Here is a 72,089-nt window from a genome sequence, read left to right on the forward strand (position 1 = left end):
CCTTTCTATGGTCCAGCGAAAGTTTCAGTTAGCGAATATATCTTAAATGATAAACATATCTTATGAATACGTTCTATATAAATCTTGGCTAAGACGCATACGTTCTCCCTTTTCGCTGAAAGCAATTTTTTCATTATTCTTTAATTTATTTCTTTTTAATTCATTGAATGATCGCATTCGTATCTGCAGGGTTTAGAGTTTCGAGGGTGTACCTCAAAACTTTTCAACATTGAAGCCTGCAAAATACAATTTGAGGTAGGGATTGATAGGGTGGGGGATCTTAGAATTCCCCCCAGAAAATTTTCGAAATTATAGTCCTAAAAACGCATGTTATTATAATATTGCAGTTTTTGACTCGTGTCAGAAAATCATGGGATCTAATCAAATTACTTAATTTGATGATCCTCAAAGGGATTACAATACCGGACCAAAAATTCAATACCGGTATTCGTTTTTTCTTAAAACGTGAAACCGGAATACCGGTATTAATACCGGTATTTGAAAATTCTCAAACAATGCTTGAAAATATATTGTTTCGATTCCACATTGCATAGTTTTGTACAAAAATTGTATCATTTATGATAGTAAACAACATAATGCATCCATTGAATTGTCTCTAAGCCTGAAACTCATTTTAGTGTTTAACTCTTCTACAGTTGAAAATACTTTTTTCTGAATTCAAGCAGGCTGCTGGTACTTTTAACAATGCGCGATACTCCTCCTCTAATTGTCTAAAAGTCCTTAACCTTAAATAATTCGGTCTCTTGCGTGTTATTTTTTGATAAATCTTATGTATGTGTCTGTATCTTTTGTATTGTGTGCATTATTTTTATTTGAAATTTATAGCTGGCTGTAATTTCTCTCCGAGAGAAAATAATTTTCCAATATTAACATCATTTTCTCTTGAGAAGGAGAAATTTATGTTTGATTTTTAATATTATCCCTTTAGTTTGAAATTTACGATAAACTTGACTAAAATTGATCTTGTTATACATGAAATACACTGTCAGCTCAGTCATTCCAGCCGAGGACTGCAGTTTCGTGATTATTAGCACTCATCAGCCCGGCATAGGAAGTGACTGAGCTGGAAGTGAAAAACCTCTTAAGGAAGCCAAGAGTGCCAAACAAAAATTGATCTTGTTAGTTTCTCTTATTCGTTTTCGCTTTCTTTTCAAAATTCTTTACAATTATAATTAACAATAATAATTAATAATTCTACAAATATCTGAAAACATGTTTCCATTGATTATGCTTAATCTCTTTGCAAATTTTTAAGGCGCAATATAATTTCTAATATTATATTGCTAAGTATAAATCCAAATAGCGAGACAGGACAACAAACAAATACCGGTGACAACAAATTACCGTTTGTTATGCTAACAAGAAATTTTTTTTGTCAAACTTTTGCACAGTTAAGACAAATAATGAAGAAAGAAATCATAAAGTATTACTGCAATTGATGGTGTGAATAAACTGTTCCTAGTGCATTTAAAATTCTACTCGAAAATTACTTTCTCAAAAGGAAAACGTGAGTGATCAGGGAAATGGAAAAAATGAAAACATGGTGCAAAAAAACGCACACGAAAATGCAATTCATCTCACCATTAGTCAGGGGGCTATGGAGGAAGAAACTGATTTTTTGATACAAATTATGAAACTTGGCATGGTTGTAGACATTGTATACACAAAAGTTTTTGGAAGGGCGGGCCCTGGCGGCTATTTTTGGTCCAAAACCAAAACGGCGATTCTTTTTGAATTTTCGTTACTATAATTTTTTAAATCACTGGTTGTGTCTTTCCATGGAGGTTTATTACATTTTTTTACCGTTTAAAGCTCTAAAAAATGTCTAATTTCAAAAATGACTTCACAAAAAGTTGTTTTTTTAAAAAAAAAGATATTTTTTAATTGTAAGTTCCCTGAAGTGAATTTTTCCCCCCATAACAGAATTACTGGTTTCTGAATTTAAAGGTACATTACATTAGTGTTATATCAAAGTAGGGTTAAAGTTATCCGAACTCTAATTGCCCGAACTGTCCATGATGTCGCTCGTTTTATATGACTAAGCACGCATAATCGAAACTATTTGCGAACACTGTTTAAAAAAAACCTGAAAATTCAGGTAGTTTTCTGACTGATTTTAACAGAATAGTTCCGTAATGCTTCAAAATGTATTTTTTCCTTACAAAAACGTAAACATCCCGACGAAAACGGAATTTTTCCATTTCTAGGGTTGCCGCTGTGCTGTACTTTGCTCCGATTAGTCTTCAAGTCATGATAAACATCACTTATTGATAGTGCTTATTAATCGCACTGTTACATTCTGCTAATTAAAAGCATATTTAGAATAACAACTCAGATGCTGTAGACAAAATACATAGCTTGCTATTTCATGTCTGGAGAGTAATATACTCGTATGTCGAAATTGTTTATAAGCATTTGAACTTTGTAGGTTTGGAAAAATGTTCGCGCCATTTTTAGACTGGCAGATGTGTTTTGATCGCCCTGGTGATTTGAAGTGGGTTTTACCGAGTCAGTATTAGAATATTTTTGTGGTTTTAATATTTTGCTCAATACTTTGAACAATTCTATTCGTTAGTCATATTGTGTGCTCTAGCAGTGAGAATAGTTTAAGGATCTCGTGTTATCAATTTAAAATAAAGCCTATTGGATTAGCTGTATCCAGATGCATTTAGCACCGCTGGTCATATGTAAGTGTTGTTGAATATCTTTGTACATGTTAATACAAATGTATTTTCCTTGTTAATATGCATTTGATAGAATTCCGATGATAGTTTATTTAGAATTTATACAACTATTATAGAGTTATTTTTTATTGCTCTTACGCATTCTTGAAAGTTAATACACTAAATGCCATTTCGTATCTATACCGGAGACTATCGTGGTGTGCGAGCAACATAGGAAAAATCACTCTTCTTTGGGGGGGGGGGGGGGGGGGGGGATTCGCTTCACAGTTTGGAATACTGAAAGTAACTATTTTAAATCTCTAAATAAAGGTGTATTGTTGATCTTTAATATATACAATGAAAGTTTTGGCTACAATAAGTACTTAATTTAATTTATTAAGATCTTATCCAACAACTTATTTGAGATTATTGCAAGTTTCTTGGAAAAACATTTCGGGTAAAACGAACTGATTGATATATGCTTAAGTAATAATGATTATGTACTAAAAATCTACGTTGCGATTCCAATGAGTGAAAAATTTGGATATCATTGGGGGGGGGGGGGGAATGTAGCATCTGAACCAAAAATTCTTTACGTGCATGTCAATGATTCTGTTTTTAAACACAATAGATATGCGGTACTCTCTATCAGGTATATTATTATATGATAACGTCAACCTGCTTTTAATAGCATTTTATTTGACATATTCTGCAAATAAAAATATCATATTTTTCATGTATGTTTTTCCATGCCACCCCAGACAATGTACGACGAAGGGAATATCGAACAGTATCAGCAGGGATAATTGGTGTCCCATTCAAATCCATCAATTTTTCTGCTAGTACTATTTGATTAATTTGACTCATCTGAAGTTGATATAAAAAGTTTTGGTCAGCAAATGGATGCTTGGTATGTTAGGTAAGTTCTCTCTCCAGATGTTAATTTAAAAAATCTTTGAGTAACAAATGCAAATAAAAAAAAGTAATATTTTTAGAACAGTTAACTATATCTGTATTATATATCATTTTAAAGAACTAAATTTTTAATGAAACGAAAAGTCAATACTTGACATATCTTTTTAAATATTTTTTTAAAATAAAATCTTTTTATATAAATACGGGAAAGTGAGAAATGGAAAAAATATCGCAATAAAAAAATAAGGAACGTAAATTCTGTTAAAACACAGAAAGATCGTAAATGAACGGAAAAATAAGAAATGGAATTTTCGTTCAGTCACGAGAAATTTATAAACGGAAAACTACAACTACGGAGAAATAAGAAATGGAACTTCTGTTAAATCACGGAAAGTCATTGAACGGAAACGTAATATTTACGGCAACTTTGCTGCCGGTACTTTCTCCGTTATTTTCAGGAAATTTTTTTAACAGTGAAGGGTATAATAGAATAAGGACTTGAGGGAAAACGGGAGAAATTAATTTCAAGACAACATAATTCCAATAGAAAGAATTTTAAAGTTTGAATTTTAAATTTCTGCTTATTATTATTATTACTATTGTTGCTGTTGTTAATTCTCCATCACCCAATTTCTCGTCAGCAAGCTTTTTCGCATTTTATAAAAACATATATATATATATATATATATATATATATATATATATATATGTATATATAAACAAATTCAAGTTTTATAGCACCGTATTAAAGCTGATGCTTTTCAAGTTGAAATTTATTAGATCACCAGCTTTCAACCAACGTTATCTTCACTGAAACTTTAAAGAAGTTGATTTTGTTTGTGTGTGTGTGTGTTTTTCATTTTATTGCTATACAATGTACATATACTTTAGTAATTATGTTGGATGGTTACCAGTTTTTATACAAAATCTTTATCTTTAACCCAAAAACCTTCCAGACGAACACAAACGCCTTTGAAAAAGGAACGTTTGCAGTAAAAATACAATGAACGTGTTTTCTGTAATTGGATCGGACCATGCTTAGCAAAACAATGCGGTAGTGAAAGGAGATGGTGGGGCTATTGGTCTCCCACAGATCCAACTGCGTTAAGAAGATGGATGTTGGCTGGTCTTTAAATTACCGATTTAATTACACAATTTGAAAAGTTACCTCGGCTCATTTAAAGAAACGCTGTATATGCGCAATGAAGAGATGTTGAGTTTCCAAAGCATGTTTTCTAGAAAGGCCTTGAAAAGAAATAGCTAAACATGAAAATCCATTTTTAGAGTCATCGAAAGAATTGTTCTCAATGGAGACGGATAAAACAGAGACGAAGAATATGTGGAGCAACTGATGAAGATTGGGCAAGTTGAGAAAAAAAAAAAAAAAAACAGCACAACAAATTTACAGAGAAACGAGTTGTGACTCAAAAGTCATTTTATATTCACGGGTAAGAAAACAATAATTTTTTAGTATTTCATTTTTCTAGAAAAATCAGTAAGTCTGCTCTTTTACTGAAAATATTAAAATCTGACGCAGATTCGCTTTCAAAAATTTTCATTATTTGCAATACCGTAAATTTCAATCTAATTGAATTTCTCCTCTATGAAAATCAACCTCATCCTCCATCGATTTCAATAAATGGAGCTCTTTGTACGGGAAATAAGTCTGGTCATTAACATTCCTGCATCAATGAATTAAATAATAGTATTCCTACTGATGAAAACAACTCGAGCGAAGACGAAAACGAGTTAAGAAAGGATGATGAAGATGCAAATGATGAATGCTAATTTTTAAATAAGCGCAATGGAGATACATTGTGAAGCCATTGTCTATGATGGTTCCTTCGTCGTTCACACAAAACGACCTAGGACAGAAAATTTTTCGGTGGAGTATCTGAATTCTTTTCAGGATACAGATCAGGCTTGGAGTAATCGCCGATTACATAATCGGAATCTGCGTAATCGATTACATTTTTGTGTAATCGTAATCATAATCATAATCCGGCAATGAAACACTTGTAATCGTAATCTTAATCAACTGTTTCTTGTATAATCGTAACTGTAATCTAAATTTCAATAATTGTAATGAACCCTTGTGACCGTATAATCCTGACTTGCTGCAAGTGAAAACTTGTTAGCTGAGATTCTACAATGTATAAAGGAGATGGGATCCGGATAGAGGAGAAGATAAGACTTCAATAGAAACGTAAAAAATAGGGCCTTTAGACACCGCTGACGGTTGTCAAATGAGGATCATAAACGAGATGTATCGTGAGTCGTTTCTACTCTGTAGGTGTCATTGACAGGGCCCTGCAGGTAGACAGGGTGGGGTTTTAAGGATTGGTCATCAATTTTCCTTTTCATCACTCAATGACAGGCAAACAAGCAAAGCTACTGCCTCGGAAAGATAACAATATAAACAGCACTGGCATATGTTTTCGGCTCAAGAAAGTTTTGAGAATCAGTACGCCTTTTGGTGTGTTTTTGTGTTTTTTTACTTTCATCCACAGAAGATGTGTCACCAAAACTGCCTTCCAAAAAAATAAATTAATAAATAAATAAAAGAATGAACTGCTTGCATTTTTGGAAAAACTTGCCCACACTTCTAAAAGTGATAATTCTTGCATAAAAGAGAAAACTGAAAGCGGGCTAAAAGTTTATGAAGCACCAAAGGGGCATGATATTGTTCCCCTGAAATACTGGGGATCAAACATTCATGTGTACGCATTGCTTAGTAAAATTGCACCTTTGCGCATCGTCTGCTCCAGTCCACATTAAAGCCCTCGATCCGTCTCTTAAGTGGCGACACGCTCCATCGTCCGCCATTTTGTGTCGTTTCGCAACTTTCTCCCTATCTCAATAGTAGAAAAATACCGAGTTTCGCTCATTGAAAAGTATCTTTTTATCAACGAATGTTTGCAGGTTTTTATGGGTAACTTATGTAACTGACAATATACGTACAAAAATGTTGAATTTTATCTTAGTAAAATGTATTTTTTATTATTAAACCGCATATTAGTAAAAATGTGTTTCGAAGGAATTTTCGATATTTTTAGGAGTAATTTCTTTTTTTTTCCCACCATAAAGACCTTCTGAGTTACAAATTACCTGAAATGTTTTGAATATGCGATTTATTGTTAGAAATTTGATGTAGTAGAGAAGTAGTGAGCTAAATTAACTACGTTATGAATTGTTTGTAACCTGGGCAAGAGTTTGAACTTATTCATGTATCATTTATATTACTAATGTGTGTAGTTTTCTTATGAAAAATTATTCACATCTAAAAAATTGCAAAATTTCTTTTTGCCTTAATTAATAAGGTTTATTTTCAGCAGGACTCTTTTTTTTTTTTTTTTGAATTTTACCAACACTGGCTTGTTTCTCATGACGATTTTACATTAAAAAATGCCTTTCATTTAAACCAGATTTTTAAAGATACTACTAGTTCTTAAAAAAATCAACAAAATCATAATAAAGTGTTTTAACCAGTTTTAAATCAATATTAAAAAAATAATATTAATTGAATCATTTGATACCAATAGGAATTCAAATAAAAGAGTGCAGATTACATCTTTGACGAACTGTTATAAATTGCAATAATGAATTTTAATAAATCAACAAACACTAGAATAAATCATATACGTATATATTTTTTATTGAAACATTTTCGCGTCGAAGTAATAATTAAACGAAAACTGCATTTTTCCGGACAAAAAAAAAAAAAAAAAACATATAATTGTATAAATTGGCTTGAGTTATATGTTACTGCAATCTCAAAGAATCTTAATTTTTTAATAAATAATTTCACATTTTTAATATCTTGAGATTTTAGCACAAAATAGATGAATAATTAACTTGGCAACACACTGAAACTCATGCCTATGACACAATTAAAAGCAAAACTATGTTTTCTTAAAACAATTTTGTTACAGTTATTGAGACATTTTGAAACTAGCTAAACAATAGAAAATTTACACTAGAAATAAATAAAAAATAATTAGCATATTTAAATTCTGACGGCTTTGTTCTCTTAAACTCAGAACTATCAGTTTTAAAAACAGGGCAACTATTTTACTGCTGCTGGCAATTTATTAGGTGCCGTTACATAGTTAAGCTTTACAATATTTGAAGGTACTATATATGATTTTATTGAATATCCTTATCATACCATAAAAATCAACACACTATCAGACATTTTCATGAAAAGTAAAAAATATTACGATTTCAACAATAATTTCAAAAAGTATCTGAAATTGCACAGAATTGAATTGAAAAACAGAAGATACCTGTATTTGCAACAGTATTTCACTATTAGTGGAAAAGTGTTTGAAATTTGAAATGATGTTACACACAAACTATTTTTTACGTTAAGCAATGTGCGAAAAGTACATGATACATACATGGAGTAGGTAGATGTATTAAAATTAATTTGAAATACCAAATAGATGTCAGTTCTTTATGATAAAATATTTACTTAATCTATGAGGCGGCACTTCATTTCATTTACCCATAGGTAATCGATACAACTTTTGACCCGATTTTGAACTGTTTGAACATCCAAATACACTACACCAAGGCATCGTCACATTTAAAATAGCTTTTGATGAAAATTACAAAGAGCAAAGAGAAAATATCTGGTATTCCGCACAGTGAAATCACACAGGCAGCGACACAAAATGGCGGACTGAGCCCACGTGATTGCCCACCTCCAATCGCAGTCGAAAGCGGCACGCAGTGCATAGATCAAAGTGTGTCGCCACTTAAGAGACGGATAAAGGGCTTTAGTCCACATTTGTTCGGCATTGCTCGAAAATTTTACGTTTCTCAGAGAATGAAATCTGACAATTTTGAAGCATTGGTGCTATTGAAATGCAATAAAAGATTATTTTAAATGCAATCTTTATTTTTGAACATTTACTTTCATATCATTTTCTTATACTATCTGAATGTAATTTAATACTATGCATGTTTTACAAATCTTGCAGTTAAAAAAAAAACATAGCTTTTTTTTCTCTCATTAATTGGACTGAATTAAATAGTGTTATATTAAATTGTAGAGAATAGAATGTAGAAATTTAGCACGAAAATTTTAGAAACGGTAACCTCTAAAATTTTGGTTGTATGCATAGCAATTTTGTATAACAGTGAATATTTAAATCATGTACAATATGCATTATGATGGGGCGAGCCATTTAGATATGGAATATCTAATTACCTGTGCAGGATACATTGTCAAAATAGTTATGTAGTATTTAAATGCACTATCAAAAATCATTTTTTTTTATCAATGACATAGTTACCGCAAACGAGCAATGAGAATAATGTATATATGTTCATGTATTTTTCTTCCACGAGTCTGTAATCGTAATCAAAATCATAATCCGCACATGATAATTCTAATCGAGTACTTTTTTTTAAAATAATCTAATCATTACTGTAATCGTAATTACGTTTTGACGGAGGATTATAATCGTAATTGTAATCTCCTATTTGTTAAGCTTGTAATCGTAATCGTAATCGATTACATTCTTTCGTAATTGATTCCAAGCCTGATACAGACGTAAGACATATAAGAGGAATAAAAGAAAGATATCATTTTAGAGAAAATTGTTTGCTTCCTAAGAACTAGTTCAGTTTCCTCCGAAACGCAGATATGAATACAGAATTGTTTTCCAGGATTGCACAAGCTATATCATCTTGTGTTTGCTCTTAATAATGTGACGGTGATTTTCATCGAATAAGACATCTCTAGTGCCATATAAACACGAGGAAGATGATTTCAGGATCTTCGTACATGTTTTGCATGCTGCAAAAAAAAAAAAAAAAAAAAAAAAAAAAAAAGGACACATGAGCATATTTGTTAGAACTGTTGACAACGACGATGTCATTTTAAGCATATACTTCCATCAGCTGTACAAAAAGGGGACAAAGAAGATGCAGCTTGAATTTGGAGCTGGAAAACACTTTCGACCTATACCAGTTCAAGACTTAGCGTACAAATTCGGTCAGGAAAAAACCTTTTGTTCTAAGAGAATTCCACTCATTCTCAGTGGAACTCTCATTGTTACCTTTTTTTTTGAAGGTCAGAAAAAAGTGGCGAAGTGGAAATGATGAAAAGACTATCCTGATGTTACTGGTGTATTTTCATATATATCCTAACCAAAAAAAAAAAAAAAAAATGCACACCTAATTAAAAATTTCAAATACCTTAGCGATTCATCAATCTTTAATACTACTCGTCTGCATACAACTTGCCGTCCGTAAATGAAACTAAAAAATGTTTTCCCACCAGCGAACAATGATCAACGATTAACTTACCACCCACAGCTGAAGCACTAAGACAACTTATTTAGTTCTTATCAAGGTGGACATTAGTAGGGCAGTATGTTTAAAAATTTAGCCTTAACTTCAATTCATGATTGGGGTTTTACAGTAACTGATGAAAAGCACGTTCTTATTTGTTTGAGTTTGCCCGAAGTTTCAAGTTCTTGCTGAAAGCGAATTTACGCTATGCAAGTGTAAAAAAACTACTCTCAAATAACTTGTGGGTGCTTCGAAAATGGACTTATTTGAACACCGATATATAAATACTGCAAAGGAAAATGTTACGTATCTGTGTAAATTACTTGTAAATTCAAACGTTTTAAATTGTCTTCTATAGAATCGTTGTACAAATCACTTACAATTGCAATTTAGTTGTAGTTTTTGTAACAATGAGTTATATTTCAATAAATAACGATTTTTTTAATAGTAACAATATAGCTAGCTTTATTAACATAGCACTAAACTTCTTATTGCTGTAATTAATTATTTCTTATTCATACATCGTTTAAAACATAGAGCAAACGCCTCAAATCGTCTCATGAGAAAAAAACTTGAAATTTGTTTTAAAGCGTTTAATAATAAAGATCGGAGTTCTATAAAAAAATTTAAAAAAATTGTCTGTGCCCCCCTCCTACCCCTTATTTCAAGTGCACATATGACTTATAAAACTGCAGAATGTGAGTGAAACTTCCAAAAAATTGCGTATTTCATTTCAAACTGTTTAATTATTTTTATTTTTTTTTTTCGCTGATTATGAAAATTGATTTCGTTTTAACTAGTCAAAGTGCTGTATTTATTCTTAAACAACAAGTCAAATATTTCTTTCAAGTTTTGAAAAATTTCTTGCTTTGTTTATGATTTTTTATTTCTAGTTTTATTCTTAGTTTTGTATTCAATTTTCATCAGTAAACTTTAAAACGTATGTTTGGATTGTCTGATGTTTCGGATTTCTGGGATTCGTGTTACTTGGTTCAACTGTAAATGAATTGATTTTCCTTAACACAATGTTTTAAAATGCTTAAAAAAACATTTCTCAAACGACCCTTCAAGAAATGTTAAAAGCTTTGATTGGTTAAAGTTTTGTTTAAAAAAAATTAACTTTAAAATTAGGAGGTTTAGAGATATTTTGATGACTTTTTACGCTTTTGTAAGCATAATAGAACTCCCAAAAGAAGATACAGTGGATATTTTTCAAAAAATAAAAAAAAGACGTTTTGTATTTTTGACCAAAAATCCAGGGTCCAAGGTGGTCTTGGGGGAATTTTGAAATGTCTCCGCTTCCAAAAAAGTTTGTTAGTACATTGTCTATGTGTATGCCAAATTTCATAATATTATCACAAAATGAAGTTCCTAGCTATATTTTCTACCATAACTCCTCTACTACATCTAGTAAAGGCAATATCATTTTGCAATCTTTCCGCTATTTTTGTTTAATGATATTCTATTAGTTCTGGCTTTCAAAGCTAAGTTTTTACTTCAAAAATTGATTTTTGTTCTGTATCATGGAAAAAGAAATGTACATTTAAAATATAAGTGGATATTTAATAATTTTAATTGAAAAATCATTAATTGAAACCATTTATTACTTTCAGCTAATATCAAAAACTGATACTTTACCCCCATCAAATATCAGTATTACGAAATTGCAAAATTGCTGGAAATACCGGTATTTGGTATACCGGTATACCAGTATTGCAGTCCCTAATCTCAAAAAGTATGACTTTGATGAGAAAGATAGAGTTTCAAGATTAATTACTATTACTGTAAATCACGAGCCAAAAACTTCGACACACAGCTCTACAATTATACTGCAAGAGCCAGCTTACATGCACATGGAACTTGTAATTGTTTTTAAATAGAGGCTTATTTATATGCGGTTTGCATAATATAACATTATACACACAATTCACCTGCTTCTTTCGTTTTTTTTTTTTTTTTTGACTATAATTATCATTAAAAAATGCTTTCTTTTAGAAAGAGGATTGCATTTGGGTGATAAATAATTACAGTAGAATTTTGCACACACAATTAAGAAATTAACTAGTAAAAATAAATAAATAAATCAAAGTTTATAAGAAAAAATATAAAAGTAGCTTCAAAAACACACACACACAAAAATTTGCAAAACCTTGCAGACATGTATTTTGGAGTTACAGGGAGCAATAAAAAAATATGCGTGAGCTTATAGATATGAAGAAAGTTAGCAGCTTTCCCATGATTCTAAAGCACTCATCTCTCAGAGAACTAATCTCACTTCATTTTATCTTCTTCCTGGGGAAAATAAGTTTAATATTAGGTTTGAATTTAATTAGAAATGGGTTGCCGTTCTAAAGTAAACATTACCAACTATCATTTTTGAAGTGATAACTTCTTATAGGAGAGTAAACCGATTTGTGACAGAACGCGCGTAACGGTGCAACTCTCGTCTGGCATTCCTTTCGTTCGCTCATACGACAGAAGCGCGTATGGACGGGGAAATTTTGTTTCCTTACTTTTTGGGACAGCGTTTAAGCGTTAAGTGATAGTAGTAAAAGTAATGAAACTAACAAAAGATGGATGATCGTCGCAGCATAACGCAATCTCCTAACGAAAGGTGAGTTTAATAATACAATATAATACCAATAACATTGTAAACAATATATATTCAAAACAGCATTTAAATTTATTTTAAAAACAAAATCATTTTTGCGATTAGTGGTTCAGGGAGCAGTTACGCATAATAGGAAGTTCGCGTGTTTTGCCTTGATGGCTGAAAAGGGGTTAACAAGAATGCGCAGTTTTCACTCCGAACTTTTTTAACTCTAGGCTTTTCTATAGCTCAGCAGTGTTCTGGTTAATTGTATAGCTCAGTTTCAGCATCCTTGCGCTATTTAAGCGCATTGTAAAAATTCTGTCACCTGATTGTGACATGCTAAAGATGTGTGTTTTCCTGTAATTTTTCTGTTTTGTTTCATTTGTTGATGTTTTATTCTGGTGTTTGTGGGTAAGTTAGAGCGCAATATGTAAACACAACCCATAGTCAGGAATTGTTATTAATTTTGCAAAAAATTACTTTCTTATTAACATATATTTTGCTAAATTTCTTTGAATTTGATTATTTTCAATTTCAAGTTGTTTATTTTAAAATGATCTGATGTACGTTTTTCATAGGTTTTTGAAAATTTCATTCTTTTACATATTAGTACATCTTAAATTGTGTTTGATGTATTTCTAGATTCTTAAAATAATTTGTGTTGTGCGTTTGAAATGTATTTTGAAGAAGCGATTTGATATTGCTCTTAAAACGATACTCCCATCATTCAAAATGTCTATACTTTTTCATTTGTTGGTCTTGATTTCAATTTTCTCCCCTTTATTTCTCCTTTGTTATCCTGCTAAAAAAAAAGGGTTAAATGTTTTAATAGAACATTTTTTATAAATGTTGGTAATCTTTATGGTGCATGTTGTTCGCGTATACTTTGAAGATACAAGAAGCATTGAAAGTATTCATATAATCTGCTTAAAATGTGAACCCTTTTTGTTCATGCATTATTTGATGATAGAATAATACTTATGGTTGCTTAAAAGTAAATTTTGGATTTGGCCTTAAAATTTGAAAGAGGTGCTGTTGCAGAATGAACCTGTCACACAATATGAATTTTTAACTGCAGTCTCTGGATGTCATAACTTGGCTGTCGATATATTACATGTCTACAAATTTATTTGTCATGCATTATCTTTTTTTTTCTTTGATAATTGGATTAAAATCCAACGTAGTGTCAAACTTCAATAGTATTTTGCATTCTGAATGAATGTGACCTGCTATTGAAGATTTTAATTGGTTTGAAAGCACCCAATGAAATCTTATTTTGTGCCTCAGTATTTTGCCACCTACATGTAGAGATCTTGGCAACAAAATTAAATTTTTAATCGCAAATATGACTAACAGTTGCCTCTTTCTAATACTGGAGATTCAACAATTTTCCGTTCACCAATGACAATAGCAATACTTCTACATTCCTAAAGAGAAGTAATCTTGCAACAGCAGAAACGTTTTTATATTTGCTTTGTTTTATGCAAGAAGGCCAAAATAAGTTCTGTAATGTAATGGTAGGGTAGATGATAGGCTGTTTTTCTCGAACAAAAGCAAAATCTTTCCATGTTAAGTGTCTTTTTTTGGATGTTTTGTAAAATTTTCTGTGTATATGGTTTTTTGAATTGAAACTTCCTTTACAAGCAAGGTACAGAAACAACCTAAATTTATGGGAGGGGATGGGGAATCTCAGTTTATAGAATGGTACTAGAAGTTTTGCCGAATGATAAAATACGCATGTATGCTCACACAAGTACATCTACTAAAAAGGAACATTTGGACTGTTAAAAGTTAGAATATTGCTACAGTGATCTCTCACTTCACGATCTCTGTTATACGCATTTTCACTTATGCGCCTTTTTCTCACGGGCCGGGTCATCAATGTAGGAAAACAATGTTAACTCTTGTTCATTTATACGTAAAACCTAAAATGCACTTTTCACTTAAGCGCAATATTTCTTTCAAGTTTTAGTTAAATCACGTATTCACGCTTGCTTATCCGAATATTTGTACCCTTCTTGCTCTGTCTCTTGGAATGCATTCACATGCCTTTATTTCATTATTCGGATTCTTCCAAGAACACATTCTTTTTTCGCAAAAGTGTGCAATTGGGGGTAGAATTAGTCCTGTGATTGACATCAAGAGGGAAGAACGGGTTAGGGATCCTTTTTGAGAGGATCTTTTGCATTCTCGTAGACTATAGCTTTGATCACGTGCCTTATTTTAAGTTTTGGGTAATTCGCTTACGTGCTGTACAGTGTATAAAAAATGACAAAACTTACCACTTCAAATTTTGCATTTTTGTTAAATTACATGCATAAATGGAAATTATGTGCATATTTATTCATTGATATTATTAAATGTACTATTAGTATTATTATAACTGATGCTAACTTATTGCATTTAATCTTATTTTTTGTTTTTTCACTTATGCGCGAAAATTTCGTTGTCCTCTTTGGTCACGTATAAGTGAAAGGTCACTGTATTGTATGTTTCCAAATTTACTGAATTGTACAATCGCTGCACAATTACAGCAAAATGCTAATATTACGCATGTCATTGTGGCATCAAAGCGACATAAAAATAAGTAGTTAGTACTATGTTTTCAACAAAGTGATAATTTTTTTTCAATTTAAGGAAAAACGTTCGGGTCTTCTGGATTTTGAGATTTTATACTATACAATACTTTCTGACATTTACTCAAACCTGATTTATTCATGAGTTATTAGGTATTTGCTTAGTTTTATCATAAAATCAGTAAACCAAGCAAAAACTATGTTAAATTTAGTTTTCTTTTTTACTTTTTGAAATTGAATCATAGCTTTTTAAACTTTTCAAAACGGTCAATTATAATTACAAACTATAGATAAAATATCTGAAAAATTTATAAGAAATAACTACAGATAACATGAGCTTTTCTAATAGAATCCGAGCATCAATATTTGTATCTAGATTCTTCGGATTTTGCAAAATATCCACTCATTTTTGGAGAAATATTGTGGTTTCAGAGTTCTAAAAAACATAGAATATGATATTTTTTTGTTTTTTTAAAAAAAATATCTTTAAAGATGTTGCTCACCAATATTTACTTCTCTTTCAGGTCGTGAAAATGTCGTTCGGAAGATCGAATAATTTTCCTGATTATGGTGCAACAAACTCGATGCTCGGAGGTCGAAGTAATCCCGGACCCCAGCCGAACTCCAATTTTGGTAACTAAGTAATTGCTTAAGGAATAAAATCATTTATCTTTGATATCCCGAACTTCCACTTTTAACAGGGGGTGATTCTCAATTCACTGAATCCAACACTGAATTTTCAGGGTTCGTACACTCCTTCAAAACTCCTCCAATACTCCTTCATTTAGGAAATTTTTTTGAAAGGCTTTTCAAACTCCTTCATTTTGGTTCTAATTCCTTCAAAACTCCTTCTGTTTTAGAGTTCATTACTACATAATCTTCCTCTATGACAGTAACTTAAAATCTTTCGATCAACAACTTAACTTCGTCATAAGGGCGATTTTAATGTTGTAATTTCGTATATTTATTTTTTTTTCATAAAGATTTGATTTACAAAATGAACATCAAAGTCATTAATGTTGAAAGTGAAAATATTATTAGTTGACTAAGACATTTCATAAGTGAAGTAAAACATGCTTGAATATTGCTTGGCTGTATTTTTTGATTATTGCTTTTAACTCCATCACAGTCTCAGCAGCAAAAGTCAGTTTGTCTAATTATTATTTAAAAATACACAAGTAGATGTACTATATTATGTGGTTGTGTTAAAAAACAGTTGTTTAGTAAGTTGAAGTTATGATAATGCAAAAAGGGTCATCCACAAGTGATGTCATGCCTTGAGGGAGAGATGGGTTCATGAAATTGTGACAAGGGAGAAGAGAAAGGGTGACAAAAAGTGACATCACACAGTTATGATAATATGTTTATAAAGAATATGACTTGTGACAGGAAGAGTAAGGTGAAGTGTGACACTTTGTGATAAAGAGGGGAAAGGGGTCAAATATGTTGAAGAAAACTGCTTCATCATTTAACAGGGTTTGTACGGGTCATGGAAATCCTGGAAAGTCATGGCAGAAAAATAAGCAAATTTCAGACCTGGAAAAGTCATGGAAAATTGAAATTTTCATTTAAAGTTATGGAAATTTATTAGAAGTTATGGAAAAATGTCCTGGGCTAAGAGAAAGTAACAGTAGCTAAAAGTGCATTAGAAATCTAGAGTGATTTAACAGTATTGCGCATATAAAAGCTATTAAAACTGGAAAATAGAATGATCCTAAAAACAAATCGGAATTTTGAAATCTCATTGCATCCACTTCTGTAGCAGACGCTCGTCCTCTTTCAAATGTGATCTTATTGCTTGGATATCACTCATTTCGTATTTACCATTATTTTAAACACTTTTAATATTTTATGTTCTATAGTAGAGAACTTGCACATTCTTGATTTTGCCACGCCCATTCAAAAAACTCAATTCAATTGCATCAGAGTTCGTTTCCATCACTCGTAAAAACTTAATTACTAAATTTATCAGTTTATATCAATTTCTTAAAAGTTTTAGAAAATAAAGATCTTTAGTTAGGAGTTATAATACAAAAATAGGGGAATTCTAATATTCTAAAACAGTAGTGCCCAACATACGGCCTGAAAAACTAATCCATGCGACCAACTGCTACGTTCAATGTCAGGAATCCAACACAATTTATATGCATTTGAAAATGTGAACGAGTACATTTTAATCAGAAGATTAATTCGCTACTGAATATTTTTTTTAAAAATAAATATCTGGTTTAGAAACATAAGTTTACTGAAGTATGTGGGTTTACTTTAAAGAACCAAAATACTGTCAAATTATGTGGATGATTAAATGCACTGTTGACACTAAGAACAAATTTTGAAGCAAATTTATTGAAACTTAGTAATGAGTCATTTAACCTTTCTCCCATTCATTATCATTCTGACCTTTTACAAAGAAATTTTTAGACATTTAATTATCATTGTATTGCTTTCACTGTGTTTTACTCTACTTAAATTTATATGATAAAGAAATAATAATAGTTTAGTTTTTAGCTGTACACTGATATTTTTTCAATCATGAGTAAGTGCTATAATGAGGTAGTGGCATTCACATAGAAGTTTTGCTAATGCTCATGGCCAGAAATTGGCAAGTTTGATATTAAATTGTCTACTATTCTTTCCATGTAACAAGGTCATGAAAATTTTTATGAAGTCATGAAAAAGTCTTGGAAAAGTCATGGAATTTTTTTCATCCAAATTAAGTATGAACCCTGATTTAAGGACAGCCCATTAGTAGTACTCCTTCAAAATCTCATTTTACTCCTTCAAAACTCCTCCAAAAGTCCTTCATTTTATTTCTGAAATTGAGTACGAACCCTGAGTGGTAAAATATGAACATGCATACCTGCCTACACCTAATTTCAAAGGACATTATAAATTATTTAAAAAAATGTTAAATAATTGCACTTGCAGTGCTGTAACTGAATTTGCCATATTGCAGACAAAATTTGCCTGGTGGAAAAAACATTTGGAAGGTCACGGTGACCTCCCATCAGGGCGCCCCCAACTTTGTGCAACAACCAAACAATTAATAAAGTAATGTTGCTGAAGCGCAAAAATTTATTTATAATTTACGTAGCAGTGACGCAGTTTCGGGTGGGAAAATAAGGGATGCAGATATGAACATAAGATTTTTTTGAAATAAAAAATCATGGAACCAGTAGCTTGTTTTTCATGTGGTTATTCTTTTTTTTTACTTTGAATTTTCGAATTCATTTTTTACTGTTGATATAAGTAAGAAGCCATATTTTATGCACTCTTTAAGTTTAAAATAGTCTTTTTACCTTAATATCTTGAATAATAAGACGTGTACAGAACACAAATAATCAGTTTTTATAATACTGCTCATTCTAAGCGAGCATCTTTTTCTCATGATATTTTATAGGCAAGCATCTTAGCTATCTCACCATTTTATAATTAAGTGTTTTAATTAGTTTACCAAAGCATTTGTTTATCTATATTGGAACATTATTTTTCACAAAATAGCTTTTAATTAAAAAAAATCCTTTCTGTTCATGCAGTTAAGATATTGAACAGTAAGTAATGATTTTTAAACTGAAATTCAGTTAAGATTTTATATTGTTCAATTTTAATACCATGATTTTAAGGGGTTAAAGTTGAAGTGGTGGGATTTTGTTGCAAACTTTTGAATCCCTTCCTTGAAAACAGTCTGGGTCAAAAGCTCCCACTTGTGGAAGCTTCATTAAAGTCCACATATAATGATGCTTGAAGATTAAAAACTTAAAATTAAATTTTAAAATAGTGGAATAAAAGAAATCAATAGTTTATCATTCTGATATTGCTGTAGAAAATTATGCAGGATGTCGAAAACAAAATCCTAGAATGTAGGAATAAACCAAAGGTGGAATGATTGAAATAACTTTTTGTCTCTTCCAAACATTTTGTGCCCCTCCAAATATAAAATTTTGAGGCCAGTCTCCCTTCCTCTTATAAATTTTGAATTTAGGCCCCCTGTATTTGTACCTTAGTAGTTACCATACTTGAACGTCAAGTCTAAATGTATTCAGTGTTTCTAAAGTTACTACATTATTGTTCTTATGTATTTATTGATTGGTATTTTAAAAAGTCCAGACAATAATCAAATGCTTTTTTATTTTCAAATATCTTCTCTTATGTTTAAGCTTTTAAATCTATATGTTTTAATCTTTTATTAAAATAAAATTTTGTTCTGAAATTTCTAAAAATTCCAATAATGTGTAGCTGTGGTTTTCCAATTTCTTTTTTTAAAGCTATGGCTACTTGGAGTAAGAAATCAAGATCTGTTTTGCAAGCCTTATTTCATTATTATTTGATTTCTGTCTCCCTACTCTTTCAGAAAATTTATTCTAGCATTTAGAAGTTTTATTTTATCCAGAAATGCTCTTGCTTTTATTATTGCATCAAGCTTTTGGCAGTTGCTTTATTTGGATGGCTGTAACAGTCGTTCTGTCATCCTTTTTCTAATATGCAAATGCAGATAATGTTGAGCATCTTTCCTTCCAAAACAGATTTGATCTTATCACAAAGTATTAGCGTGAGCGAGTCCTTTTCTATCATCATACCACTTTCCTATACTTTGCCCTGCCTTAGTACTTTTTTGTGGCATTGGGAGCCTGAAAATTGAACTTTTAAGGGTAACTACATTGACCTTATGTCAAAATATTTATTCTTTTAAAATCTCCAAATGCATTATTTATTTAATTTATTTAAGAATTTGTCGATATATTGCCACCTCAGAACAACGGTAGGGTGTCTTGCTGTCATTTCTTTACTTAGATGCCTAACTGTTACTCTGAGGTGTCAATGTCTGCTCAGTAAGTTAATGATGATGCTCTCTAATTTGGGTTACTGCTTCAGTTATATGATTATATTTACAATTGCACGTACGTAAGAATGTTTTTTTTAAAGACCTACACATTAAATAATAATAATATGTAAATACCCTGACTTTTGACTCTTTGATTTTAGACATTGCAACATACCATCAATTGTGTGATAACATAAGCTGTAATATATTTTCCATAAACAACAATGGTAAGTAATTCTTTTATTTTATTTTTTAATGCAGTGAAACTACTATGAAATGAACATCAATTGATCATTAAGAGAACTAGTCCAAGGGGTCTCAGGACTTTTTAACCTCAAAAAGATTCAATGTTTTGAAAAAAAAAATACATGTGTTATTGACCCTACTTTTCTGAACAGTTTGGTACTAAACTTTTAATGATCATCAAAATACTTCCAAAGTTATTAATAATTTAGTAGGGGCCGTTCATATTTGAGATCTTGGTAAGTTTTAACTTAACATAAGTTTTTCTCAAAACATAAAATTTCTGATTACTTGCATCATATTTAAACAACTTATTATTCTATTGCTCTGAAATTTTGTGTACATGTTTTGTGGAACCTATTCTAGGACTTATTCATGAATTTCCGCACATCTTGTCGAAAAATATGTTTTTAAGGACAAAATTTGCATCGCAATTATGATTTTTGTGCAAAATTTTAATATTTATTGCTGTAAAAAATATTTACATTTTTATGAGCTAAAAAAAAAAAAAAAACAGATGTATAGCATCTTACTATGTTGAAAAATAGGAGCCTATTATTGAATTCAGAAACATGCACAGACCCCAATAGTACCCCCCCCCCCCCCAGCAAAATATTAACTTTTCATGGTTTAGAGGAAAATTATGTTATGTTTTGCATCATAGTCTTAATTATTTTGAATGAAAAATCAATTTGAAAGTACTACAGTAAAACCTGTCTACAACGATACTGTTGGGACCTAAAAAAAAATATTGTTATGGACAGGTTATCATTATAGACAGTTTGATTGTTAATGCTGACATTTTGCTTGGAACCACGGAAAATATCATTATATACAGGTTTATTTTTATAGATAGTACTGTTATACACAGGTTTCACTGTACGTCATGTATTCATGTGCATATTTGTAGTCATAAAAAAAATCAACTTGCCAAAATGTTTCGTTAATTAGATAAAAAGTTTTGAAAACAGAGCTGTTTTTTCATGCTCCTTAATACAGGAAAAGTACTGAGACCCCTAATCTGAAAGCTATGAGTATCCAGTAAAGGACACAAGAGTTGTATCTATTATTTATGTTCATTACGTGTTTGCTAAGAACTATTTTTCAGGGTTGCCAACTGCTTCGCATTTTGAAAAGTTGCTCCGCAAAAATGGCGAAACTCCGCGGCTCAGCAAAGGAGTTCCTTTGCTCCGCATTTTCTGGCCAAAAGTCTTCAAACTTAAATTTTGCTACTTTATCGTAACAAACATGTAAATTTGGGAAATTAGAGATGCTTACTCAAAGATTGAAATAGTGTTTAAAACTGTTTTATTAATTTAAAAATAATTTTTTTACTTGTTCTTAAAATGATTTATTAAAGCTTTAAAACAATTTTAGACAAGTCGTTTTAGTTATTTTTATTGATTTTTATACAAAATACCAAACTGCTCCGCAAAATTTTAAATTACTCCTCAAAATCAACACGGATGCTCCTCAAATTGTTTCTTCAAGATTGGCAAACCTGATTTTTTAAAGTGGATTTATGTTTAAAAAAATAAGAATTTTTGCAGTAAAAGTTTGCTACAGAAGGCTTGGAGTGACTGACCAACTCATCCACCCTTATAATTTGACACTAGTAGACTTTGATTTTCTCATATCTGAGCCTCTTCCATCAAAAGTGGAAAATTTTTCTATTCAATAACATTTGTTATGTAACAAACAAACATTAGACTTTCAATTTTTTAGGTTCACTGTCATACTCTTTTTTTTTTTTTTTTTTTGAGAAGAGGATAGGTACTTTTATGCTATTGATTGTTTAGTTTTGGTGAATTCTATGGAGCTCTTTTGTGTCCAAGCAACAAGGATTTTAAGCGTGAAGTAAAAGTAATATAATACTGCACAAATCACAATAAATTTATTCCCCTCTTTTTGAGCTCAATATCTAGGCTGTAAAGTAGTTGCTCTATGTATTTCCAAAATGCTTGTATGTACTTTTCATTTCAGTTTTGTTTTCTTTCATACTGCTACCACAAAAAAATAAATAAAAATAAAAGGATGGATTAAGAATAAATAAATAAATAAATGTAGGGAGAAAAAGTCATTAATAAAGTGTTTACCATTTTCTCTACGAAAATAACTTCCCTGAAGATTTGAGCTATGAAATTGTTGTAATAAATTATTTTTTCAGTAGTAAAACCTGAAAGTTTATGTAATTTTATTTTATTTCAGTCACTGCCCTTGAAAAAGCATCAAAAGAAATCGGTACTCAAGCTGATAGTCCATTACTTAGGAATAAAATGTAAGAAACAAATTCACCTTTTGACTTTTCATTTGTTGTTTTGTTTTCTCTTGTTCGTTGACTGATATCTTATGATTTTTAGAATATTTAACATTTCTTTGATTGCATGAAATTCTGTGCTTACTAACACATTAATTATCAGTGCTTACAGTGAATTTCAACATTTTATTTCAACAACATATCTGTTTCAATAAGTCCCAATTTAATTATTGCTTCAATTCCATTGCAACAGTATTCCCGTTAGAACAAACAAAATTTGTTGTGCCTTGAAGTGCGTTGCAACAGGATTTTGCTGTATTTTGAATGGATCTTTTTAATTGATAAAAGTTTCTCAGAAATCAATCAATTAGAAAATTGAAGTCGCAATTTTTTTTAAACTTTTTTCACTAAGAAAGAACATGAATTGGAGCAACCACTTTTTGGGTTGCCCCTCTCTAAGACCTGAGTAATTGCACATGCTTGCTCCATGCTCCGAATAGTTTTAAGAGGAATTATATTGCAGCGCCTCTTATAGAAGTTGGTTTGCAGTGCCAGCAGAGTACAACTCAACTCCACTCTCCAGTGTTGACATTTTAAAAAGCCTGCACGCGGCAGTCGACAGCTAGTCATTTTTCTCTTGACTTGTCATGTCGTAGTTTTACCTTTGAATGTCTTTTACTTGTTTTTAGTTCTTTACAATGCTCGTACTTGTTAAATGTTTTAAGATATTAAATTGGTTCTTGTTAAACGAATGCTATGTGCTCCTTTTTCCGATTCTGCAATACATTGTATCATCATTATCAACCTACTTTAATAATTTTATTCATACATCATATGAAACAATAAAGTTAAAATGTTATTTATTGTCAATTCTTTATAAAAAATGTATAGTATTTTATAAACATGCATACCCACACTTTAAAAAAAATTAATATTTTAAGGTTTAAATAGGTGAATATTTATATTTAATTTTATGTGGTATATAATATACCATGCCTTGCGGCATGGTATATTATATACCACGCTTTGGCCTTCAATCTTCGAGTTGAACCGAACCATTGCTTTGGTCACTCGTCTGGTCTGTGCTAATTTTATATTAGCTACCAGTTTGTTTGGCACTCTTGGCTTCCTTAAGAGGTTTTCCATCTCTAGCTCAGTCACTTTCCTATGCCGGGCTGATGAGTGCTAATTAGCACGAAACTGCAGTCCTCGACTGGAAATGACTGAACTGGCGGTGTATTTCATGTATTTCTGTTTTAGCCCTGGCTAATGGGCGGTAATTTACTGAGTATACTTAGCGATATATGGCCAAGCTTTTGGTCGCTAAGTTTTGTCGCCAACTTGGCGATTTTTTCTTTTTTAATCTGCTTTTAATTTGGCCATTGTTGGTGATAGTTAAAGAGTTAACCAGTGAATCGCATTAAAATTGTCAATAATGGGGAAATAAATCTGTGTAAAACGTTTTTTTGCTTCCGTTCACAAGGAACTAGGGGTGAAAATATTTAGTGTTTCCTTGCTTACTCCAAGGCGCTGTTATCATTAAATTGGCAAAAAAGGAAGTCATGTGATGCACACATCAGCTTATTTTGTGTTCGTTTAGTTTAGTTTTATTAGTATCAATTTTGACAAATATTGTTAATTTATTGAACATCTTTGAAGGTATACCTGTTACTTTGAAAATTAAATAACTGGTAGATATCAACATGCACATTCTTAAGATTTTGGCAGAGAACTGAATATTTCTGGTGAATCACCCATGAAAATCGGCATTCTTTTTTTTTGGTCTTTCATGGTAACATAGCATTATACACATAAAAAGTATTTCTGATATTGAGATAGAGATATTGAGATTCTGATATTTAAGAAAACCTTCTGTGTAGTTATTTCAAAGTTTTCTGTTTCATTTCAGACACTCCACCCAGCAAAATACAAAAAACTTGGTGAGCAATACCACAAAATTTTTGAAAGAGCTAACAGTTATTGTTACAAAAGGAGGAAGGGTAAGAAAAAAACTATAAATTCTTAAATATTCTTTTGTTTTACGTATGTTTTTTAATCTTCAAAGGAAGTTTCACAACTCATTTTTTCCTTTTAAGATAATATAGTTATGCATTAATTTTTCATGTTAATTTTGGTCCTGAGAAAGAAAATTGGTACTTCATTATGCATTATAACTCTGAAATCATTTTCCGTAAGCCATCATGGAAGGTGGAATATGAAGGTTTTTCAGTGTTGACATTAGTGATGCAACAAATAATGATTGGGCCGAATACTGTATACCAAACATTTATCCACAAACAAAGCCGAATATTCAGCTATTTGGCCACCGTATAGTTAATTCATCTTTATTTAAAAGCACTATACAGGTTGCATTTGAAACATACTTTCGTACACTTCATAGGCCAATATACATTATTAAAGATTCAAAAAAAATGATTTTGAGCAAAAAATTTGACGACGTTAGTTTAATATTAAAAGTATTCAGGACATTTGGCTGAAAAATTACCAATAAGCAGAATGTTTTCTAAACAGCAGTTCTTACCAATTAGAGTTCTATATTGGAGCTTTTAAAAATTATCTTCTGTTAGAGGCATTCTTTCATTAAACTTCTCAAATACATAAGAAACTTTCAACTTTTAACCTCTGTGGGTGAAACCTCCCTTATGATAATTCAAACCTCCCTCAAATGGGGAGGTTTGTTCCAGTTTGGATAGTCTTGAAAAATTACTTAAAAAAATATGCAATTTAAATAAAATATGATAATGTAAAACGTTTCCAGATAGCGTAAGGAAGCAAATAATGTCAGTCTGGAAATTTTCTAACCATTAGAATAAATAAATAAATAAATAAATAATAGAAAATTCTGTTTGTAAAAAGTGGGCCAAACCTCCCTAGTTCTAGTCCTGGCCTACCCGTAAAAGTGGGTTCTTAAGGTTCAAATCTGCTCCAAAATTTTTCAAAACTATTAAAAAAAAAAAAAAAAAAAATACTGTTCAATACATTTTTTTGCTTAAAAGATTTAAGATTATTTGTGTTTATAATTTTTCTATTTCTCAATTTTGCTTGAAAAATTAAATTATTCTTACTGAAGAATTGTATAAACTCAGTGCTTTATCTGCAGCATTTATTTTTACTGTAATGGTTGCAAATCTCCTTTCATACAAAAAAATGTACATCATTTTCCTTCAAATTTTTAATACTTGATGCTAGCAAAGTTCTTTAAATTTGAAAATGAAAAACTCTATATTAAACATATAATTGGAAAAAAAAAAATATGAATTTAAAAAGTATTACATCGAATTCGCACATATGAGAACATGCACCTTTTCTTTTGAGTTGTTAAAAAGACATCTGATATTTAACAGGGAGGAAGTTATGTAGTGTACACAACGCATACACCAATTAATCGGCCACTTTGCTGATTATTTATAATTGGCCAAATGTTGTCTATTAATCGGCGGGGAAAACATTTTTCAAAAATTTTTTAAGTATACCTTTAACAAGAAACCATGATGAATACATTTATGAACAATAAATAAACGTAATTTGCTACAAACATTATTTTAGAACTAAAGTATGAAAGTGTACAGAGTAAAAACAAATAGTTTAGAAAGTGCGTAAAACTGAATGAAATATTAAAGAATAATTCTCACAGCTGAAACTCACATGGCGCTACAAAGAATATTTAAATTACAGGGCATTCAAATTGGAATGCGAAAATTATTAATCCCCCTACACTTTTCATATCACCTGCCTTGTAGCAACTTTTTATTTTTACGTTATTAATGTTATTTCTATTTATCTTTTGAAGGACAGAAATGTAACAGAAACACACAAATGGGTATATGATCCACAAGAACCTCCCCTTAACTTTCTTCCTCTCCCTTAATTCTTTTCTTTTATTTCTTAAAGACAATCAGGATCATTTCCTAAAGTTTACGATGAGACCCTAACCCCAGTATTTGGTGACACAACTTGATTTTTTTTTTTGGTTATTTTACTCCTCCCAAAATATTTTTAAAAATTTTATTTGATGTAAAAAATGATGTGTACATAATTTACTTTTTTATTTTTATAAGCTAATGGTTAAGGAAATATTATTTTTTATTTATTTATTTATTTTTTGAATATATATCCGCATATATACAATGTTGCATCATTTTTCATGAGTCAATACTTTTCCCTTTTAGAATAGCGCTTTTAGATAACCTTATATATTTTTTTATAAACGAATAAAAAACTTGGATTAAATGGCTACTAATAATTTAAAAATAAATTTAAATAAAAAAAATGCTCCTAAATTTGCCTGCTTACCACGACTACCCCTAATATTTTAAAATTTTCTTATCTGAGGAGAAAAATCGTCCCTCTGAAATAAACGTGAATTATTTCTAAAGTAAACAAAAATAAAAGAAAAGAAAAAAAGTGACGGATGAATTGGTAGCATTAAAAGTAACCATTATGATCATTTATCGGCTACTAGAGCCGATAAATGATCATATCCGATCGGCTAGAGCCGATTAATCGACTGATTACCAACAGCTGAATTATTTGTAATCGGCTGATTTGCTTATTGGTGCACCCCTAGCAGGGTTACCAGACGTCCCAGATTTCAAGGGACAGTCCTGTATTTTGAAAAATTGTTCCTCATCCCGGCGAATTTCCATACAGGAGGGCTAAAGTCCCTTATTCTAGCTGATAACAATATTTTACAGAACAAGACATTATTTTAAGTTAAAAAAATAAAGTAAAACAAAAAATGAGAAATAATGAGCAATAAGAAAATTATGTGGCAGCAAACTCAAAAATTATTTTCCTTTTGATTTGGTTTGTATGTTTTTGTTTTGGCGGTAGACTATGAGAAACTGAATATTTGCTTCTTCTTTGCTCATTGACTAATGTTGGAAATAGATCTCTGCGCATACGTCATCAGTTGCAATGAAAACGATTTTTATACTTTGATAGGCAACATTTTGTGAGGTTTAATGCTTTATTGTGATTGATTTTTTTTAGACTTATCAGGAATAGATATCTTAACACCCCTCCCCCTTTTCACTCCTAGAAGCCTGTCCCGTATTTACTGTTCTTAATTCTGACAATCCTGATCCCTAGTGTACACTTCAGATTTGTTTTCTTCATTTAATAGATACGTCATTTTTTAAATTTGCTCATGGTAACGCCCTTTAAGCAGTACCCTCTCATTTAAATAACGTTTAACTTAATAGAATATACAAATGAAATCAAATTTTATTGATCATATAGATTTAAAGAGAAATTTGTTTGCTTCAATCCTCCCAAAACAAAAGACACTGTAATAAAATAAAAATTAATAATCCTGGTAAGTATATCAGTTTGAAACCAGCAGAAGGGTCTGAACAAAATATCTCTAGCATATCTGTTCCACTCTTTCAAGCATAGAATTATTTGTTAGATTAATTTAACAAAATTGCAAGCTTACCAAAATGAGAAGCCTTGACAGCGGTTCCATTTAAAATTTTGTCTTTTAAAAAATATTTCTCCTATTTTAGCAGTCATCTGTGTCATAAAAAAATAAATTAGAATATGAATGCCTCAAATATTCATTGAACTGCTCCTAAGAGCAATCAAAGGTTTTTTTTTTTTTGCTTTCTTTGCAACCAGAGATTGCTTCAATGACCCCCCCCCCCTTTCTCCAGCAGCTGCCTTTTTTGTTTGAAAGGATATTTAAGAGCAATTTGTTGAGACTTATAGAAAATGGAAAGAGGAGCTACTTTATAATGTTCTTTATTGATTATGTATATATATACTATATTTCTATGTATATATTCTTTTTTTTTATTGTGTTTTGTTCATTATTACAATTGTGCACATTTTTTACAGCATAGATAATTTATTTTTACTTTCTTCTGTATATAATATATAGAAGAAAGTATTGGATTCGTGCAAATTTTCGAATTTCGAAAGATTTGAACGTTTTGAGTCCATTTGCTGAATCTATTTCGATTATTTTTGGAAAATGTCTGTCTGTCTGTGTGTGTATGTGTGTGTGTGTGTGTGTCCGTGTGTGTGTGTGTCACGTCTATGTGTGACCAGTTTTTTGTGGCCGCTCTACAGCAAAAACTACCACATGAAATCGAATAAAATTTGGTACACATGTGTGCCCCTATGTGAACTTGTGCCCATTGGTTTTTGGCGTGAATTCCTCCAAGGGGAGTGAGCAATGGGACATTTTTTGAGTTACGTGTGCTTGCTATTCCTCAGGAAGTAACTGGCGGAATCAAACAAAATTTGGTCCATATGTTGCCATTAACAGGAACAGGTGCTGATTCAATTTTTGTGTCAATAACTCAAACGGGAGTTGAGCTATAGAACGTTTTTTGTCGTCAGTTGTGACTGCTGTATCTCAAAAATGAAAGAAAAATTTATCGGCAAATAGCCCTTAGTGGGTATAAGAGCTGATTTTATTTTGGTGTCAACAGCTAAAAGGGGGGGGTAGCGCAATTACCCATTCTTTTTTTCCATTGTGATTGCCCTATCTCAAGAAATAATGCTATGTTCTGGTTGAAATTTGTAATGTATGTGAATCCATATGTAAACAGGCTTTGGTTCAATTTTGACGCCAATCGAATCTAAGAGGTGTTGATTTTTTTTTTTTTGCGAATAAAAATAGCTTTATTAATGCAACAATAAGAAAGATAAATCGTAGGGTCAGGTGGGGTAAAATGGGTAGTCAAAATATATGGTTTTAAAAACAAATTATTTTAAATTAAATTTGCATTTTTTTGAGTGGGACATTATACTTGGCTGTTCTGAATTCTGTTTCACAAAAAATATTTTTCCAATAGATTGTTTTTTTAGTAAGAGGTAACTCTTTAAATTGAAGTAGATAAATTCAAGCCGCATGTTGTCTGATTAAACTTCTATCTCCTGCTCCGGATTTTGAGAAATTTTTATTACTGTGTCATAATATCTTTAGTTGGACATTTTTGTTGCTGCTTCAACTTACAGGGAAGAAAAAAGTTTTTTTTCTATTTTTAATCTCATATTTTGAAAATGGGGTAAAATGGGTATATAGTTAGGCTAATCATTCCAGCAAGTTGTTTTAAAAGATACAACAGCATATTTTCCTTTAAATGAATATTATTTCATTTGTGGTTAATTTAAAATGATTGAAACATAAAAGTATGCAATGCCGTGACTTTATAAAATAAACTTCGCTCCATCATAACAAATAATAAGAAGCCAGTGGTATACTTATTCTACAGTTTTTCTGCACTTGCGCCCAAGATAACAATTTCCTCAGAATATGCTGGGCCCAGCCTGTTGCTGGTCGTCACAGTTGTACTTGATTGCAATCAGATGCTACCAATTTCTCTAATGTACCTTTAAATTCTCAGAACGCATCCTCATTTCAATCTGAAATTTATACATACAAAGCACGATTTCGTCACCTTATAAAGATTTGAAAAGTGCTATATTGTCTGCAATTTCAACAAGAGCTTCAGATTTGACAACTACCTGCATGAGTTATTTAAAGCAACTTAAATGTATGCTGGCAAATACAGGAAGTATTGACAAAGATGTTTCAGAAAGGCTAAGAGTTGAAAGTGAAAAAAATAATGAATTAAAAAACAAGAAAATAAAAAATAGTGGAAAAAGAAAGTTTCCGTTCAGAGGAGTTATCTGAATAGAAACTGCTTAAAATATGCTTTGTAGCAAAGTTTAACCACAGGTGCCTGAGTATAAATATTATACTTTGAGGAAACATGCAAGAAAGAATTTATTGGCAAATATATGGCTGTTGAGGGAAATATTATGCAATGAAATATTTAAAAAAAATCCGAGATGGGGGATTTTTCTTATTTTTCCTGATGTAGACGACATGGATTTCATTGAAAAACATCAAATAATAGAAATAATTAATGAGCCACAATTTAACAATAGAAGCCATTACTTTTTTTAAAAAATGACAAGTATGAATATCATGCATTGAAAGAAACCTCATTAATATTTTGTCAAATTTACTGTTCGCACTATTTTTTAAATTAAATTGTAAAATTTTGTTAACTGATTCTTAAGACTATATTATCACACTGCATTGAACAAATAGTATGCTTTTTTATCACTTCTTAGACTTCAATACCCATTTTACCCTACAGACTACCCATTTTCACCTGCGTGGGGTAAAATGGGTATAGAAAACATATAGTCATAAACACTCCTCTCAAAAATAAATTTGTATCAAATTATGTGTGAAAATCATTTAATTCTACTTTCAACATATATAATGAATACATAAAACAAAAAAAATTTAGAAAAAATATTTTGACAAAAATATTTGAGTCAAAATCCAAAAGTAGGCTATTTTATACCCATTTTACCCCACCTGACCCTAATAGATTGTTGTCTGCGTATTTCTCGTGATTTTAATTGTATGGAAATGATCGGAGATATTATCTCAATGATTTAAAAATTTTAACTGTTGCCATCTTATGTTTGTTAACAAATAAAATATTTGTAATTAATTCAAGCAAGGCTTTTAAAATAACTTTCAATTTTCGCTCTTTACTTTGCTTTTGCAATAATTCAGATATTGGGATGGTCGTCAAGTTTTTGAATGTGTAATTTTGTTTTTGTTGGGAAGATTGCTTCCTCGTCACGCATGGGGAGGGATCAGAAAAAAAAAAATATAGAAGAAAGTTTCGTGATAGCCATAACATACTAGTTTGGTTATTGCTTTTTGCATGATGATATTATTTTTAAAGAGTACCAATTTTTTAGTATTCTTTTCATAATACATTTAGTTTTAACAAAAAGTCTGAAAAGATAGTCAGCAAATTTTTCAAAACTAACTTGAAGAAACATGGAGTAATCAACTACTCTTTGAAAGAATAAAAATTCAAAAGGGGAAAAAAGAACCTTTCAAAAAGTTCAAAAGTGCATTCCTTTATGCTAAAACTTCAATTTTCCAGAAGCAAATCGTCGCCTCATAGCAACAGTAGGATATCTTAGTGTTATTTCTGAGATTAGATGTCTTAGTGTTGCTCTGAGGCAACAAAATGTATTTTAACAAGAAGTTCCATCTAGAACTAAACGAGCCTACTTTCCCGTATCAGGTACTTTCTAATACCTGATCAATATTCTAAAAAATAGCTAAAATTGCAAATTGTTTCAAACATATTTTTTAAATACTTTAAGCTGATTTCTAGGAATAAAATATGTTTCACTCAACTAAAAAAATAAAAGTGTGAAAAAAATAATAAAATAAAATAAATAAAAGAACAAATAACCTAGCAGCACCTTTCAAACAAAGCTGCTAATACACTTTTTTCCATAAAAAAAAAGTTCTTTAACCACTTTTAAAACGAAAAAATAGTAAGTAAAATTAATAAGCTTATTAAAATAAATAGTTTCATTTTTCCCCTGTTGCCAAAAATAATTTTTTATATGAATTAATGCACTTACCAAAATAAATAAAAACAATAAAATGTCAACTTAAAGAAATAATTTTCATTGTCAAAAAAAAAAAATCTTTTGCACATATCTTTATGTAGAAACATAAATGATTTGGAGTTTTTCCGTCGAAAACTGAATACCTAAATTAAAACTTTAGAGCGAAAATAAAAACAAGTCATATTAACAATAATTATTTCGCAGTTAAAACCATATCTGCGAAGTCGGAGTCAGGTGCCCTTAAATTATCGGAGTCGGAGTCTGGAGTCGGTCGTCAAGAGCTATTTCCAACAAAAATTTTTTGAAGTAAATCCGCATTCAAGTACAGAATCTACATTGACTATCAGTTCCTCCTTAGGCGCTAATGTTAAGGGATTTGAACTGTTCAAAATTGAACAGAAAATTGTTCAAATCAAAAAGATATTTTATTTACAAGTTTTTCATCAAAAGCTTTTTCCTACAAAGTTTGTTTGCAGCAAATTCGCCTCACAGTTCTTAATTGACTTAAATTTCCCAATAGGCGCCAATGTTAAGTTTTTTTGAACTGTTCAAAATTGAACAAAAAATAGTTCAAATCAAAAAGTGAAATATAGGAATAAGGTGTCCTCGCTGAAGTCTTTTGAACAAAAAAAAAATTTGTTCGAAATGGACTATTCACTCAAAAGTTATTGGGTGGGGGGGGGGGGGCAGACAGACAGACCAACAGACATTTTCCCCCATCTCAATACCCTAGTTTCCAGTTTTTAATTTTTTGATATTTATTTATTTATTTTATTTTTGACTTTTTTTTTTTTTTTTTGTAGCATTTTCAAGATTCATTAAGCCTTCTTTCATTCTTTTTTCTTCTTTCTCGTGACTTTTACTGGGAAAGTAGGCTAAAAATTGTTTACAATAAATTTGATTTCATGACGTAAAATTATATATTTTCTATTCCCTTTTCAGGAGCATAGGCTACAGTCCGAGAGAGTCAGAAATGAATTCCATGCAACAGTGCAGAGATATGATACTCTGCAAAAGGTATAGTTTGAAAAGAATAAGCTTTAACTTATATGATGTGTTCAATGTGTGAAAATAGAAGTCAAGTTTTAAATCCTGTACTTTTCTTGTTCTTTCTTTTCTTTATTCCAATCCTTTTAAATTTATACTTACTGCCATGTTTTTTTATAATTTAGGCAGTTAGAAGAAAAGGGATGTAAGTGGACATTTTCAAGTTTTGAATTAAACAGTTTAAAGATAACTTTCTAGGTAGACTTTCATTGATTTTTTTTCCAAATCATTCTGTACAGCACCTACCAGGACTCTTAGTACTATCCCTTGCTCCAAGACAGAGGAGAGGTTCACTTACCATTTGTACTGTTTACCTCCAAGTTTTTAATTTTGCCACTTACATCCCTTTGCTTCTCATACCTAAATTGTAGCCTTTGAATTTTTTTTTAATGAATACTTTTATAATTTATAGCTGAAAATGATCTATTATTTAATATTTTTGAACATATTTTGTGAGTTTGTTTTACCTTCCACTAAACAAGTTAAACAAAAAGTCTGTATGAGGGGTGATCAGAGTCAGCAACAAAGTCTATCAGAGGAGAACATGTTTTGACCTGAACTCATAACAAAAAATATACAAATTTTTCGGAATACCGAAGAACCTGCTTTCTTCAGTGCATGAAATTGGCTGTATGGGACTTTTTGTTTCAAAGTCAATTTAATTAATTTGCAGTAAATTACCACCTTAAGCCAGGGCAGAAATGCATAATGTACCTAAATAGGCTCCTTTAAGAGGTTTTCTGCCTCCAGCTCAGTTACTTCCTATTCCAGGCTGATGAGCGCTAAAAAGCACAAAACTGCAGTCCTTGGATGGAATAACTGAGCTGGCGGTGTATTTTATCAATTTAATTAGTCTCTTTACGGAAGGGGTTATGTTGTAGCCTCTAAAGCACATATGTGTTATTTTCTTTTAATGTTTACTCTTTAACCATATCTGTTGACACTGCATCAATGAAAGTGCATGTCCCAAATTTTAATTTTCATTCAGAAAAAAAGTGAGAAAAATATTGCATTTAATTTAAAAGTTAATCTCCAAGTTTAGTGTTTAAGTTCTATGAAGAGATTTGAGATTTTTTGATCAAACTTTTTGGAAGTTAAACTTTTATATCATAAATATGAAAGTTGATTTTTTAATTCCTTGTTGTATAAAGTGCTAATTTATTTTAAAATTTTGAAATCGTGCATTTTCAGAGTTTTTATGAATAACCAATAAAAACAAATTATTTCATCAAAATCCTATCATATCTTCGCTTTTATAAACAAAATAAGAAAGCCAAATATTGATAATTAATCATAACTATATAATCCTTAACTATGAAAAGTAGTAAATAGCATTTTGCATGGCAATTTTAAAAAATATGATGCGGACACCTCACTACTTCCTTTTACATTTAATTAAATAATGCATGATTTTTGATTAAAGAAAAAAAAATCAAGAAAACACTTTAAATCTTTTTTCCCCTAGTTTGTCGCAAACCTATGCAAAAAAGGGTTTTACATAGATTAATTTTCCCAATATTGGCAATTTTAATTTGATTCAGTGGGTTACTCTAAATATCACCAATAACGCCAAATTGAAACCAGATTTGAAAAATAATTTTTTCCCTTCAAGTTTTGTTGCCAACTGAATGGTATATCACCTTGGTATATCGCCCAAGTTGGCGACAAAACTTGTCCACCAAAAACTTGGTGATATATTGCCAAGTGTTAACCTAATTATGACATCACTTGATTTTGCATTGAAATTAACATTGATTTTCTCCTAAAAGATGTAAAAGACCCCTTTTGGAACATTCGAATGCAACCAAAAGGGAAAATGCACTATACCCCACTAAGAGTACATACCAAAGTTAAACTTTCTACGGCTTGCTGTTCTTGAGTTATGCGAGATACATACATCCACCCATACATATGTACATACAGACTTCACGCGAAAACTCGTAGTAATTAACTCGGTGATCGTCAAAATGGATATTTCGGGCGCCCATACGTTATTAGGTACATTTGCACATGTGATCAGGATGAAAAAAAAAAAACAACTCTGCATTTATTCAGGGTTTGAGCAAAATGAAAATTAAGCCAATATTTGAGTGAATTTTTTTTGCGAATGCAATACTTTCTTTCCTATGTAACGAAAAGATTTCATGAAACTAAAAACTACTACACTGGGTGATTCCATCATGACCTGTGGAACAGTTGGACTACAGTTCCTTCCTTTTTTGCATATGTCAACAGTGCTCTGCCAAATGTCAGTGTCCACAGAAACAGAAAGGAAAAAAAAAAGCTTAATCATTGCAATAAATTAGACTTTATAGTTCGTTATTTCATGATGTAAACCAGTTGTACAATTTAACTTGCTGTAAGAGTTAGGGTTCTATGAAATAATTTTTACTATTTTTCATTGCTATTTGAAAATTTAAACTGACAAAGTCTCAAAACTGAAGTAATAGAATTAGTGACTTTTACCTAAATGCAGGAGATACATATATAAATTATTTTGAGTTAGTTAAAAAGTTGTTGACCCAGTGAAAGGGGTACTTTTCTTAGCAAATTATGTTTTCCAATTTCTTTTTTAAAAAGTTACTTTTTGATTAAAGTATTCCTGTCATGTGCAGGAAACACTTTTGGACATCAATCTTAGAGTCGTCTTTATTCTAGAAAAATGTTATCCAAATCTATTGTTGCAATTTTCAAAAATGTATACTCTTTCTTGCTATTTATTCTTTAGTTTTAAAAAGAAACAAATAGTATATCATTCCAGAGAATTTCACATTTTTTCCGGCATGTGACAGATCTATATTTATTTCGATAAAATTATTTCAAAAATGCAATAAAACTTTTTTGCAACACATACCTGTGTGATATCTTGGGGGGGGGGGGGGGGTAATTTGTTTATTACAGGTTTTGAAATGAAATATAGAGCTGTCACTTGTAGGACAAAAGCCTGCTTTTCCCTGGAATGGCTCTATGTAGCTAACTTCTAAAATCAAGTAATTAGAATTAATTTATTTTTAAGACTGGAATTTAAGAAAAAAAAAATCTTTTTGCAGCAATTAGGACCGAAAATGAAGCGAGCAGAGCTGCCATTGCCATCTTCTAGCAAAAATATTTGGGCTTTAGAAGAAGAGGAAGAGCAGCAATCATTGCTTGATGCTGACCGTGTTCAGCAGCAGCAAAAGATGGAAGAGGAGTTAGAGTTTGAGAAGGTAAATTTCACAGTTTATTATTTCTTGAATATGTTCTATAATATTTGTCCTACTTCCTCCTCCAGATTATGTAATTTTCTTTCTATTTAAGTTATTTCCTGAACTGTTGTCCTTTTACTCAAAGCACATTGAGTTAGAAGACTTTTTAGAAGAGCCTTGTTATGTATATACAATCTTATACACATTTTCTGTTTCTAAACATTTGATCACTTTATTTTTATTCACTTAAATGTGCACTGCTGCATATGGTATGAAAGAAATACCAGAACCTTATTTATTGTATAAATGCAGTGAGTATAATGGGTGGAAACATCACTATACATGCAATTGTTTCAACCAAAAAATGCAGAACAATTCCTTGTAGATATATAGAAGGGGATTGCTGATGACAGGCCCAGATCTATATACCCGCAGATCCTGCAGTGAAGGGGGCCCACACCACTAAAGGACATGTGGACCTTAGCGGCATAGAAATCCAGCAGGCAGTTAGGGACTAGGGCTCGACCGATGGCATTTTTTGGCCGATGGGCCGATGCCGATTGTTGACCGTTTGTTCAAAGAGGGCCGATGGCCGATTGTTTTCCTCCAAATGGCCGATTGCCGATGGCCGATGGCAAAAAAAAAATCAAACAGAAATAAATTGATAAGATTGTTGGGGATTTAAAGGATCATTGATTCATTTCACTTTACTTCCTTTCTAGGAATAAGGAATTGTAATCACAAAAAAAAAATCAGATTTCGACCTAAATTTCTATTTTACGATCACCCAATTTATACTACACAAGTTTTTTCGGTACATCTGTACATGCATATGTACCTAAGAACATATAGATGACCGAAATATCCATTTTGAACGCCTCCTCAGTTAATTATCGCAAATTCTCTTGTGATGTCTTCATGCGCGTAAACTTGCGTCACTCTAAAACGTTATGAAATAGTAAGTTGAAAACTCATACGTACGTAGTATGATCTAAAAGTTTGTGGACAAGTTGTATAAAACCTTACCTTGAATAGTTCACATTACCGAAGCATATCTATTTACAAAATAGCTTGAACGACTATGCACTTCTGCCAACATTCGTATAGCTTTTAGAAGCACTCCTGGAAGACATTTTTCGCAACCTCCTGTAAGGTCTCTTGCGCTGCTGCTTTAACTTCATCGTGGGGAAGAAGGCGACTTTCATGTAGAGGATGCACGGTTCGATTGGTCAATACTCTGATATGACAAGCAAATAACGTAACGTTTCGTTGGACTTAGCTCCGTGTAACTTTTACCTGTTCCCAGCAAAAAGGCATTTGCATGGACGCCGCTTTCTTCCGTCAGGAGAAGATAAAGCTGCATCATAGAAGGTAGCGAAAAATGGCTTCCAGGAGTGTTTCCAAAAGTTATATGAACACTGGCAGAAGTACATAGCCCCTCAAGGTGACCTTTTGAAGGTGGATGTGCTTCGGTAACGTAAACTATTCTGGGTAAGGTTTTATACAGCCGGCGAACTTTTGGATCATACTACGTACAATCTGTATAGGGTGTAATTATGCTTCTCCTTTTTTGACTGCTGCATGATGAAATAGAAAGAACAACAGCCAAAAAAAAAAGGAAGAAAAACAAAGAGACTGTTTAATAACCAATTAATTTTTTTTTAAATTGAACATATAACTAAGATTTCAGTAATATTGTAATAATGTATGTATTTAGGTGCACTAAACATAGCTAAAAAACATTAAATTATGTTGTTTAATCATTCAAAAAAAAAAAAAAAAGAAAACTATGAAACCGTCAACAAATTACGCAATTAAAGTAGAAAGATAGCACGTAGACATTTTTTAGTCATCAAATTAAACAAAAACGGTAACAGATAAATTACAATATAAATCAAAATAGGAATATTTTTATATTTATTTAAAATTTATGAATAGAAAAGTTTGCATTTTTCATAAAAGCTATAACAGTGACATAGATTTTGCTGAAAAAAGAAATAGCCATGAAAAGAGCAAAGTTCTTAAAACGCAGCTACAATAAACAAACTCAATATTTACACCAAGTTAATAACTGAATACATATACTACTTGATCTACTGTTTGTACGCATAATATTGAACAATTTGATTGTTTAATCTTTTATGAAGCTTTACAAACAAGTTCAAATTAAATTTTCAATTTAACAATCTTTTGAAATTAAAAAAATTGCATTATAGAAAAGCCTTGAATCTTTTGTATAAAAAAGGAAAATAACTTATTCATTAATTTTATATAAATACATAAAAGTACTTACTTACAACAGAAAAAAAAATCGATCGCTATTAATGATGCAAAAAAGATGGCGCATTACGAAATATAGGTGAAACAAGTATGAGAAATACGCAAAATGACATTTCTTGACCAAAATAAATAATCGCTAAATATTTAAGAAATGTTTGAAACGACAAGGGAGGGTTTAGGGGGTTCACCCTCTGATTTTGGAGTAACTCACACTTCGGCCCCAACCTCGGCCTCATTTTTGTAGTACAGAACCGCTACCACCAACGCCTCGGAAGAGTTTCTGAATCTACTTCAGCACTTCTGGAAAAAAAAAAAAAATTAAAAGTCCCTTTGATTTCCGAATTATGTCACAATTCAAAATGTCTTTAATCAATTTCTCACATTAATGCTCTAAATTCTTTCTAAACAACAGATAAAGTTTGAAAAAAAAATCTCTAATTTTATGAATGGTGTTAGTTTTAAACAACTCAGAAGTACAACTAGAGTTTAATTTCAGAAATTGAGGGAGTGGGAGGAGAGGCCTCGCAAGTGTTCTCGGAAATTCAAAAAATTGTCGTAAAAAATAGAGTTCAAAATAATCATAAACATTCAGCAGAAAAACCCTTTCAAAACTTGCACCCGAGTTTGTTTTGACGTACAGTGGCGGGTTTAAAATATAGCAAATGTTGCAATTGCGCGAGAGGCTCCATAACCATAGGGGCACCGTAGGAGTTACAAAAATGCTTCTGATAAATGTTTTACAACTTCTGTGATAGAGAAATAGGGCCCCAAAATGTATTTCGACGAGCCTTAAACTTGTAACTCCGCCGAAGCAATACAGAAAAGACTGCATTACTGTGATTTATATTACAAATATCGAAAAATTAAAAATTACCGTCGATTCAACAGAAATCTAATAAAATTACACAAAAACCGGTTTCGCCATCTCATATTTGTTTCCATGGTCTCCAATTCGGCAATATATCACCAAATGATCGTCAGTCTGAGACGCTATATTAGTTTTGCATTGAAATAATTAATAGCTACAAAAAATGAGGTAAACAGGCTTTTCAGAACACCCGATAGAAAACAAAAAGGAAAGTGCACAACTAGAACGTACGCACACCTCACATGTGAAAATTTATCCTTCTACAACTTACCATTTTTGAGTTATGACTTATGAGAGATACATACGCTACATCCTGCTGCAAGAAACAACGCAATAATTAACTTGTTTGGTACCTGAATGTAGTATTAAAAACTCTTTCAGGGGTCACTAAAATGGAAATTCATACTGAAATTTAATTAAACAATTTTATGTGAAAACAATAACTCTCTTTACTTTGTGTTAAAAAATAAAACAGCAAAGGTCCTTTTTTTTTTTCAAAAACATCGGCCAATTCCATCGACTTTTCGATGTTTTTTAAGGCCGATGGGCCGATGTTTCTTGCAAGTTAGCATCGGCCGCCGATGCCGATGGCTAAATTGTTCAACCATCGGCGCCGATGCATCGGTCGAGTCCTATTAGGAACCCTGCTGGTTTTTTGCAGGGGGCCCAAACAGTATAGATCCAGGCATTTCTTGATGAAACAAAAAAAGTTTGTCCTTCAAGCCAGGAATAAGCCATAAATTTCCAAAGTTAGATTACTTACTATGTGCAATTATTTTACGGATTTTTGTAAAAGTATCACTTATCAGTCACTAAGATATTAAGTATTTCTTTTATCTATTTCATGATGATTTTTATTATTACAATTTATCCATATTACCTTTTATTTTTTCAAAATAATACTTTTTCAAAGTTTCATTCCATTTCTGTGAGCAAACTTTCATATTATTGTTGATCAAGTTACATTATGTTAAACAGACATGAAAATTCAAATATTTTGTTAGTTGCCTTTATTCAGGAGACACTTTCAACAGTAGCGTAACTTCAAATTTTCGGCCGCCCCGCAAAATCTGATTTTGGGCCCCCTACTAAAAAATCGTATTTTTGGGATTTGTAGTACAATTTTTTGATTTTGTCGGCCCAACTTTTTTAAAAAAACACACAAACACACACACATATATCGTCGCCTCAAAGCAACACTCAGACATCTAATCCTAGGAATAACACTAAGATATCCTACTGTTACTCTGAGGCGACGATATATATAGAGGGGGGGGGGATTGAGATTTTAGTATAGAAAGGGATCATTAGCTACAGAAATCCGGAGAGTTTGTCACAATGAGGAGAAAAAGAATTACCATTATGAATTTAATTGTAAATATATATTTGTACAGGAATAGGAGTTTGGGGGGAGTTTATAAAGTTCTTCTGAAATTCTAGTTTAAAAAAAACGGAATTTCAGACTATATGTGGAAGAAAGAAGGTTTGGGGCCCTTCATCGTAAACTTTTTGAAATTGAAGTTTTAAAAAGCAATTTCAATCCATTTTTTGTAATGTAATGGAAAGGGGTCAGTGACTCTCTTCCATTAATATTTTGATAGGGGAAGTTCGGAAAACGCAATTTTAAAAGACCTTCTTTAATGTTAAAACAACAGAGTTCGGGGGCTATCCAGGAAATTTTTCGAAATTGTACTTCTAAAAATGCAACAGGCTATCTTTGATGACGTTTGGTGAAAGGATGAAGTTCAAAACTCTCCCTCAAAGTTTTTCGAACTTCCAAAATAGTGATTTTAAATGTTCGTCAGCTATGTTAGGAGGATGGAAGGTTCGGAGGCCTTATTTTTCGAAAGTTTTTACACATGCGATTGGGAATCACGTTTGGGGGAAGGAGTCAGGGGACTCTCCGAAAATATCTCGATATTAAAGTTCTAAAGACGTAATTTAAGACAATCTTCGTTAATGTTAATGAAAAGCAGGAAGGGATGTTCGGGGGCTCTCCCCCGGAATTTTTTTGAAATGAAACTTCGTAAAACGCAATTGCAGGCCACCTTTGATGATTTTACAACAAAGGATTAAATTGGGGACTCTGCCCAGAATTTTCGAAATTGAAGTTCCAAAACCGCAATTTTAAGCGAATTTAGGTGACATTTAAAAGGCAAGTTATGGGGACCTTCTTCGTAAGTTTTTCGAAATTGGAGTTTTAAAAATGCGATTGCAATCCATCTTTAAATTGCCTTTTTGGAACTTCGACATTGATAAATTAAGAGACAAAATCTCAAATCCCCTCACCCTTCCCCTAACTTCATCGAAAGTGGTCCACAAATCGTTTTAAGGATGTTTTGTAAGGGAAAGCTGTTCAAAGATGAGACTTCGGGAAAATTATTTTGATATTTAAGTTTTCAAAACGCAATATTAGATGATCTTCGGTAATTTAAAAAGGAACGAGGGTTCGGAGGCTTCCCCGGACATTTTTCAAAATTGAACTTCTGAAACGCAATTGTAGGCCACCTTTAATGGCCTGACAAGAAAGGGGCTGGGCTCTTCCGGCATTTTTTGAAAATTAAAATTTTAAAATCCCAAATTTGGGAAAGGATGAGGTTCATAACTTTGCTCCAGAATTTTTGCAAATCAAAGTTCAAAAAAGCAATTTGAAGCAATTTTTGGACATTATAGGGAGAAGGAGGTTTTTCAGACTCTCTCTTAAAATAAGATAAGATAAATAAATACCTTTGTGCTGAACAGTAAAGTAAGAAAAACAACGTTAAAAAAAGCACAAATTTGCCAAATACAGCAGACACGTGTTTCGGCGTTACTTGGAGCACTTTTTTCAATGCAAAAAGTAATGAGCTTATGGATCAAAAGACATCCGACAAAAGCCAAGAGCAGATAAGTATGCAGCTTAAAAGATAAAAATAGCGGATTGGTTCCTAATCGGTTTATAATTTTCTCATTGGTGTTTGGCTAATCCGCTATTTTTATCTTTTAAGCTGCATGCTTATCTGCTCTTGGCTTTTGTCGGATGTCTTTTCATCCATAAGCTCATTACTTTTTGCATTGAAAAAAGCGCTCCAAGTAACGCCGAAACACGTGTCTGCTGTAATTGGCAAATTTGTGCTTTTTTTAACGTTGTTTTTCTTACCTTACTTTCTCTCTTAGAATGTTTCCGAAATTGAAGTTTAAAGAAACAATAGGTTGTTTTTGGTGCAGTAAAAAAAAATATTTAGTTTTAGGATCCCTTCTTTCCCACCCTCTTGGCTAAGGCGTTATCTTTTATTTATTTTGAAAAAAAAATTAAGAAAACTTAGTTGGTAATATGTTAGCTATTGTCCTCAAAAAAATTTTAATCTTAAAACAAGTAGCTATTACATTTCTTTTCTTTAAACTGGGAAGTCAGGAGTTGGGAGCTATTCCCCCACCTAATGTCAGGGCCTGTTTACTGAATAGGTCATGGCCTAGAGCCCCTGCAATTTGGGGCCTCTAAGTGGCAAAAACTGTTTTAGCAAATTTCAAAAATTTCAATGTTTGGTACACGAGGGCCCTAAAAAAGTTTGGCCTACTACCTCTGATATCTTAATCAGGACCCTGGGTCAATAGGTTCTGGGGCCCCAGAGGAGCTCAGAACCAATATAAGCATTGAAAACTAAGTTTGATAAGATTGAATTGAAACAAAGTTCAAAAATTTTCCCGCCCTTCCAATTCTGTCCCCCGCCTCCTCCCTCCCCAATCCAGATCTCAAAAACTTCTCTGGACCGTCTTTTTCGGTGATCCGGTACGGTCAGGACTTCTTTTCCTTTCAGGAATTTTCCCTTCTTTTTGTGGCAGATGGAATAGAGGCCTATGATACCGAGCCAAGGTTTGGTTTTCGCTCAGGGAAGTTGAGCCATGGGCCACCTTCTCCCTACTCAGAGTCTGTTTACTGAATAGGCCAACTAGGCCGTGACATTGAGCCTCTGCTATTTGGAGGCTCCAAACGGCTATAACTTTTAACAAATAGCAAAAATTGTAATGCTTGGTAACATGAGGGCCCTGAAAATGTTTGACCTAGGGCCCCAGTATTTTAATTGGGGGCCCTTAGTCAATAGGTTCTGGGGTTCTAGAGGGCCCTAGAACCAAAAACCTTTTAAACTAAGTTTGATTTTCCGAACAACTTAATGAAATTGAAAGAAAACAAAACTCAAAAATTTTCACGCCCCTTCCGACTCCGGTCCCCACAGCGTTGCGGGGTCTTGCGGTATGTAGTTACGCCACTGCACTTTCAACTTAATATCTACTTTTTTTGTTATGAGTAAACTCTTAATTCAAAACATTTGTTCTCCATGAAAATTATGAGATAATCTTAAAGCACAAAGCTAAAGGTAAGGCATAGAGAAAAGTATTGATGCATGAAGCATGATGCAATATTGAAAATCTGCACGATTATTCAAAACAGAAAAAATGAATAATCAAAGTTATTATTACTTCAACCATCAATTTTTGTGAAAGAAAAAAAAGAAAAAACTTAAAGTGTGTACAAGAACATTTTAAAAATCAATAATAAGTGAAATAATGAAATAGTGTGTAGGATTATTTAGTGTAGGAAAAAACATATATGAGCCTGCAAGAAATAGTTTGTGTCCTGACAATCCTAAAACACTCATGATTTTACATTACAATTTAAAAGTACCCAGATTGAATTCTTCATAATAGTGTTGTGTGAACATCAGCTAGCTATGATAATTAGTTTCAATATTCTATTCAGTTTTGCACAAAGTTTGTATCATTTGTCTTTTTTTTTTTAGACCTTTATGCTACATGTTGTACTTATACTGCTGAAAATGAATTCATTTATTGTTATTAAATTTTTTCATCCTGGCTTCTTGTTTATTAAATACTTTTAGGTTTAAAAATTATTTAAAAGGATATTTTCCCTGATTTAAATGTTTTGATAACTATGTTAAACATTTTAGGACGGTAATCGTAATCTTTGATGATGAGATTAAATCTTTCTTTTTTTTTTGTATTGAACTGATTTGTCTTTGTTAATTCAAATATAATTTTAAAGCTTAAGCTAATTAATAATATTTTAATTTTTTGCTCATAAGTGAAAATTTAAATTTATCACAGCTATTTTACATCATTTTAAAAAATTCCAGGACTTACTTTTAGAAAGAGAACAAAGGATTCGACAGATTGAATCTGACATGCTTGATGTTAATCAAGTATTCAAAGATCTCGCTGCTATGGTTCATGAACAAGGAGATACCATTGGTGAGTTAAAATGTTTACACAAGCTGTCAAACTGTGCTTTTCAATGCTCAAATGATGATCAAAACTGATAGCAGGCCTGGTTGAGTTAGGAGCCATGAAATAAAAATAAGTCATTGCTGAACAAATGAGCACAATCACTCTGTGAACTGACTCACATACTGTCTGTTTTCTTCAGCTAAAACCTCGGGCGAATTTGTGCGTGCGTCAGGTCTGCTCTGATGTTATCAAAATAGGGGTGGAAACCCGGAAGAAAAAGAATACAAAGTAACCTGTTCAGCAGTTCCCTCTAAAGCAGCATGGAAAAGGATCGCCCCTTCTTAAAATGGAATTAATCTTGAGTGCTAGTTTTGAATTTCGAGAATATACAGTAAATGTCACATTGTAAATAGTACTTCATTATGATCTCATTTAAGTGGCCACCTGAATGATAAATGTAATTCACATTTGATGCTGCTAGCAACTCTAGGTATAGTCATTTAGTGGACCAGGAAAGGTCGCTTTTCCATCACATGGGGCCATTTCTTATATAATGTTCTTGTATTGTAAAAGCAGCAGCCTTTTCACTTTATGTTTGTTCAGTGAAATTTCTATGGGGGATTTGTAATCGTTCTTTACAGTTTGAATGCAAAAGAATGACAATTCAGATGTTTGGCTTTCAAATGAGCTGAAAGAGAAAAAAATATTTCCTTGTTTTTTCTGAGTCCAAGAAAAAGAAAGTCTCTGGATGCTGCAATGTATTTACAAAAATTGAAGAATACTCTAGTCAGGCACGGATCTGCGTGCCCGCAAACCCAGCAGTGCAGAGGGGCCCACTTCCTCAAAGGGCCCAACGACCCAAAAAATTAGGGGGAAAATTGGAAAAAACTACCCTTAAAACTTTTAATGTTACAAGTATACACTGCTGACCTCTGGGGAGGGGCCCTGCAGAGATTTTACTGTGTGGGAGAGGGGGGGGGGGGGCAAAATGTATAGATCTGGGCCTGACTGTAGTTGGAACCAAACCTAACCTAACAGCGTCATAATGATTAGAATATGCGTAGTCTTCACATTACAACCAAGTTAGGTTTGCTCCAACTATAAGTTGCAGAAACTGTTGAAAGGAATGACTGGCGAAAGTTATCGGCCAGTCACGGGATCATTGAGAATTCTAGTTTAATTATAGACTTCTTAAAGATTTAGACACTTTTAGGTCTTACACCAATAGGTTGAGAACAATTGGAGATAGACTTGGATATCTGTTGATTTGTACTCCTCAATAAGCTTGTATATCACTATTAAAAGTTATTTAGCAAGAGTTTGAAGCACCCTGTATGTATGGACAATTCTTTAGAAAGATGCAATTTCTTCCTCCCAGGCTATTAGCAACCTTAGAAAAATGTTTTCCATTTCTTTTTTTTTTAAATCCGTATTTATTTGTCACCTTCTAAAGAACAAAGTAGCAGGCATTTAACAGTACTAAATAATACTTCTTTATGTGGAACTTTTATATTAGTACTAAAATGCCTTCGCCATTCCATGTCTTCAAGGGTCTGCCAAGACAGCAAATAATAATAATAATAATAATGTAATCTTTAAAATAGATGTTATATTGCTTCATGTGTCCTATTTTGCAATCAAGTTTATCTTTTGCTTCATTGCATACATTACTAGGTTTTTTGCACTGTATACATGCCTTCATGACCACTAAGTGAAATTTGCAACTCAGATAACTTTCAGTTTTTGCAGCAGCTATCATAACATAGTCAATAAAATAAGAACTTAATGTATAGAAATTTCTAAGCTTCCTGATCATGTGTATTTAATATCAAAGTAAATAGAAAAAAAATATTGCTGTCTTTACCATCTTTACTCATAATGAGTTACTTTTAACATTATTGTACAATTTTGTTCTTTTTATGCTTTTATAAGTGAGCCTTTGTTCAAAATGTCTTAATTTCAAGGGTAGCTATATTTTATGCCTTGACAGGTGAAATATGTTAAAATGTCATTACCATCCAGTAATGAAAGTTATTAACATGTAATTTGTAATGATGACAAAGGATAAAATAGTACTAAGTGCATTATTTCTAATATTTTGTACGCTTGATTTTTGGAAAGTTAATTCTTTAAACTTAGGATGTTTTATTGCACAATTTTAATCAAAACTCATTAGGAAATTAGTTGTTGAGTATTTTTGAAGTTTTTTAATACTTTAGCATTTTAAAGATATTTATTTTGCTTTTTGATGGTACATTTAATGAAATATTAAATAATTGATTCATGAATTGAAATTAAGGATAACTAAGATTTTAAAAAAAATGGTAAAATTTACAAATTTATCACTCAATATCTCTAAAACAAATAAAGATGGTTTATGAACTTTCTCAGTTTCACAAAGATCTTGTCTTCTTAAAAAGGCCAAAGTTCAACACTTGTGAAAAGTTGAAAAGTTTGATGTGCAAAATAACACTTTTCTGGAGCACTGTGCATATGTTTGTGAATAATAATTAAAACACCAAATGCAATGGCAGTTTTTTGCACTATTCTGTTTATGCAACAGTTATAGGCAAAGCGTTCCCTTTTTGTCAACTTGGGAATAAGACCAACATGTTGGCAACAATGACAAGAATGAAAAGTCTCCCTATGGTGCTTTCAAATCAGCTAAGTCTGAGCAGAAAAATTTTAATGCTAGTCTTTTCCCAATGGACTGGTACAACGTTTAGCACGTTAAATGAATAAATAAAGCTTTTTGATTAAAAAAAAGGACTTTTGTAGTACATTTCAAGTTTTGTAACTTTCTAGTTTTAAAAATAGTAATTTTATCTATTTACGCCTTTATTTATTGTATTTCTTAAATTTTGGCTAAAATAATGAAAGTTATTGAATGGGAGCTCATAACTGGGCATAGAAATGTACATAAAGAGTGATAAGTTGGTTTCTTATGTGGAATTTCATAACTTTTACTGTAAACCATAAAAATCATTTGTGCATAGTAAACTATGCATTTCATTAAGTGGTTTTGATTTCTCAGTGAAGTTCTTAGTGTGTTTATGGAAGACTTTTTTTTTCCTTTTTTTAGGTAGCATAGAGCAGAACATAACTTCTGCTGCATATAATGTCGAAGAAGGAGCACAACAGCTCTCAAAAGCCAGTAGTTATCAGGTAAGGTTTTACTACTTTTTAATGTTGTTTAAAAACTTGTTAAAAAACTTCATTGTAAAGTTGTATAAGCTGAAAACATACTTTTTTGTTTGCTATCTTCTATTATTGAGCTTTATATTAATTTGTGTAGCCACTTGTTCATGCTTTAGACCTTATCAATTTATATGTTAAGTATGCCTGTCTTGTATGCAGAGCCATCAGCGAGAGAAGGGCGATCGCCAAGACATAAAAGGGCACTTCATACTGAACATTAACTGCATAACTCTTTTGTCTTTCTTTAAACATTCCTTTTTTTAAGCAGTTTTCTAAATTTTAAATCATAATGAATGACAATAATTCAGTCTTCTCTTGTCTTTCATGTCATCAGAGCCAAATTTAGCTCAACACTGCCTACAAGCCCCCTGCCCCTTTTTCCTTTAAAAAAAGTAAGCAAATTTCATTAAAACAAACAATTAATGTCTATAAAGGTTATGATTCAGAAGAAAAAAAATCAGGACTTTTTGCAAAAAAGCTGATTTTTAAAAATTATTTCAGCAATTCATTTTGATCACAGGGACAAATACTGGTTTATGGTAAATTAGTTTATTCCTGAACTTGGAAATAATTTGAATTTGATGAGATTGACAGAAATAAATATTGTATGCTGCCGTAGAAAATAAGTGTTGATTTTGTTTGCAAGAATAAAAGCATGAAACATGTATAAGATGTAAAATTGCCACCCTTTGTCAGTTGCCTACTCTTTGTTGAAGCATTTAAAATAATGTAATAATTGAAATAAAAAATGTTCCCTTGCTGCACATTGAAACTATAAAGAACTTTTTTTTTTTGGAACGAGGGGAGGGGGGGGAGGCAGATAATTTTTGCTGCTGGCCACAGTATGTCTTAGGCTGGCTCTACTTGTATGACAACATTTTGAACTGTGTTAATCAATTGGTGAGGGGGGAAAAATAAAACAACACAGCAAAAAAAAAAAAAAAAAAATCCATTAAAGCAAAATATCAATATCAAAGTTATATAATATTTATCTCAATTTTCCCACAAGGCCATTGTTTACATGCTTTTACAGTTAACAAGAACAACAGGCAAAAATACTTTAAATGTGTGCCCTCTTTTGTATTTTGCCCTCTTTCATTAGAATTTTCTCCTATGATTATTTTCCTATTAAAATTTTTGCCTCTGCACTTTTCATAGTCATTTGGATTGCTTTCTTGATCTATAGTCTTCCTTCCATAGCCATTATGATTTCTCTTGTGTTCATTATAATAATTCCTTAATAATTAAGATGTTTCACTCAATGTTTTATTTCTTTGTTTTCAGTAATTTGGATTTTTTTTTCATTTATCATTCTGCTCTAATCAATGCTATTTCGCTTCATGTCTTTATACCCCCTCCTAGTCATCCTTAATCAGTTGAATCAGCAAGGTTCAACTGACTCTTATTTGTTATATTTATTCTTTAACACATTAACTGCCAATGTAGTAATTTCCAGATTTTAACTTCTAAGTGCTAGTATAGTTTAGTCACAGGTGATACAAAAACCTTATGACTAAAAAAAATAAAAGTGAAAAAATTCCAATTATATAGCTAAATATTTAGCATTTATAATGAAGTATAACAAAGTAATATGAAATGAATAAAGAAATAGATTTCTCTCTCAGCCAGCCTTGATTTTATTCCTAGTGCCTTTCTAGAAGCCAAATATTCTCATTTAAGGCTGTATAATTATATAGAGAATTTGTATGAAAATGGCGAGTCTAGCAATTCCCCTTTGTAGCTGCCTTTCTTGGTCAAGTTCAACTAGTATGAATTATCCTGTAGTCAACATGTTAAATTTTTTTAGTCATACGACGTAGGAGGCTCACATAGGGAGGCAATGGAAGCAACTGCCTCCTTACTTCCAAATGTAAAGGAGACTTGCCCCTCAACTTTTTGAAGTTTAAAATTAAGGATCAATAAAAAAAAAATGTTGATTAATTCACGTGTTTGAAGAAAGAAGAATTCTTATTGAGTGTTTTTACTTTCTTGATTTTATTATTTCGTGGAATTGAAAGAAGATTGTCTACTGTGGCAACCAGTCTTAATTTTTGAGCCTATGTCGTACATATTTTAGAGATGGTCATTTAATCAATGTTGCAGTTAAAATCGGCATTTTCCAAAAAAAGAAAAAAAATCAAGCTGCAGGGTCCTGCCCAAATATGCCCTTTCCTCCCACCCCATTTTCCCTGAACCCCTACTTTTTTGGTACACGAGCCAGCTACCTATGCATTACAATTTTCCTCTTAATTATTAGGATTTATAGATTTATGTAATTGTGTAAACAATTTTATCAAGTTAAGATCTTTTTTCCAAACATTTTATATTGTGCTTTTAGTGTCTTGTGTTTACTCATTAAAATGAGTAACAAACCGGCCCAATTATAAATTTTGCCCCCCCCCCCCCTTCCCCCCACAACACAATCTATGTGGCTCCTCCCCAGAGGCCAACAATGTATATTTGCAACGTTAAAATTCTTATTGCTAGTTTTTATAATTTTTTAAAACATTTTTTTGTCTGTTTGGCCCCCTGAAGGACGTGCCCCCCCCCTGCACTGCATGGTCTGCGAGTATACAGATCCGGGCCTGGTCCCAGAACTAATTATTTACTCTTTGAAGTAATTTTGAGTCTTTTTAATCAGAAAACTTCTTTTCTGCCAAATAAATGATAAGAATACTTTGTTTTTGTTAGGTTTTAAATGTGCAATATATTATATATATATTTTTTATTTCAGAGAGCGTATCGAACAAAGCTGTGTTGTTTGGTTGTCATATTAGTTGTTGTAGCAGCTGTCATTGCATTAGTGATTTATCTTTCTGTTAATTGATGTCTAGACTTTTTTTAAAAATTACCAGGATTCATACTGATTCCATATTAATTTTGGACCGTTCTTATTTTTATTTGAATCCTCCCGAAATCTAAAATTTTTCATTACATGTCTGTTTTTTAAAAACTTTTTTATACCCTTTTTTAAAAAATTCTATCACCCCTTTTTTGCTTATTAAGTTCTTTTGAATTGTTGAAGAAGCACATTTTGACTGAAATTTATTTTTCATTCATTTGATAGTTTTCTTATTAATTTAAACCAACCTTCATTGGTCCTTAAGTACTTTTTTTTGGCTTACTAAGTTCTTTTGAATTGTTGAAGAAGCACATTTTGACTGAAATTTATCTTTCATTCATTTGCTAGTTTGTTTGCTATTTTAAAACAACTTTCATTGGTCCTTATGTTTATTTAATTTCTTAAAAGTGATTTTAAGTTATTTAAATCAACAATTCAGTACAAATCCTGGATTTATTTTTCATTTTTATTTGAGTAAATGTTGATAAATGTATAAAATCTTACAAATATTATTTTTTAATATAAATATAGTCATGCATCTGTGATAAATTTGCACTCAGCATCTTGTTCTCTGTAAATAAATTTGAGCACATATTTTGCAAGAGACAGTGAATATCATTCACATCATTGGTTTGAAAAACTAGAAGACAGCTTACATATGCTTAAATCTTCATAATGCTGATGCTGTGGAACTTTGTAAACTTAATGAAAGCTATTTAAATCTAATTTTAAAAGTGCCAGAAATTGGAAAAATCATTACTCTCCTTCCTAATTAATCTCTGCTTTAATAAACTGTCCCGTGTGATCTAGTGATTGTGGCCACTGTCCTTTACACAGGCAATCCAGTCATAATCTTCAACATGCGAACAAGTAACCACAAAGTTAAACACGCCAGCAGTGGCCACTACTGAAACACTACTAAGCACTGGCCGATACTGGTGTGTTTATCTTATTGCAATATATTTTTTCAATCCTGAGACCTAAAGGAAAGTTTCTGCTTTAGTGCAAGATCTTATCTGCTACAAACCTAGTCTTCTGCAGAAAAAAAAAATCCACTTACTTTTTAAGTGGGGCACATTAAATCTTAAATTTTCTTCAAAAATTTCTTCTGGTTCGACTGACTTATTTCATACATTTTAATTTTAAATCACTAAATGTGATCAAAATTAATTCTTATATAACTCTATTTGTCGGCTTGTGCATTTTCCTCCTACTTTGCATTAACTACTTTTCCTTAGCTGATTTACCATCATTCCTAATTAGAATGGTTAAGAGGGAGGTTTTCTGTACCCCAACAAACTATCTCTAAAAAGCATTAAATAAGTGAATATTTATCAAATTAAAATAAAAATTATAATCGGGTGTGCAGGCTTTTTGGCCCATTTTTAGTAAAATGCACATCAATCATGTAATAGAATTTTAAAGGCACATGTAGCTGTTATCGATTTGTTTTCTATACCTTTGGTAGAATTAGTAATAAAATTAGGAGGAGTGTTGCTATAGCCACGTTCACAGCACACTTTTCGACCCGGTAAATCCCTGCTCGGGCTCCGCAAAAGACATGATTGAAAAATTCCCCGTTTCTGTGTAAAAAGAGGTTTCCCATTGACCAGAGAAAGCGGCTTTTACCCAGCATCCTTAGCGGCTAGTAGACGAACTTGTTTCACGTAATGCATTCTGGGTAAAAACTCCGCTTTCACTCCAGAAGCAAGCAGCAGGAGTAAAGTTCCACATATACCCCGCAAATAACCCGAATGCGGTGAAAAGCAGGTTTTTTCCGGGGTTCATCGAAACGGCCCTTATGTTGCTGTTCTCCCCCCCCCTTATTTCATTTACAGCACCCCCGCTCCCTTTCGCCCATTATGTTCAAGTCTACATTCCTTTGCAAAAAGAAAAATTTCGTTTTAAACCTAACTATTGTAAAATGTCAATACATTTTTAGAAGCTAGTCTCAACTAATTTTTGAAATTTTCAAATTTATGAACAGTGTTTCTCTATTTGATGAATGATATGCTCCAATTATATTGCAAAAGCTACTGACCTATTTTAATAATGCACAACTAAAAATTAAATTTTAGATGTTATGCTTTTTTAACATTTTGTTAACTAGAGACAAGTTGAGTGCAATAAAAAAAGAAGTTAAATCAAACTTGCTAACCGCCTACCATTGTCAGTTTAGTCTTTGCAGTAGTATTTTTATTAAATCAAAATCGTATTTCAAAAGTTCCTTCTTCTCTCATTTCTAACCATTAACGTTCAATTCCATTATCATTTCATGTTTATTTTCCATTAATTTTCACAGCAGTTGTGAGGTACAGATTTGTAAAATATGAATGTGTACTCTCCCTTCCTCAATTTGTTCCTCTCTGTTTTGTAGCATTGTCCATTTCACGACTGAGTAATGTGTTATGATGGAAAGGTTTCTTACTAAATTTAAATTTTAGCTATATCATTTAAGTTTTCATTTTTTAGTGCTATCATAACTTGATCAGTTCTTTGAATGATTTGTCGAAGTTTTATTGTATCTTATTTTATGGACTCATTTTTTCCAAAATTGACATCTCTTATGGCCTGTCCTACTGTAGTTAAATAAAAACAAAGTATAATATGAAACTGAAAAAAATTCATCATGGGCTGGTTTGTAAAAAGATGTAATCAACAAATTATTTCCATATTATTTTTTATTTAAATTGTTTGTGCTTATTTTGTGTGGTGACATGTAGCTGAGATTCTAGCTCTTATTTAATTAGCTGCTCTCCATAAACATTTGTCAGATGAAAGAAGTCTAAAATGAGCAATCCTAATTGCAATCAATGAAATTAATGCTGAGTTGTGACAAGTTTTTGGCCATTGCTGGTCAAAATTAGTTAGTACAGAATAAAAGTTTGTTTTTATTAAATGCAGGAGTAACTATATCAATTTTTTAGCATGCATTTTTCTGTTTTTGTGCGTTTAGCAATTTTATTTCCTCATTGTATAGATTCCCTTATTGTGTAGATTCATAGGATATTAGCAAATTTCAAAGCTGCTGCTGTATAGTAGAAAAAAGATTTTTTTCATTTTGTTCAGTCCTCAGTTTAAAAAAAAAAAAAAAAAGATAATAATGCCATTTGATTTTGAACTTGTTTTGAGAGATCCACTGCACCTCCTATTTGACCTAAAAATATTTTTTGTTCCATGTATTTAATAACTTATTAATATATTGCTATAAATAAAAATGAAACATAATAAAAAAACCACAAGTAAAAGCTTTGATTTTGTAAACATTTTATGCTGATCTTTGCAGCATATTTTCATGAAAATAAATCCCTTACCATTACTAATTTTAGAATACTTTTGATAATGCACTTAAAGTATTTCAAACAGGGGGGGGGGGGGGGATCATACAACTCATAATTATTAGACGATATATTTCTTTAATCATATTGATCTCTAAACCTTTGAGTTGAATTCGGGAATGTATTATTTCTATTTTCGAGATTTTAAAATGCATGCTAAATTCACTTATGTTATTTTTTATACGCAGTAATCTTTAAAGCATGGTCTATACTAGGTAGAATTTCTTTTGAACAAGTTTTATAAGAAATGTGTTGTTACGCACAAAATATGTTTGTCTTCTATTTATAGTTGTATCTAAATAGTGTAACATAAAAATGTCACCAGCAGAATTTCAAAAACGTTATTTTGTGCTTACGGAACATATCTCAGGTTGATATTCAATTGAAAAATTTACTTTGTATTAGAAGCTAAGAATGGATTTTTTTTTTTTTTTAAGCATCATAAAATGTTACAAACCATTTCATAAATACAGAAATTTGTACTTTGTAAAATATGCAATGTGCTTTCATTAAGATGACTCATTGCTGATATCTTTCTGAAAGCAAGCTAAAAGAAAAAACTGCTGTTAAAAATATTTGACACATCTCCCCTTCTCCTCTCCCATAAAAAGGTAGGAAAAAATTGTTTGTTTTTCACAAATTAAAGATTTTACAATCAAAGATTGCAGTTTTGAAACTTTTATTATGAGTTTTATGAAGCATTCTTTTTTCTCTCTTTGAATTTCTATGTTCTTTTGTAGTTTACTCCAGTTTCTAAAGGTTATAGTTCTGTATTAATTTCAGATTACCTTTTTAGATTTTATATTCACAGTAAATGTTAAACAAAAAGAACACAAATAAATTGAAATACTTCAAAAGTTATTGCATTATAAATAAAATAATCATCAGAAATAAATTATCAATGCAGAAAGAAATGTGTACAATTGTAATATTAAATAAAACATACAATTAAAAAGTACACTATTTATGTTTAAAAAATTAAAATCATTTAATGAGTAGTGATCATCTGCAAACATGTCACATTTGAAAGGAAATGAGTGTAATTACATTTGCGAAAACAAAACATGGCAAACTATTTATCAGTTGCACAAAGAAGAAAAGAAAATAAGAAAAAGAACTAGGCGTTGATTTTACTTGAGGAAACCCTTTCAAATTGTAGCTAGAACACTTATGACCCTAACTCTAATTAACTTCAAAGCTTCAAACAAAATAGTTTATCTTGAACATCTGATTTTCATCTGTTTGTCATCATACTTTTGTTACATATTCCTTTTTTCTTATAATTTTTGTTTTATGTACTTCTATTCTGTTGAACTTCTTAAATCACTCCAATACCAGGTACTTGTTTAAAAGTTATTGATCAGTGTTGTATAAAACAGCTCCCTTCGCATAAATATGTATAGAAAGTGCTTGTATAAAATGATTTCAGAATGCCTAAAATTGTCTCAAAGTTCCCATAGTTACTAAATGTGTGTATATTCTATTACGAGTTTTATGTTGCATGAAATGTTATAAAATGTTTAAAATCATTTTTATAGTTGCATATTTTTACAAATTGTTTTGTGTGGTCTGTTAAACATTTGATTTTTAAAATTGTATGATTTTAGAAGAGGAGTAAAATTTATCCTTTTTTCTTTGTGTTGATTCATTTATACTTTGGTCTTAAAATTTGGATGTTCTACTACCTGTTTTTCATTTCATTACTGTCACCTTCAAGAACTAAGGAAAAACAAGCAAACAGTGGCCATGTTGGTACAGTTGACTGTACTAGTGCAGCCAGAATTTTCTAAGGGATAGGGTTAATAAAAATACTGTATTAAGTTTGGCAATATATGTTGAAATCATGGATTTTGAGAATTAAATCCCTGTATGAGTCATTTTTGGCCACAAAGGTACTGAGCCTGTCTTAATCCTTTGCTGCTAGTCTTGGTTAACTCAGCCATTCACATACCATACAATGTTTGTCACTTTTATAGGTGGACCAATAAAATCTGCAAATTCACACCAACAAAAAAAAAAAAAAATAAATAAATAAATAAAATAAAATACAGTTTTATCTCACTGTTCCCAAAGTAAGTGGGACAGTGAGACACATTTTTTGAATTAGCAAACTTTGAGAAAATTTAAATTTGCCTGGAAAAATATGAATGACTAGCCACCTGCGGCGACCTGCTGTTTGGCCATTTTACGCCATTACACTTTCTATGCAAGCAGCCGCCTACGGCGGTTGTTGTCTTACTTGTCATTTACCTTTTTATGCCAAGATTGCCGCCTTTAGCAGCGGTTTAAATAAAGTTGTCTGCGGTATTAATCAATTTATATCTATCTTTATCAATATGACAAACCCTGATTTAACGAATCTCTATTTAACAAATTTCGCGATTTAGCGAATTTTTCTTTTTTTCTGACTAAAATGAAGGCAAAACCCCTATTTACTGAGAAATAAACCCCGTAATAACGAATTATTTTAACAACCACCAAAAAAAAAATTTTTTTTTCTTAATTTGAGTAAGGAAATATTGGATAGTTTTCTAAATGTTACATCCATATTGTCCGAAGCAGGAAAAGACTTTTTTTTTTGGAATCAGCAATTTTTGATGGGCGAGGGGGCAACCAACGAATAGTGATTCTAATTCTGAAAGCGATAGTGAAACTCCCAAAAACTGTTACTTTTTCAAATGCTTTACATGGCCTGGAAACTGTTAAAACATATCTCATACAACACGCTGAAAAAGACACAGTATTTTTTTCTCTCCATAAAGTCTAAAGAGAACTATTTCGAGTCAAGTATCAAGGAAATTGTCCAAACATGTATCAGTCGTTAGTTTTAAATTTCAAATTAACTGGCGTGAAATAAGTCGTGGAATGCTGAATAAAAGGTGTAAACTTTCTAATTATGGATATTTTTGCACAGTTGCTTATTAGGGGTTCTAGATAAGGTAAGTGCTTTTTTTTTTTTTTAATTTTATCATCCCGATATTACGAATAACCCCGATTTAATGTATACAAGTTTCGGTCCAGATGAATTTGTTAAATCGAGGTCCGACTGTATGTATAAAATATTTTCTATATCTATCTCCAGTTCTCTTTTGTTCCAATTTATTGTTCTACTCCAAGAATGCTGCCTGCGGCAACTTCTATCTACTTATACGACCTATCTCAAGATTTTCTAATCCATCTGTATTTATTTTAACCTAACCGCCCATCCCCTAGCAAAGACAAAAATTTAAAAAGAAAAAAAATCTCTTCTATATGTTCCTCGTATTGTGCAAAAAGTAGCTTTTGCAAAACAAAAAAAAAAAAATCACTATTTTTGTTGAATTAAATGTCCGGGCAGCGCCAGGTGCCCAGCTAGTAGTGAACAAATTTCATGCTTGCTCCAGATAAGCCTTGATTCAAAATTTTCATAGTGATTACTATTAGTATTGCTGTTGTAAGGCAGCGAATTTTTATAACAATGGGTTTTATATTTAATCATTTAATAGGGAAATTGCATGAAATGTACTGTTTTCCATAGTAACCTTTTTAAACTAAGTTTTTTAGAAATAAATTATAACGTATGTTTCTTCCTGATAATGTAGCTATCTATGATGAAAAAATAGTTAAAATCGGTCCAGTAATTTTGAAGCTTTCCCCGGACATACATACAGAAGTAGCCATTTATGTATATAGATTGTTGCCATTTGGTTTTGGTATGAGCTATTGGTTTTGGCAAGGTAAATTTCATTACGTCTTGACACACAGTAGTGACATCTACCAGGCCTTTGTTTGGGACTGAGATAGAATGATTTGGCTGATTCTAGAGTAGTAAATTGGCTTAAAATGTCCTTTTGTGGTGTATTATTTGATAAGGATGGAATGCCTTCACTATAGCCTTTGTTTATCAGTACAACAGCTTATTTCCTGTCTGTTTCAGAAAATCTCCAAAGTAGCTTGTTTGACTACTTTTTTTCTAGGCATGAAGAAATTTTGAAATGTAGGTGAATAGTATTACATGAATACATTTAATATTGCAATGAAACAATAAAAACACTGCTTTAAATAGAATAAGGATAATTTAAATAGAATAATGGAAATATTTATGTGATATTTTATAGATATACAAGTCATAATTTCATTTATTGGTGCAGTCTCTCAAAACATATTTTATTATCACTTACATTGTAATTAAATGTAATTCAATGTATAATTTCTCCACATTTAATAAAATAGTGCCATGGAAGCAATGAGTAACGATTTAGTGGCGTCTCACTGTTCCCTCATTGCAAAATACAAACTCAATGGCCGCCATTCGCAGACAAAGGAAATTAACCTCATTCTACTGCTAAAACAAAAGTTAGTTGCCTGGCTAGTGTAAGATTAATAACACCAGTTTGTAAAGTTTATCTAAGAGTTTAGAAACAGTGCCACAAACAATGGATATATTTTACTTCGATGGTTTCAAACTATATAATGTCACAATTCTTTTTCTTACATAATGCTTGAAAGCAAACTTTTTTCTATGCAAGTATGTCGACTCGACCAGGCTAAAGTTTTACCAGGCTGGAAATATCCAAACAGAAAATAAATTGCTATTGCCTCACTGCACCCCCACTTCTCCCCTACAATAAGCGGAAACGTACTTATTTACAGCTAGGATTGTGTTGAATTGTGTCGAGTGTAAATCAGTTGGTGAGCGGTTTTTTTTTTCTGTATAAGGTAGGTACCAGCTTCAAGTTTCGGAAGGCGTTATTATTAAAAAATAAACACACAAATCGGGAGGGGGTCCTAGTGCAAGATTCAGACAGAAATAGGGAGTTTGGGACTCGCAATCCCGATAGTTTTTAAGGAATAAAAAGCCTCAAAATGCGATGACCACCCCATGTGCATGTATTTTAATGCTCTGAGGCTTCGTGCAAAACATTTAAATTATTTTTAGTTTCATCTGTATGTGATAAGGTAAATGAAAAAACACTAAAACTTTCAAATGCTAGTTTTGCACTACTGTCAAAAACTCCGATAAGTTCAATAACTGCTAACTGAATCAATCATAATTATACTCCACAAATGCGATCACAATGCTTTTAATTCATACTTCTCAACTTGGAAGTAGTGACTATCTAACATAATCAACAGCTGACAAAAGGAAGAAATATTTATTTCACAAAATTCAACACAAGTTGCTGCTGAAGCAAACAGAGTAAAGACGTAGGTGTGGAGTAAAACACCAAGGACAGTCCAGTTACTTGTCCTCATCTTCGGAGAGCCCGTTACTGTCAATGAGTGCCAGGATCCTTATGTCCGGTTTGGGGATCATGTCCAGATCGTAGAGGTAGGAGGAATCTGGCGGCGGAAGAAGGTGGTCGTTCCTCTTGCCGAACCTCATCGGTATCCTGGTGTTGCACATCCGGCATTCGTCACTGTCTCTGTTGCCACCACCGCAAATCATTGCACATCGGGCTTCATTCCTGACGAATCGGGAGCCCTCCACTAAGGTACAGAGAACGGCAAGAGAGAAGAAGAAACACAAATGCATGACGTAGATCTTGTTCTTTGCTCTCACCTGCAAGATAAGTCAAAACAGTTCATTTATCTGTTCAGAGGCAGAGTTGGGAGTTTCACTGTAAAGCTTCAATTGTAATACAGAGTGGATCATAATTAATTCCGGGGGTTTGGGAGGCTCTTTATAACTAACATATTGCCAATACAGCAACAACTTTGACTTTACTTGAGAAAAGAACTCGACAAGTTTTGTTCCCAAGTGTCCGATGCGTGAACCTTTCATAAGGCTCCAGATATCAAGTCTTAAGTCTAACTCTTGCTTCGCTTGCTGTAACATATCACGGTTAATGGTAACAAATGTGGTTGTGATCTTTTGATTTATATCTTGCAAGTCACGGAGCAGCGAGGTACGAAAACATGATATTTGATATTACCCCTTACTCATACTAGAAATAAATCCTCTGTCAGACAATGCAGTACCCCATCATGTTGGAAAATGAACGACCATTGATCCAGTCAAGTCAATGTTGTTGCTGCATTGGTAATATGTTTGTTTTAATAAGTTTTCCAAACCGCGGAAGAGATTGTGATTGACCCTGAACATCACAGCAAATAAGGAAGCCTATCGCTTTCATTATATTCTTCAAAGTGTCTAAACCAGTGCAACGTCTGCCTCTTATTTTGTCGGTAAATATAAGAAAAACAAGACTTTATAACTCCTCTTTTAAATCTACTAATGATTTGTGCCATAAATTTAATGAAGAACTAATCAATTGAATACACCAAAAAATTCATAAAATTTCATAAGTGACCTTTGTTTTTAGTGATGAGTGATTTGAGTGATCAAGATTGGTTCATAACTCCACTCGGTGACCAAAGAAACTAGAGTCGCCTAGAGCTTAACCAGGCACCAGAACAAAATATTGAAATGTCTTATTGTCTCGTCGGTCACGAAAGAAGTTTCTATATCGTCTTCAGATATTTTTTTATTTGGGGAGAGGGAGAGTATTGTACCTTGGGACACTTTTCATATTTTAATTTTTAACGTCAACTATTTGAATCAAATTTAAAATCTAAAAGTCATATTAAAATACCCCAACATAATTCTATGCATTTTTTAAAAATTCACAGTTTGAAAATAAAATATTGCCAGCCATTTAAGGTAAGAGTTCCAAGCTGTCCCAAGGTACAACATCCTATAGTACCTCGGTACGCATCCTGATGTATTATGGGAAAGTTTTCATGATTCAGGAAACAGCCATATACTTGAACCAATTTCGCACCAAAAAGACAAAAAAATATTTTTTTTCATGGAAATGAATTAAATTACGAAGATTGAATTACGAATAATGAATTATTATCTAACATTAAATGCGGGTTTAAAAGACTACATAAAATTAGAACATTGTTCCATGTTCCTAAACTTATCTTAATTATTAAGAACCATGCATACGTTTTACCTCGGAACGTGTCCTAAGGTACAATATGTTTGGCTGTTCCTAGGTACAATCACCACGTCGTTTAAGAAAAACCAAAATGGTAGTCAATCTAGATGCACTATCATCATTTTCCCATAACCAAAACGTTTAAAGTACTTCTCCTTCATAACAAAATAAAATTCAGTTGATTAGTTTTACAAATACAAAGACAGAAAATGAAATAAAAATGAAGGAAATATTTACTTTGGAGTCATACAATTTTCTTTGTCTCACAAAATCATCAATTTTACTCGTTTGATGCTAATTTTTACTGTGGCACCATTTAGTAGTGAAGGTTACTGTTAGATATTACAAAAACATGGCTGCTAAAAACGGGTTCTTAGAAATTAGCAGTGTCCCAAGGTACAACAATCTCCCCCTACATTATTAAATGATTTTAGGTCATTATTTCCTCATCGAATGCAAATTTAGCTATGCATAACGAATACTATATTAATACTTTCAGACACGTAAAACAGGTTTTTTTTTTCTCCCTTTTTTTTGGTGGGGGAGGGATACTCGCATTTTTTTTTTTATTCAACTGAAATCTTCTGGCGCCCATGTTAGTTAAGATATGAGACTCAAAATTTAAAGCAGCATCAATAAAAGTCATTAAATGACATGAAAGATGGATTTTTTTCAGTAAAGTTTAAAAAAAAAATGATTGTTACAAATGTGCACGAAAAATTGGTGCACGCCCCCCCCCCCCCAAAAAAAATTACTTCAATGTGAAAAAAAAAACAATGAAGAATATTTATTAACAGTACTGAAAAGACATGAATACAGAACAGTATTTATGGAGTTCATTCCTAAAAAATAATGCATGTATGTGTCTTTGGGGTGAATAATATTCAAATAATAAGGAGTGTTTCGCTTTTTACCGAGAATCATACAAGTATTTGCATCGTTTTACAACCTCCATAGTTTTGAGCTTGAAGTTAAAGTAATAGCTATAATGTATATAAAAGGATTCATCGGATTTTTCTTTTTTTTTGGAAAATAAAAAAAAAATCAGTTGATAAAAAGTTGCTCTTTCAGACACACATATACCGCACATTTTTTTAAAATTAAAAACAAAAAAGTATTCAGGTATGCCGCACAAGGCCTAAAGTTCATAATTTTCTACAACAAACCTCCCTTTTTTAAAAAAATTAAGGAATTTTTTAAAACAATTTCAAGTTGACTGATGTTAACAATAAAATCGAACGTTATTGTTAAATAATTAATGAAATAAAAACGTTTTAAAGTACCATGTTTTTAAAATGAACTAAAAAGTATAAAATGATTTTTCTGAGCTTCATGTACATTTAGAGCCCTAAACAGTTTCAGAATTTCTTACGGATTGTCTGGAAAATTTGCGATTATGAGCTTTTATTAGCTGTCAAAATACTTATGAGCTTTAAAAGGAAAATGATGAGGCGCATTCCACAGCAATTGATGCGTTTATAATTTTACTAACAATTTTATCGCTCTGCAAGTAGTATAAACTGAGGTGCAAGTTTTTTCATTGATAACTTTTCTTTACTTACACATAGTTATATATTGTATATGAGCCCCATGTTTTTTTTTTTTTTTTTAATGTTCACTAGTATCTCGATAGCTATTAAAAACTCGTAATCACAAATTTTCCAGACAGTCTGTAAGAAATTCTGAAACTGTTTAGGACTTTAAATCTACATGAAGCTTAGAGAAATTATTTTATACTTTTTAGTTCATTTTAAAAACATGGTACTTTAATACTTTTTTATTTAATTAATTATTTTCTGCTTTTTAGTATTGTGCGTTTGAAATATTCCATTCGATTTTATTCTCCATTCTTCTGGCGGGCAATGACTGAGACGGTTAAATTAACGATGACGGAATTCGGTAAATTTATTCAGTCAATAAAATAAACTTAAGCAATAAACTGCACTATAAATAACATTGTAACCCTAAAAAACATTTAGCTTTATTTAAATTTCTTTGTACAACATGAGTTCAATGCAAGTAGAATATTTTTTATATGGAAATATAAAAAATATCATGCATTTATTTTTCTGCAAATAAACTGGAAACACATGGATGATTATAAAAATATACCAGAGATGAGCTAAATAGTAAGCAGAAATAAAAACCCATATCTACTAAAAAGTTGGAAGTTCAACCTAATATTTTATTTTCATTGGAAATTTTGCCAAATTTTGACATATCCCTTACATATACAAATTACTTTGATGTAATATTGCTTTAAACATTTTCGGCACATTTTAATAGAAGTATTGTTTAATAATGACCCTGATCAACAATGAGTTTTCAAACTGAAGGCTCGCCTACATTTTAGCATAAAATTAGTTTAAAACAATAATAATTCGCGTTCGAATTACCTTGGAATGTTGGAAATAAATTTTGCGCAGAAAATTCCGGGGTTTCTATGGATATTTAATTTAATTTGTGCGAGCATTTTTTCGGCCTCATATTATTTATATAAGATTTAGGCAAAAAAGTAGACTAAAATTGGAATAAATTAATAAGTAATGGTTAATTAATTAAGTTGATTGTAGAATATTGCATTGTTCTCGAGCTCCAGGTTACATACAAAATTTCAAAAGTATCTGATCACAGGAAGTGGGTGAAAATTAAGTTGCACGATTTCTCCCGAACAGACAACAACGAAACCAGAATTAATAAAAACGTGGTAATAATAAAATAATAACAAAGTAACAAGGTAAAAAAGAAAAGAAATGTTTGCTCTTATGCAATATTGAGAATTTCCGCCTAGTATTAGAAACTAAGGATTTTTTAAAGTCAAAGTTAAATTTTTCATTGTAAACAAATTAATTACATTGAGAGGCATGAAAAATGCTGGCTGACCCTGCTATTTCTTATGTAAAATGAATTCAATTCCAATGGCAATTTCATTGGAATTGACAACATTGACAACATGACAACATTGGATGACAACTTCATTGCCATTATTTTGATTTGGTGGGGAACACAGCATTAATTAAATCAGTTACGCAGAGGCTCTAATCAATTACGGCTCTAATCAATTTACGGCTCTAATCAATTACGCAGAGGTAAGAAAATATTTTACAAAAATACCATTGAAATTGATTTCAAATAGGCAAGTCCTAATATAGCATCCTCATATATATATATAATTGCCAAAATCACTGATCGAGTGACGCTCTGACATCACCAACAATGAAACTCGCGCCTTAGCATGCGGGACGGCTTTATTTCGTTGTTGAAGAGCACCAAAAATTCTGTAAGTTATTTATAATTTGATAATATTTTTTGGCAATGCTTGACATGCAGGAAAATGCTTTATTTTGACAAGGCTCAACTGGATCCGGTAACTTGTTTTGCTGGTAAGACTCATTTTAGGAGAATGAAAAAACGAAAAGGTGGTTCACAATCGACGCTATGTGTACTGGAGTTTAGGGTTAATCCACTGGAGTCGGGATTAAAATTTCAACTATCAAAATATCACCAAACAGGCAATTGCTTCGTTCAAATGTGGAAGCAATTTTCATCCGTCATACCTTGACAGGCGATTTTCTAGTTAAAAATAATGCAGAAATTTTATAAAAAAATGAATCTTCGAAACAGTTTTCTGATGTTCCTGAAAGCTTTTACAATGTGGATCTGTCCTCTTGTTGCACCGAGGCCTTTAATTTTCGTTATAGGAATTTAGTTCTGAACATTCAAAGGAAGAATCCAGACCCAGGGAACACCTTTTTTCTTACACCTCTGTTTGTGCATCAAGATGACGTCTGGTTAGAATTTACCCCCTGTTATTTTCATTTCCGAACGTTTGCCGAAGTTAGAAGCCACCGCTTACACGAAATGAATCATTTCTTTCATCGACCGAATGTGTGACAGATGGAAAGCAAAACAGAAAATAAAATACTGCCTTGAAAGATTTCTTCCTCCTTTTGTCTCATCATTACAAAAGTTAATTCCGGTAAATTGCCAAACTTTTACTTCCTCACTCCTGCTTTAAAATTTACCACTGTTCTAGTATATAAGAATCTTCTTAACAAGCGCCCAATTATGGAACATAGAACGGACGGCAAAGTCTCCAATTTCAAAAGTAAAAAAGAAAATAGTAGTAAAAAAGCGCTTTTCCCTTTTCACCTGCTCATCTGCGAGCATAAGTGCACAAATTATTTCTACGCTCATATGAATTGTATTAAAATCTTCCGTTGTTTTGAATGCTACATTATTTTAAAATTGGGGAAACACGTAACACTAATAAACTTATACAGGACCATAACGAAATACAGCGTTCAAGGCAATATTTTTCTTCTTCGCCACAATAAATATTAAATTCTTTTTATATTCAACTTAAAGCCAAAATTTTGCTATTTTTGATAAGGTATCCGACTAGGTTCGGAGCAGTTTTTTTTAAACACTATTATGAAATAATATTAATGTTTTTTTAGAAGCAGAATGATCTTAAAACATGTATTTTGCTTAAAAATAAACCATAATATCAATAAATTTTTTTAAAAAGGGTGATATTTTGGCAAAAATGACTGAAAATTACCAGTTAGGAGAAACATTGTATTAATAAAAATTAACTAGCTATAAACAATTTGCTTAGATTTTTTCACATGTATAAATATTACACATGAAACAGACCTCAGGTTAAGAGATATTTCAAGAATTTTAAGGTTTATGACAAATTACGTGACTTCATCCAGAAATTTCTCAAAAATTTGTCACCTTTTTTCGGTAAAAAAGCTATAAATCAAAAAATATTTCACCATTTACATAATCTGTGGTCTATTCCACTCACAAGTACTTACAAGACAGGCATGCCAAATTTCATGCTTGAATACTGAAAAGAATTTGCAAAATCATGTTTTCCGTAGCCTCTATCGATAAATGATTGCAGTCTTCAGAAAACGTAAGTAAAGATTAGACTTAACACGCGTTATACTACAGACACTTAGTATTCAAATGTTTATAAAGTGACTTCTAATTCGCGTAGATTATAAAACTAAAATGTTTCATAATCTTAAAGAATGGGGCTGTTGAATAAAACTATTTTGAGAAAAAGTGAATTTTGGTCGAAAATCGCCTTTTCAACGTAGTCGGATACCAATTCACATAAAATACCAGAATATTAGTTTGTCTGAGTAAAATGATAAATCAGCGTAAACGAAACACAAATGGTCTAGAAAGTATAGAAAGTATACTGAAAATAATTATTTCGAGACCAGAGTGAGAGAACCGAATATGGGGTGCCTTTTGTTTTTGTCACTTACAACTACATGATTAAGAAATAAATAGTATTATTGAGCGTGTAATAAAATTCAGGATTCTGGGATTAGAATCCTTTTAGTTTAAAAGTTTAAATCAACAATTTTAATTTTAAACAAGAAGTTCTGTCTAGAACTAGATGAGCCTACTTTCCCGTATACCCATACTACTTTCTAGTACCTGATCAATATTCTCAAAAATAGCTAAAATCGCAAATTTTTTCAAACATATTTTTAAAATACTTTAAGCTGATTTCTAGGAATAAAATATTCCCCACTCATCTAAAAAAAATTTTATGCGTAAAAAAAAAAAAAAAAAAAAAAAAAAAAAAAGCAGCAACTTTTAAACAAAGCAGCTAATACACTTTTTTCCATTAAAAAAAAATCTTTAACAGCTTTCAAAACGAGAAAATAATAATTAAAATTAATCAGCTCATTGAAATAAATACATCATATCAAAAAAAAAAAAAAAAAAAAATCGTTTCTTTTCCCCTGTTGCCAAAAAACATTTTTTTAAATGAATTAATGCACTTACCACAAAAAAAAAAAAAAAAAAAAAAAATCGTCTGCGCATATCTTTATGTAGAAACCATAGACTAATAATAAGAGTAGACCGAGCTATGGCAACCCTTTTGCTGCTCATAAACCAAACCATGTGACTGGTGGATATCCTAGCAACAGCGGGCGTTAATCGTAGCAGACGATCAACGCCAACACGAAATAAAATAAATAGAATTGATGGAACACGGAAGAATGATCTTTTATGGAGTCCGATTTGTAAATTTGTTATTCTAAGTTGTAAATATTTTGTTAATATAGTGAGTTTTTCGTTTAGATAGTATTGTGCATTTTCTTTAGTCAATTTCAATAACTCTCTAAGCAATAAAAGATGCAAGTGACCAAGAGGAATCAGCAAACGGTAAGATTTTTATCTACAGTTTCAATTTAAGATACCGATTAGTACATTTTTGCGTTAACGCAAAACGTTTACGCCATTTCGTTCATGCCAACGCTGACAGCTCCAAATGAAATAAAAGTTACCGAAAACTGATCAAAAACTATTACTAATGTCAAAATAATGCATAACTAAAAGAAAAACAGTTCAATCTCTGCACCTGGAAGTTTTTTTTAATGAAAACACATTGTCTTAAAATACATGTCGAGTGCCAAACTATAGATAATGCTGCCATCTAGCAACCATGCTGCCAAAGTCTTCGCCAAGCAATTCCACTAGTCACATGATACATCTATGAACCAATATTCTTTATCAGCAAGAACGAGAAAGCTCGGTCTACTCTTATTATTAGTCTATGGTAGAAACATAAATGACTTCGAGTTTATTCGCCAAAAACTGAGTACCTAAATTGAAACTTTAGCGTAAAAATAAAAACAAGTCATATCAACAATAATTATTTCACAGTTAAAACCATATCTGCGGAGGCGGAGTCAATCTCATTTTGAGATAAAGGAGTCGGAGTCGAATGTTTAAGAATCGGAGTCAGTCATTTGTCCACCGTGTATAAATTTTTGCCAAAACTACGAAGTCAGAGTCAAAGTCGGGGAGTCGGAGTCCGATTAATTGTCGGGCACAGGAGTCGGAGTCGGATTCAAGTGCCCCTAAATTCTTGGAGTCGAAGTCTGGAGTTTGGCGTCAAGAGTTATTTCCAACAAAATTTGTTTCAAGTAAATCCGCCTTCAAGTACGGAATCTACATTGACTTTCAGTTTCCCCGCAGGTACTATTGTTAAGGGATTTGAACTGTTCAAAATTGAACGGAAAATTTTTCAAATCAAAAAGATAGTTCATACACAAGTTTTTCATCAAAATCTTTTTCCTACAAAGCTTGTTTGAAGCAAATTCGCCTCACAGTTCGGAATTGCCTTGAATTTCTCCGTAGGCGCTAATGTTAAGTTTTTTTGAACTGTTCAAAATTGAACAAAAAATAGTTCAAATCAAAAAGTGAAATATGGGAATGAGGTGTCCTCGCCGAAATCGTTCGAACAAAAAAAAGTTTGTTCGAATCGGACTATTCATTCAAAAGTTATTAGGGGGGGGACAGACAGACAGACCGACAGACAGACCGACAGACAGACAGACCGACAGACATTTTCCCCCATCTCAATACCCTACTTTCCAATTTTTAATTTTTCTATATTTATTTAATTATTTTATTTATTTTTGACTTTTTTTTGTTTTTCACGATATTTTTAAGATGCATTAAGCCTTCTTTCATGCTTTTTTCTTCTTTTTCTGACTTTTACTGGGAAAGTAGGCTAAAAATCGGGGAAAGGTTTGTTTACACGGGGTATCTCCTATTATGAGGTACTACAAAAATAGTGTCAACTTACTTTCGCAGACACAAAATCCCTCGCCCCCCCCCCTCCCGTTTCCCATTTCAATTTTACATTTTTCGATATTTAGGGATTTCATGTTGTCTAAACGGCGGGGACTAGTGAGAAATGGAGGAATGAAACTTTGTGTCGGCAAAACGGGCAAAACACCCCCCCCCCCCCTATTTTAAGGGTGTCTTTGACTTTAAATCTTTTTACTTCGTTTTAACTGCTAAAAATATCATTTTTTCAGACAGACAAGTAAATATTACGAAAAATCAAACTACGTATATATATTTATTATGCATTATTATTGCTTTTTTTTAGTATTACGGGGACGTCGATAAAAAAAAACTGGTGCCAGGGTTGCCTGATTTTGAAACAGAAAAATACTAAGCTTCCTTAGAAAAAATGCTACAAAATGCTACATTTACAAATACTGTGAGTATTACGAAGCAGGTGATGACAGTTCATGAGGAACATGTCAACAGTGACGATTCACTATCTTGATTTGGGGAAGATGTATATTGATGATTCTTCTTTATCTTTACTAATAATAAAGCTCGAAGTCTCTCTGTCTGGAGAATGTCTGTAGGATATCTGGATCTCTGTGACGTGCATAGCGCGTAGACCGTTTGGCCGATTTTCATGAAATTTAGCGCAAAATTAGTTTGTAGCATGGGGTGTGCACCTCGAAGCGATTTTTCGAAAATTCGATTTTGTTCCTTTTCTATTTCAATTTTAAGAACATTTTACGGAGCAAAATTATCATAAGATGGATGAGTAAATTACGAAATTATCATGACGTGGAATGGGAGAGCGAATGAACATAACCAATTGGTGAGAAATTCGTCCTCCATTATTTTGTAAACATACAGGCGAACCGAATAACCTTTTAATTTTCGACTACGAGCAAAGCCGTGCAGGTACCACTAGTTGGGAATTAAAACAGGTCTGATTTATATGCGCTAATACCTGCACTTGGATGTTGTTTCAAAGCTCCGAGCATAATTTCGTTGTTTATCAAATGTTCGGCCATCTTGTTTGTCAAAAAAGCTCTGATATTACCTACCTTGAAATTCTCAAGCCATATCCGTTCCGTATGTACATTTATTCACCGTATTGCATCTGCTTGCATCGTTGATTTCTTTATCACGTTTGTTTATTGCATTGTTAGTTCTCCAAGAAATACAATTTTGAATCAAACCTCGTTCTCGAACTGTAAACAAAATGTAGCTTCAAAATACATAATCTATATACATAAATGGCTACTTCTGTAGGTAAGGATGTCCGGGGTAAGCTTCAAAACTACTGGATGGGTTTTAACCATTTTTTCACCATAGATAGCTACATTATCAGGAAGCAACTAAGGCTATAATTTATTTCTAAAAAACTTAGTTTTAAAAAATTATAATGGAAAACAGTAAATTTCATGTAATTTCCCCATTAAATGATTAAATATAAAACCCATTGTTACAGAAATTCGTTGCCTTACAATAACAATATTAATAGTAATCATAATAAAATTTTGAATCAAGGCTTCTCAGGAGTAAACATGAATTTAAAGTCATTTAAATATTCGGAAACTCTACTTTTTGCACACTTAGGGAAACATAGTAGAGAGCTTCTTCTTCTTTTTTTTTGTGTGTGTTCGTGTTTGTGTGTACTATTTTTTTTTTTAATAAATAAAGCGCACGGTTTTTTAGTGATCTTTGTCTTTTGTTAGTTCATATTTTGGAAATTATTCAAATTTTTATGTGTTTAAATGTCGTGCTTTCGTTTACAATTGAATACTATTTCGTTCTTTATACTTATTGCTATTTTATTTTTATGGGTAAGGAAAAAGCTCAATTTTTAATCACGTCAAAGCGGTGTGTTTTGAGTTCTTTCAGTTAAAATAGAAAATGAATAAAAGTAGCGATTGTTTCTCACAATTATTACTGACACAGGCAACGACGGGTATTTTTGCTAGTTAAACATAAAGTATAAAACCAACATTTGTATAGTGTCGATTTACTAAGACTGATATTCCAAACGCTCTAATCCTATGGCTAATCCCTGAACATATGCTTTAAGTGGTTCCGAGAGATATTTTTTAAGTTTGGCAGTTTAGCGTAATATATATACGTAGTTGCGAAATAAAATCATTAAACGGTCAAGAAACGTTTTTCTTTTTTTTTTCTCTCTCTCTCTTTCCTTTTTTGCGTTACTTGTTTTATTATGGATTAGTGGCACCCGCACGACTTTGCCCGTAATAAAAAAAATTAAAAGGTCTTTTAGTTCGCCTGTATATTTACAAATAATGTATGGTGAATTTTCTTGCCAGTTGGCTTGTACCCATGTTACGGTTCCACGTTATGATAATTTCGTAATTTACTCGTTTATCTTATGATAATTTTGTTCTTAAAATTGGAATAGAAAAAGAACCGCATCGAATTTTCGAAAAATCACTTCGAGGTGCACACCCCCATGCTACAAACTAACTTTGTGCCAAATTTCATGAAAACCGGCCGAACGGTCTAGGCGCAATGCGCATCACAGAGATCCTGACAGACAGAGATCCGGACAGACAGAGATCCGGACAGAGAGAGAGAGAGAGAGATCCTGACAGACAGAGAGAGAGATCCGGACAGAGAGACTTTCAGCTTTATTATTAGTAAAGATTTTAATCTAAAATTGCACGTACCGCGAAAGTAAAGAAAGTAATAGAAGACGAGAAATTTTTTGAGTTCGACCAATCACGCTGAATAAGACCAAAGAAAAAGAAAAAAAGATTTTTTTTTTCGTATTTCTAATTTATTTTTTTCAGCTACAACAGCAGCAGTGTTGCTAAGTTGCCTTTTATTTCTGTTGAGTACAGCACATTAGTGCAACATTAGCGAATGAGAGTGTCAAGAAAACTATTCCTTCTAAAAGGCCATTCAGTATTCATATGGGAATGTACGGTTGGAATCATCTGTTCGTTTGCGATTCGCAGTGAAGAGAAACCTGCCCCATTGATTTATTGATCGCGGTGATTAAATTTCCTGCGAGGATTTTAATTTCGGAACTCTTACGAGGAGGGGGTCTTGCGAGCGTCTAAAAGCGATCAACAAGTGGGAGGATAAAACATACTGCACCAAAGGTCGCCTCTGAAGAACTAACTGCTTTTAAGAAAATATTGCTGAACTAAAATGTGTAAAAGTTATTTGAATAACCTAAGAAGAAAGACTGACTTTTCGTCAGTTTCTGAAACCCAAGTTGGTCAGAGTTTTCCTTCGTCATTATTATTATTATTATTTTATTTTTATTATTATTATCTCATTATTATTATTATTATAATTATAATCATTATTATTATTATTATTATTATTATTATTATTATTATTGTTTGGAACTTATTGCTCTTTGAAAAGACAAAACAGAAATTTATTACTTATATTCTTGTGTCAGTGTCATTTTGACATTTTGCATAAAATTGCACTTTGATAGAGATAAATTTAAAGTATGGATGCAGCAGAGGATTTCGATAGAATTTTTGGGGACTTACGTAGTTTGTACACAGCGCTTTTCCTTGCAGAAAGTATAACGCTACAGAAGACAACCGTTAAAACTTCAGCCAAACTTGTTCATAAGAAGATCGTTAGAAATATTGTGAATATGTCATTTTTTTTATTACTTTTATTTATTTTTAGTACAGGCTCTTCAATATGCAGTTCGTATGCAGCGCTTTTCTAAGCAGAAAGTATAACGCTACCAGAGACAC

General features: G+C 31.9%; 1 protein-coding gene across 1 annotated transcript; it reads left to right on the plus strand.

Annotated features, from left to right (window-relative positions):
- The first annotated feature begins 12,836 nt into the window (after positions 1–12,836).
- On the plus strand, positions 12,837–50,589 carry LOC129224660 (syntaxin-7-like). The gene is made up of 10 exons (XM_054859202.1): positions 12,837–12,906; positions 15,596–15,704; positions 20,055–20,120; positions 22,345–22,414; positions 24,303–24,393; positions 32,768–32,842; positions 35,923–36,078; positions 44,338–44,452; positions 47,511–47,593; positions 50,361–50,589. The coding sequence occupies exons 2-10, from the start codon at positions 15,605–15,607 to the stop codon at positions 50,451–50,453; spliced, it is 849 nt and encodes a 282-aa protein (XP_054715177.1). The 5' UTR covers positions 12,837–12,906; positions 15,596–15,604; the 3' UTR covers positions 50,454–50,589.
- The last annotated feature ends 21,500 nt before the right edge of the window (positions 50,590–72,089 follow it).

Source organism: Uloborus diversus, chromosome 1, assembly GCF_026930045.1.
Source record: "Uloborus diversus isolate 005 chromosome 1, Udiv.v.3.1, whole genome shotgun sequence".
Taxonomy (NCBI): Eukaryota; Metazoa; Arthropoda; class Arachnida; order Araneae; family Uloboridae; genus Uloborus; species Uloborus diversus.

Coding starts and splice junctions, on each gene's coding strand:
- LOC129224660 (XM_054859202.1), top strand. CDS start 15,605: ATGTCGTTCGGAAGATCGAATAATTTTCCTGATTATGGTGCAACAAAC. Junction 36,079..44,337: donor AGGAGTTAGAGTTTGAGAAG/GTAAATTTCACA, acceptor AAAAAATTCCAG/GACTTACTTTTAGAAAGAGA. Junction 44,453..47,510: donor TGAACAAGGAGATACCATTG/GTGAGTTAAAAT, acceptor TCCTTTTTTTAG/GTAGCATAGAGCAGAACATA.